Source organism: Euleptes europaea, chromosome 2 (assembly GCF_029931775.1).
Source record: "Euleptes europaea isolate rEulEur1 chromosome 2, rEulEur1.hap1, whole genome shotgun sequence".
Lineage (NCBI taxonomy): Eukaryota > Metazoa > Chordata > Lepidosauria > Squamata > Sphaerodactylidae > Euleptes > Euleptes europaea.
Genome location: NC_079313.1, coordinates 14,825,394 through 14,896,222, shown reverse-complemented (window position 1 = coordinate 14,896,222; position 70,829 = coordinate 14,825,394). Strand labels below are relative to the sequence as shown.

Here is a 70,829-nt window from a genome sequence, read left to right as displayed (position 1 = left end):
TGGCTACAGACACTACTGGTCCATCCCAACTACCTCCTGAGTACCAGGACTTTGCAGATGTCTTTAATGTACAGGAGTGTGATGTGTTACCCCCCCCCCCACCGCAGAACAGACTGTGCTATTGAGGTGGTGGGGGATGGAAAACTGCCAAAAAGGAAGATTTATCCCATGAGCGCTTCTGAAAGGACTTAAGCATGCCCTCACGGTGTGGAGACAGTTTTTAGAAGGTTCTAAAGTCCCTTTTGAGGTTTGGAGCAATCATAAGAACTTGGAGACATTAACGGGGGCTCGCAAACTGTCTGCGAAACAGGTACGATGGGCGGACTTCTTTGCTCAATTCCGCTTCGTACTAAAACATGTGCCAGGGAAGCAGAACTTGCTGGCCGATGCTTTGTCTAGACTACCCCAATACTCTACCAAGATCGAGCGCCCCACAGAGTCTCTATTCACTCCTGCTCAGAGAGGTTCACTGCCCACCCTGGCAGTCCAAACCCGGTCGCAGACCCGGCTTTCAACACCGCCGCCTTCGGAAGGGGGGGAGGGAAGCCCAAAGCCCGACCACATCAGTCGGCCCGTCCACACCGCTCCCCTCACCTCCCTCGCCAGCACCGACCCCTCCACCCATGCAGTCTACCAGTGCAAGTCCCGAGGGGCAGGGACCCATCCACCAGGTCGAACCGGTCACCCTGCCCCCCTCAACTGCGTTGGCTCCTTCTCCTTCTGAGATGCCTGCCAGCACAGTTCCCAAAATGCCAGATGTGGAGGGGCTTACTGATTCCTTCAAGGAAACTCTCCGTCGCAGTTGCCAAGCAGAACTCTCCGCCCAAACCCTCCCGGCTTCTCTGAGTAAACGCAGAGGTTATTGGTACAAAGATTCGAAGTTATATGTTCCTAAAGTGCTGCGGGGGGAGGTTTTGGGTTTAGTTCATGGAGCTAAGACCGCAGGACACTTTGGGTTTCTCAAAACATTACACTTGCTGAGGAGACAGTTTTGGTGGGCGGGCATGCGATCAGACGTAGATTCGTTCGTCCGCAGTTGCCCAGTGTGCACTACTGCCAAGAGACCCCAAGGCAAGCCGCCTGGACTATTGCAACCTTTGGAAACCCTCACTAGACCCTGGGAGGTAACAGGTGCATCTTGTACCTTGCGCAGGTATCCCTTCCGCCCCAAAGTTGGCCCGCCTCTTTGTGTCACATGTCTTCCGATTACACAGTTTTCCGTGCAAGTTGGTCAGCGACCGCGGGAGCACGTATGTGGCTAAATTCTGGAAAACTTTCTTGAAGTTAGTTGGGGTGGAACAAGGACTGTCAAGCGCTTCCCCAAACAGACGATCAAACGGAACGAGTAAATGCTGTGCTAGAGTGCTACTTACGCTGTTATGTTAATTACCATCAAGATGATTGGGTAGGACTGTTGCCCTTTGCTGAATATGCTTACAATAATGCTGTGCACCAGTCCACTGGGTTTAGCCCTTTTCGAGCTGTATATGGACAAGACTTTGGCCCCATCGGCCATGTTGGTATTTCAGGAGAGGAGGGAGGTGGCGATGAGGCTGACTGGGTGCACGGCGCTCGCAGGAGCGGCCGAGTCCATGACAACGGAGCGCGCAGCGACCATCCCGTAGCGTTTGGGGCGGGCGCGCGGCCAGCACAGAAGTCGAGTGTCAGCATAGCGGGTTGCCAGCTCCAGTCCGGGAGGTTTGGGCAGGTCCGTTGGCTATCACAGGCTCCACCCCCAAAACCTCCCGCCGTTTACGAAGAGGGACCTGGCAACCCTACTTCTAGCTGAAGAGAACCCTTACACAGTCCGAGCTGATCCTAGCTGAGAAGCTCGTAGAGTTTGCAGAACTGAATTTGACGAAGACCTCCCACCAAGGACCTTCCCAACCTACTCACCAGTCAATTTGGCTGTCTAGGAAATACCCACAGTAGGGCTTGTATGGCCCTCCCATTTCCTTTGTCTTTAGGATAGTCAGCCTGCCTCTGAACATTGCAGTTTCCGTTCAGCCATCCTTAGTTAAGAGCATCTAATGACCTCTCCTCGTCCGGCTCCAGAGCCGTCCCCACTGTTGTGGTAGGTGTCAGCATCCTATCCACCCATTTAAAAAACAAAACAAAAAAAACCCGGATTTAAAGATGTGGATTACAAAAATGCATGAATATGCAATGATGTCAAAACTCTCCACCATGCTACATTATGAGATGATCGAAGAGCACAAGCAGAAATGGCAACCTTTTAATGATAAATATAGTAGTTCATAAACATATATTTTCGTTAGTTTTTATGAAATCTGTTTCTTTAATAGATTAAAGGGTAACATTAAAAATATTAATAATGATATTAGAGAACTGATGTAAGAATGGCACAATAGTAACAATAGCAGAAAAAAGTAATATTAAGATAGAGATGACAATGAAGAAAGCCCGTACGCCGGTGAAACGGAAATGAAAATGAATGTAGTCCGACTACCTCTTCCCCTTTCCCCATTTTCCTGTACCTTGTAATAAAAACTTAAAAAAAAACAATTAAAAAAAAAACATGAGTTGGAAGCCATACTAGAGCGGTGGACTCTAATCTGAAGAACCAGATTTGATTCTCCACTCCTCCACATGAGCGATGGACTCTAATCTGGTGAACTGGGTTGGTTTCCCCCCTCCTTCACATGAAGCCTGCTGGGTGACCTTGGGCTAGTTCCAGTTCTCTATGCACTCTCTCAGCCTCACTTACCTCACAAGGTATCTGTTGGGGGGAGAGGAAGGGAAGGTGATTGTAAACCGCTTTGAGACTCCTTAAAAGGTAGAGAAAATCGGCATATGAAACCCAACTCTTCTTCTTTGCAATGATTCCAACCGAAGTTGGCAGTTGTATGTCCCACTTGGAAGGACACAGCCCTGGCATCTTGGGATTGTCGGATGGTGGAATTCCCCTGGGACATTTCAAGTTGCTCAGCCCACTAATTTTCCTTCCTGCTTGGGCCCAGAAATAGTTTTTTCCCTGGAAATCTTCCTCTTGGCCTGGCAGCAGGTGAAGCTGATGTAGCATCCTCTGCGGGATTGTAAACTGATTGTGCCCTCCAGGCAATACTAAGCAAAAAACTAGGTCACAATAGGGGGTTATAATAACAGTTGCGGCTCCGGAACAACTCTCTCTGCTCTGCTGCCACTCCCTCAGACATGCTTCAGGGAACAGGACAACGTTGTGTTTTGATCAATTTCACGCAAAACATCTCTTGCAGTTAGGCTGGACCACAAGTCCTATCTTGGTGAGTTTCCCAGGAGACAAAAGCCATTATTTGGACCAAGTAATTGCACAATGTGTTGTGCAAACCCAAAAAGAACAAAAATAAAGGTTAAGCAGCAGCAGATGTCAAAATTTGAAATGGGCCGTTAGGACAGGGGCTAGGGTTGCCAACCTCCAGGTGGAGGCTGGAGATCTCCCAGAATTACTGCATAAATCACAGATTTGTTTCAAACATTTATTCCACTTGTCTTGGAGAAAATGATTGATTTGGAAGGTGGACTGAATAGCACTATACCCTACCAATAGGGTCGCCAGGTCCCCCCTGACCACCGGTGAGAGATGGTGGGGTAGGGTTGCCAGATCCAGGTTAGGAAACTTCTGGAGATTTGGGGATGGAGCCTAGGGAAGACAGGGACCTCAGTGGGGTACAATGCCATAGAGTCTTCCCGCCAAAGCATCCATTTTCTCCGGGGGAACTGATCTCTGTAGTCAGGAGATGAGCTGTAATTCTGGGGGATCACCAAGTCCCACCTGGAGGCTGGCATCCCTACCTAGCAAGGTTCCCCTCAAAAAAAAAATTCCCCTCTCCCACGCTCCACCCTCACAAGGATTGCTGGAACCGGCAATCGCCCGCCAGTCTGACAGGCTGCTCGGAGTGACGACAACCCTCGCATTTCCAGCTATTTCCAGACCCAGAGTTGGCAACCTCAGAGTTGGAATCCACCTTCTGGGTGGCTTGAGCCAGTCACTCACAGCCTGTCAACCCTGTAGCTCAGCTGTGGAGGATATAGGGTTGCCAAACTCCAGTTGGTGGATGGAGATCTCCTGCTAATACAACTGATTTCCAGGTGACAGAGATCAGTTTCCCTGGAGGACTCTACGGCATTGAGGTCCGTCCCTTCTCCAAACCCTGCCCTCCTCAGGCTCCACCCCCAAAAACTCCAGGTATTTCCCAACCTGGAACTGGCAACTAGGTTTTTGGGGCGGAGCCTGAGGAGGTCAGGGTTTGGGGCGGGGAGGGACTTAAATGTCATAGAGTCCAATTCAATGCCGCTTTGGCAATTGAACTCTATGGCATTGAAGCCCCTCCCCTCTCCAAGCCCCGCCCTCCTCAGGCTCCACCCCAAAAACCTCCCGCCGGTGGCGAAGAGGGACCTGGCAACCCTACTTCAATGCCATAGAGTCCAATTGCTAAAGCGGCCATTTTCTCGAGGTGAACTGATTTATATTGGCTGGAGATCAATTGTAATAGCGGGAGATCTCCAGCTAGTACCTGGAGGTTGGCAACCCTACTAGTATAGGAGGAGATTTATGAAGCGCCAGCTTCTACTTTCATCAGCCCTCTTTGCGGATATGACGGTAAACAGAAACAACAGTATCTATTAGCTTTAATTTCCCATCAGAACTGCACAGATAACGCTTTACGGTAATATCCCTTTGAAGCCAGCTCCGCCATCTTTGTAAGGGTTGCTACATTTACGAGGCCCTCTGCAGCCTGAGAAGCACCGCCTTTCTAAGGAGACCAGTCGGCCATCTTTATAATGGGCACTGTGAGACAGCGTGTAGCCATATTAACTCTGGGCAGCGAAGCCCCTCCCTCCCCGGGAAACTTCCTTACGTCCGAAAGAACGTGAAGGGGAGTCTCCTACACGCGCAGGCGCAAAAGAAAGAATATACAACCGCCATCTTTGTGCAGGGCATCAAGCAAACGAAACTGGCAGACATCACCGTAGCGGGCTGACTTTGCCCAACCTCGGTTTGTCCAATCGCAGCGCCGCCATCTTTGTGTGGGGCAGCTTTCCCCGCATCTGTGAACGATCATAGGAGGAGACAGAGAGCTTTCTTTGTCCCCAGACATTTATCAATTCTTTGGAGCAATACGGACGCAGGAGAAAAACAGCAGGGAAATGAGGGGGGGGGAGTGTGAGGAGAAGGGGGCGGGGCCTGCCACAAACAAAGATGGCGGCGCGCCCTCGACAGAAATGGCGCGGGAGGCGTCACCACGGCGAGGCCGCCTGGAAGAAATGGAGGCCCTCCCTTTCCCCCCCCTCTCTCCTCCCTCAGAAAGGAGGTGGGCGTGTGACGGACAAAGGCTGCGACGCCCGGAGGTGGAAGCGGCTGGTAAGGAGGGGGGCTGGATGGCTCTGGTTTCCACCCCTGGACGGGGGGGGGGGAGGAGATGCTCGGGGGGGGGGGCGCAGCAGAGAGAGTGCAAAACGGGGGGTTCTCCGGGCGGGGGGAGGGAGCTGATTTTTGCCTCTGGTTGATGTTGTTTGGGAGCCCTCCATCTCCACCCCTTCCTTGCAGTTTCTGTGGGGCCGTGCAGCGAAGAGGAGAGATGGATACGGGGAGGTGGGGGGGGGAGGGCAGTGGATGGATATGGCGCACAAACACACTCCCCTCCCCCCTCTCCTGTTACGAATTAGGGTTGCCATCCTCCAGGCGGGATCTCGAGTTCTCGTCTGGAGCTCAGTTGTAATTCCAGGAGAGATCACTTTGCCTGGAGAAATTGGCTGCTTTGGAGGATGGACTGGACACATGAAGCTGCCTTATACTGAGTCAGACCCTTGGTCCATCAAAGTCAGTAGCGGCTGTTCAGGGTCTCAGGCAGAGGTCTTTCATATCACCTAGTCCCTTTAACTGGAGATGCTGGGGATTGAACCTGGGACCTTCTGCATGCCAAGCAGAGGCTCTAACACTGAGCCACGGCCCCTCCCCATAAATGTACAAACATATGAACCAGGTTGGTCTCCCTACTCCTCCACGTGAAGCCTGCTGGGTGACCTTGGGGCAGTCACAGTTCTCTCAGAACTATCTCAGCCTACACAGAGGCAGGCAGTGGCAAACCACTTCCAAGCATCTCTTGCTTTGAAAAACCGGGTTGTCATAAGTCAGCTGTGACTTGATGGCACTTTCTGATGGGTTTGTGCCTTGGTGCCAGCATGATGTATTGGTTTGGAGCGGTGGATTCTCATCTGGTGAATCGGGTTTGATTCACATGAGGCTGCCTTATACTGAATCCGACCATTGGTTCATCAAAGTCAGTACTGTCTACTCAGACCGGCAGCAGCTCTCCAGGGTCTCAGGTAGGGATCTTTCTTTATCATCCTACTCGCCTTGTACCTTTAAGTGGAGGTGCCGGGGATTGAACCTGGGACCTTCTGCATGCCAAGCAGAGGCTGTACAAACTGAGCCACAGCCCCTCTCCAAAGGCATTATGTCCTGTTTAGGTCCCTTACCTCCTTCTAGCCCTGCCCTTTCTAGCTTCCACTCCCCAAATCTCCCAAGAATTTCCCAGTATGAACATACATCTTGTGTGTCAGAGTGTGTGGGAGAGAAGAAGCGACATATAGTATACATTTGTGTGTGTGTAGTGGACATATGTGCCCCCCTTTATGATACTGGTGTATGCACACACCTATCTCCCATTATTAATCTTACAGTACATCCGCACCACTCCCATTATGAATATATGTTCATATACCTGTTTTGTATGTGTATGTGAAAGAGAGGGGTGTATGAATGTATAAAAATACACATGAGTATCTATCATTGTGGGCAGCCGTGTTTGTCAATAGAAGTAGAAAAGAGCAAAAGTCCAGTGGCACCTTAAAGACTAACAAAATTTCTGGTGAGGTATGAGCTTTCCTGAGCCACATCTCACTTCTTCAAATATGTATATCTATCTATGTACCTATGTATACATACCTACGTATCTGTGACATCCATGCACAGATTTCCCTTCTTTTTCTGCCGCACTATTAAATGTATATATATGAGAGAGCAGTGTGACTAATATGCAGCTATACTTTTGCCATTCCATAGCAGACCTCGTCATTTAATGATAGACCCCCGACGTATAAGCTCAAAAGGGGATCTGACACGCTACCTCTTAGCAGGTCAGGACCGTAACCTTGCGGATTTAGTAGCCTTCTTTTTCACCTCAGCCCTCTCTGAGAGAATCTCCAAAAATCACCCGGTTCTAGAGTGCATAACGATTGTATAAAACATTACTTTTTAACAGATAAATTATCACTAATAATGATTAATAGGAATGATTTTAACCCATTGTTGCCGGGGGTGCGGCATGTTTTATTATACTATGATGCCAATAAAGGTAATTGTATTGTATTGCAATTGCTATACTCTTGCACACAGGTGCAAACAAGAGCCAGCATTGTGCAGTGGTTTAAGAGAGTTGGACTAGGTTCTAGGAGACCCAGGTTCAAACCCCTGTCCTTGCAATGGAAGTTTGCTGGGTAGCCTTGGGCTAGTGGCGCGCACTCCTCAGCCTGCCCTACCTCACAGGGTTGTTGTGAGGAGTAAACAGAGCCAAGGCGAATGATGTAAGCTGGTCTGGGTCCCCTTTGGGGAGGAAGGCAGGGTAGGAACAAAGGAAAGAAAGAAATATGTAAACTTTTCTGCCTGACAGCTGTGTGTATGTATGTAGATAGAAGCAATGCTGAGATCGTGTGATCAACCTGGTGTGCGGCTGCTGTGAAAAAGGCAAATTCCATGCTGGCCATAATTAGACAAGAAATGGAGAATGAAACTGCTGATATTATACTGCCCTTGTACAAATCTATGGTGAGACCACACTTGGAATACTGTGTACAGTTCTGGTCACCACACCTAAAAAAGGATATTACAGAGCTTGAGAAGGTGCAGAAAAGAGCAAGCAAAATGATCAGGGGGCTAGAGCAACTGCCCTATGAGGAGCACTTGTGTGAGCACTTGTCCCATGACAATCCCATAAACAACATCCATAGACAAGTAGTCCAAAAGAGAGTTGATTTATTGGAAGATCCATAGGTTTACAGCAGCTAGAAGCAAGATGGCACTAATGAGAACTAAGAGCATGGTACAGGGTATATATGAAATCAAAAGCATTGGCTGCCATGAGAACCCCCCTCCCCTTGAGGCAAGATTCGTCCAGAGTCAAAGCACTAGTTGGCAGTTGCTACAGCTGACCTTGGCCAGCACCTTCAGTAAGCATAACATCCTCAGTCAGACCTTGCTTGGCATTTCCTGTACAGGCTAGGCCTGACATTAGGGCTGTTTAGCTTGGAAAGAAGGCTGTTAACGGGAGATATAGGTGTATAAAATCATGCATGGTATAGAGAGAGTGGACAGGGAAAAGCTATTCTCCCTCTCTCTTAATACTAGAATGTGGGGTCATCTGCTGAAGCTAGAGAGTGAGAGATTCAAACCAGATAAAAGGAAGTATGTCCTCACACAACACGTAGTTAAATTGTGAAACTCCCTGCTCCAGGATGTGGTGATGGCTGAAAACTTGGAAGGCTTTAAGAGGGGAGTGGACGTGTTCCTGGAGGAGCGGGCTATCCATGGCTACTAGTCAAAATGGATATTAGTCATGATGCATACCTATTCTCTCCAGTATCAGAGGAGCATGCCTATTATAGTAGGTGCTGTGGAACACAGGCAGGATGCTGCTGCTGCCGGCGTCTTGTTTGTGGGCTTCCCAGATGCCCCTAGTTGGCTACTGTGTGAACCGACTGCTGGACTTGATGGGCCTTGGTCTGATCCAGCATGGAAGTCCTAGGCTTAAAATACATGTATTTCCTCTTCACCCTGTTTACAGTGGTGAATGTAACCTGTAGGCAGTCACTAAGTCACCCCCTGTGTGGTGTCTTCAAGTTTGCACACCTTAGCTTCAGTATCTGGAGCAACTGCTCTGGTTAATTTGTGGTTTTGAAAAAAACCCAGGTGAGTAACCCGCCTGGGATGTGGACTGAATGACTTGCAAACCAGTTTGAGGACTCCGTTCTCGGCCTTGGAGGTGTGGATTCGCTCCCCCCATCTGGTCTGTGGAACCTTTCCTTGGCAGATTGCTGAGCGGCTCTTAGCAGGGAAAAACTAACAAGCAAAAGCAGTTTCCCAAGACACTGACTTGGTGGTTTGTGTGTCACCCTCCGTGCGTTTGCTTCACAGAATTGCAGGAAGTGCCCCAAGGCACTTAACAATCCGAAATCTGCCACGATAGTGGGAAGAATCTGCTTCTGTTTGAGTTGCGAGTGTACTGAGTTTTATTTTATTTGTTTTCAGAGTTGGGGTGGGCGGGAGAGGCCTAAGGCGGGTTGTGCTGACAACAGCGCAAATTAAGCTTGCCAAAAAATGACGGGCGAATGAATAGAGGGAGAGATGGGAAGAGGTTTTATGAATGTGCAGACTTGATAGAAAGGTGGATGGAGAAAACTATTTCTCCTTCTCACATCATCTTAGGTTTTGAGGAGCCCCGTGGCGCAGAGTGGTAAGCTGCAGTACTGCAGTCAAAAGCTCTGCTCATGACCTGAGTTCGATCCCAACGGAAGTCGCTTTCAGGTAGCCGGCTCAAGGTTGACTCAGCCTTCCGTCCTTCCGAGCTCGGTAAAATGAGAACCCAGCTTGCTGGGGGTATCGGGAAGGCGACTGGGGAAGGCACTGGCAAACCACCCTGTAAACAAAGTCTGCCTTGTAAATGTCGGGATGTGATGTCACCCCATGGGTCAGGAATGACCCGGTGCTTGCACAGGGGACCTTTACCACCCTTCACCCACCCCAAACAGGCAAGAGATTCAAGAATGGCGAAGATGATGGTGGTCCCTTTGCCATGATTACTTCATGGAATTTGCTGTCCAAAGGTGTAGCAGTGAATGTGAGCTATAAATGGGGGGGGGGGTTAAGACAATTCATGGGTGGATGTATTGGCCATGAATAGAAGGAGGAGGAGGGGGAGAAGAAGAAAGAGGAGGAAGGAGGAGGAGGAAGAAGAAGAAGGAAGTAGAAGAGTTAAACTTCGGAAACTCTCGGTTCAGACGCAGTCTATCTTTGAAGGCCAGTTGCAGGCAAACCATAGCAAGGGTGGACTGTTGCCTTCTTGTCTTGGTTGTGAAAGCTAGATGGACCCCCCCCCACACACACACACCTGATTTCCAAATTTGACTGTTTCTGGACAATAACCACAATTTTTACAACGCTTTTGTAGCTGAAAGCAATTTACCTTCACCACAAAAGTCAGAATCATCCTAAAATATCACATCTGGGGGGAAAAAAGATCAACGGTGGCTAACCCTTGCGATAAAGGTTGGGCGAGAGTTACCAGCAATTAACTATCATTAGCACGTGACGTTTATATGTTCGTTTTGGCCTTCTAAGTGCTTTTCCCATATGTTACAACAATTTTGCGAGGGGGCTGGTTATAATATTTATTTGTTTGATTGATTTCTACCCTGTCCTCATCCCCGGCCAAGCCGGGCTCAGGGTGGCTACCATCATTAAATCCAACCATATAATAAGAATAAAACCATAAATTACAAAACTAAACAAATATTAAAATCAGTTGAGGGGAGTGGTAAGCTGCAGCACTGCAGTCCAAGCTCTGCTCACTACCTGAGTTCGATCCCGACGGAAGTTGGTTTCAGGTAACCGTCTCGAGGTCGACTCAGCCTTCCACCGTTCCGAGGTCGGTCAAATGAGCACCCAGCTTGCTGGGGGTAAAGGGAAGATGACTGGGGAAGGCACTGGCAAACCACCCCGTAAACAAAGTCTGCCTAGTAAACGTTGGGATGTGATGTCACCCCATGGATCAGGAATGACCCGATGCTTGCACAGGGGACGTTTACCGTTTTACCTTTGGACTAGATGGCCTGTATGGCCCCTTCCCACGCTATGATTCTATGAGGCCAAATTTGATGAACCGTTGCTGCCCTTAAGTCTAGGCTTGGCGGAATATCTCAGATTTGCAGGCCCTGTGGATTTCTTTATGATCCTGAAGGGCCCTGGTCTCTCTGGAGAGGGAATTCCACCAGGCCGGGGCCAGCCCCGAAAAAGCCCTGCCCCTGGTTGAGGACATTATCCCCACGTTACGTGATGGGGGACTGAGTGAGAGACTGCTGGGTTTGCGGGAGGGCTTCCTGATTGGCACCGCCATCTCCTTAGCTGTTTTTTTCCCCCTCCTTTTCAGAGAGCACCCTGAGGGATGCCCAAGAAATTCCAGGGGGAGAACACCAAGTCGGCAGCCGCCCGGGCAAGGAAGGCTGAGGCCAAGGCAGCGGCCGATGCTAAGCGGCAGAAGGAGCTGGAGGATGCCCTCTGGAAGGATGAAGACAAGCACGTGATGAGGAAAGAGCAGCGGAAAGTAAGCAGAGGGTGGTGGGACGGGGAAGAAGAAGAAGAGTTGGTTTTTATATGCCGATTTTCTCTACTTTTTTAAGGAGGATCAAACCAGCTTACAATCTCCTTCCTCTCCCCACCCCTGCTGGGTGACCTTGGGCTAGACACATTTCTCTCAGAACTCTCTCAGCCCCACCTACCTCAAAAGGTTTCTGTTGTGGGGAGAGGAAGGGAAGGAGATTATAGGCCGGTTTGATTCTTCCTGAAGTGGTAGAGAAAGTTGGCATATAAAAACCAACTCTTCTTCTCTGCTGCATTCTTAAAAGGGCCTTGAGAGGAGAGCTCCCCTGTTCAGTCTCCCACAGAGTTTCTGGGGTGATTTAAAAGGCTTGGCTCTCCCCATAACGTCTGCCTTCCCCTCTGTGCCATACTGCAAATTGTGACGATAACACCCGTCCCAAAGGATCTTTTTCCTGGGTTGTTCTGGCACCAGAAGAGTTCCCCCTTTTGGCCAGACGATGGCAGCAGCAGATCAGTTGGCCAAGTTGCAAGCCTTGCCTAAGTCCTGGATGAAAGGCCAGGCCAGAGGTCCCCAATGTGGTGCCCGTGGGCGCAGCGGTGCCTGCCGAAGGCTTTCCCGGAGCCCACTAACTGTTTTTAGGAAGTGGGCGGGGCCAGGTAAGGCTTTTGCCCAGCAAGGCTTCTGATTGACTGCTGGAGATTTGATCGGCTTCGTGCTTTGGCAGCAGCTGCCCCCGCCCCAGCACAAGGATCTGCACCGTGTTACTCAAGTTAAGCTGTGGCAATCATTTTGTGGATGGCTCCACCTCCTGCGGCAGCCATTTTGTGGCAGTTATTTTGTTGCTGCCCCCTTCCCGTGCCATCTCAGAATATCAGATACCAAAGGGAGAGCCAGTGTGGTGTAGTGATTAAGAGCGGTGGTTTGGAGCAGTTGACTCTAATCTGGGGTTTGATTCTCCACTCCTCCACATGAGCTGCAGAGGCTAATCTGGTGAACTGGGTTGGTTTTCCCACTCCTCCACATGCAGGGTAACCTTGGGCCAGTCACAGCTCTCTTAGAGCTCTCTCAGCCCCACCTACCTCACAGGGTGTCTGTTGTGGGGAGGGGAAGGAAAGGCAATTGTAGGCCAGTTTGAGTCTCCTTAAAGATAGAGAAAAGTGGGGTATAAAAACCATCTCTGCTTCATCTTCACAGCTGGCCAGAGCAATAAAAAAGAACAGCACAACCAAAAAAATACACATACGCTGGCGCTGCCACCACACAAGCAAGATGCTTGTCATCGCTGCCTAGCAGAACACACACAAAACACAGGGTGTCTGTTGTGGGGAGGGGAAGGAAAGGCAATTCTAGGCCAGTTTGAGTTTCCTTAAGTGGTAGACAAAGTCAGCATATAAAAACCCACTCCTCTCCTCCTCCTCCTTCTCCTCCTCCTTCTTCCCCTCCCCCTCCCCCCTGCAGGCTCAAAAAGGTTGGGGATCCCTGAACAAGGCTATCCCTCTTCTTTTTTTGTGGTTCAAGTCACAGCCAACGTATGGCAACCCCGGAGGGGTTTCAACACAGGAGACGTTCCGAGGTGGTTTGCCATTGCCTGCCTCTGCTTAGCCACCCTGGGGTTTCTTGGTGGTTTCCCACCCAAATAGTAACCAGGGCCAACCCTCTGCATCTCTGAATAAACCTGGCAGGGGACACGGTGGGGGCTGTGGCTCCTTGGCGGAGCATCTGAGTTGCATGTGGAAGGTTCCAGGCTCAATCCAAAGAATCTGCAGGTTTTTTGTGGTTGTTTTTAAAGTTATTTAGTAGGTAAAGTGAAAGAGCTCGACCAAGACCCTGGAGAACCACTGTCAGTTAGAGTGGACCATCTGGACCTTGATAGATAGAGTATGATGGTATAAGAAGAAGAGTTGTTTTTTTTATGCAGCTCTCGACTCCTTTTTATCCTGCCCTCCCTCACAAGGGTCATGGCGTGCATTGAGGGTTTCCCCATTTTATCCTCTCGACAAAACACTTAGGGCTGTTTAGCCTGGAAAGAAGGCGGTTAAGGGGAGACATGATAGAGGTCTATAAAATTATGCACGGTTTGGACTGAGTGGACAGGGAGAAGCTTTTCTCCTCTCATAATACTAGGACATGGGGGCCAGCTGCTGAAGCTGGAGGATGAGAAATTCAAAACAGATGAAAAAAAGTATTTCTTCACTCAATGCATAGTTGAATTGTGGAACTCCCTGCCCCAAAATGTGGTTATGGCTGCCAGCTTGGAAGGCTTTAAGAGGGGAATGGACATGTTCATGGAAGAGAGGGGTATTCATGGCTACTAGTCAAAATGGATACTAGTCATGATGCGTAGCTATTCTCTCCAGGATCAGAGGAGCATGCCGAATATATTATGCCCAAGGTCACCCAGCTGGCTTCGTGCGTAGGAGTGGGGAAACAAACCCAGTCCACCATATTAGCCTCCACCGCTCATGTGGAGGAGTGGGGAATCAAACCCAGTTCTCCAGATCAGAGTCCACCGCTCCAAACCACCGCTCTTAACCACTACACCACACTGGCTTCATGAACACATGAAGCTGCCTTCTACTGAATCAGACCCTTGGTCCATCAAAGTCAGTATTGTCTACTCAGACTGGCAGCAGCTCTCCAGGGTCTCAGACAGAGGTCTTTCACATTACCTACTCGCCTAGTCCCTTTAACTGGAGACGCCGGGGATTGAACCTGGAACCTTCTGCATGCCAAGCAGATGCTCTACCACTGAGCCACAGACCCCTCCCAAGGCAAAGCTGGATTCGGGTTGCGCTCCCCCTCACCCGCCCGCCTTCGGAGCGGGGAAACTCTTTGTGCTGAGCCTCAAACCCTCTCTGCATCAGAGGGCAGCCCTTAACCAGAGCCGCCCGGGTGGCACTCTCCACGCTTGGGGACATCGGCTGAAAGTCGACCCTCCCAAATCGGCCGGCCTCTTCTCTGGGAGGCTCGGGTTTCAGACACCCTCCCCGTGACATTGAAGGGTCTCCGTGGCCAGACGCCTCCCTCCCTGGCGGCTCTCCCTCCCTAAAAGCACAAGCGTTAATTGGCTAATGCTCCTGGCTTTCATTGCTATGGGAGCCATTTCTGGCTGGGGACTGAGAAAGTGGTTTGCCTTCCCCCCCCCTCCCCCTGTCCCCCTTGTTCTTTTCCTCCTTGCTTCCTTCTCCCCAACCTGTGTCCCCCTCCCGTTAATTCTCCCTCTCTCTATCCCCCCAGGCCTTTCCTCGACTCTTCTTCCTTGTTTTTCTCTTTCTCGGAGGTCATGTTTTGCTACCGTCTTGACGCCTGGCCCCCTTCTAATGCATCCCATTTAAAATTAACATTGGAAAATGTGCTCTGATTTTTTTTCCGCCCGTGCTTCCAGACAGATGATGCCTGCCCCTCCCCACTGGTGGCAGGTTTCGTTTTACTCGGCAGCCCTGGCTGCCCTGCTGTTCCCCACCCCGCTTCAGCTCTAGCGGAGAATTGCCATGGCTGGCAAGGTTGTGCTAGGGGTGGGGTTACCTCCTGGGTCCCCTGCTTGGATGGGTCATCGTTTCTGCATCCCCGCATCGATTGAGAGGGGCCGTGGCTCGGGTAGAGCATCTGCTTGGCATGCAGAACGTCCCAGGTTCAATCCCCGGCCTCTCCATTTAAAGGGACCAGGCAAGTAGATGATGCAAAAGACCTCTGCCTGAGACCCTGCAGAGCTGCTGCTGGCCTGAGTAGACAATACTGACTTTGATGGACCAAGGGTCTGATTCATTATAAGGCAGCTTCATGCTTTAAGGAGGGGCCATGGCTCAGTGCTAGAGCATCTTCTTGGCATGTAGAAGGTCCCAGGTTCAATCCCCGGCCTCTCCAGTTGAAGGGACTAGGCAAGTAGGTGATGTAAAAGACCTGTCTGAGACCCTGGAGAGCTGCTGCCAGTCTGAGTAGACAATACTGACTTTGATCACCAAGGGTCTGATTCAGTATAAGGCAGCTTCATGTGTTCATGTGTTAAAGAAGAGAACTGTGACTAGCCGAAGGTCACCCAGCAGGCTTCATGTGGAAGAGTGGGGAAACGTGCCCCGTTCACCAGATTAGAGTCCACCACTCCTAACCACTATACCATGCTGGCTGTCAACTGAATGCCCTACGACGCTATGTAAAGTTTGACAGTATGACTGGAAAGACCTCTACCTGAGACCCTGGAGAGCTGCTGCCAATCTGAGTAGATAATGCTGACTGTGATGGACTAAGGTATGCTGACTCATGGACTTGGTATAACCTGTAAGCAGTTGTGTTCACTAAAGTCCAACAGCCACATCAAGAGACAAAAGTCCAAAAGAGTTGGTTTATTGGTAACAGTTATGCAGAGCTTAGTGACCAAAAGGCAGGAACGAGGGGGGATGGGGGTACACTTGGTTATATGGTGAATTACAGACACAGAACTACAGTCACATCATGATTACAGAGGCAGTCTGGAAATACCAAGCTCCCACGGACCTCAGACCCTGGGAAACTAAGCAAAGCAATTGGCAGCTGCGCCAGAAATCAGCCTTGAAGTCAAGGCGAAGCGAGGTGTTTACAGACAGCCTGACATTCTGCTCCCCTCAAGGCCCCCTCCCACGTCGATGGGCTGGTTTGTCGGGGTAGGCATGATGGAATGCGCGCACCAAAGGGGGGGCGGACACATAGCAGGAGCGTACCCACTTGTCATAGGCAGGAGGGAAGTGCTTCCAGCGAACAAGGTATTGAAGAGAACCGTGATGTAAGCGGGAATCCAGGATCTTGGCAACTTCAAAATGCTCCTCCCCCCACCATCACCAGCTGCTCAGGCGGCGGTTTGGGATGCCAGTTCGGGGCGGCGATATGAGGTTTCAGGAGGCTTACATGGAATATAGGGTGTACGCGCCTCAAAGTCTTAGGGAGGGTCAGTTCCACGGTTACTGGGTTGATTATTCGAGCAATAGGATACGGACCCACATACTTGGCACTGAGTTTGCCACACGGGCGGTAGACCGTAGATTCTTGGTGGAGAGATAAACCAAGTCTCCTACGTTAAAGTCTGGGTTGGGGGAGCGATGCTTATCTGCTTGAGTTTTGTATTTCCGTTTGGCTCTTTCCAAGTTCTTGACCAGCCAGAGCCAAGTGGTGTGGACAGCTTGGACCCAAGACTCCACATCCGCACCCCCCTCCTCCCCAGAAACATCAACCCGGCCAACGGGACTGAAATCCTGACCATACGCAGCATAAAAAGGACTGAAACCAGTAGATTGATGTACAGCATTGTTATAAGCGTATTCAGCAAAAGGTAAAAATTCAACCCAATCATCCTGATGGTAGTTAACATAACAACGCAGATACCATTCTAAAACAGCATTTACTCGTTCCGTTTGTCCATCCGTCTGGGGGTGAAAGGCACTTGACAACCCCTGCTCCACCCCCACCAACTTGAGAAAAGATTTCCAAAACTTGGCGATATAGCTCCCCCCGCGGTCGCTGATTATCTTACGCGGAAAGGAATGTAAACGAAAGACATGTGACACAAAGAGGCGGGCCAACTTTGGGGCGGAGGGTATACCAGTGCAGGGAACGAGATGTACCTGCTTGGAAAATAAGTCAGTAATCACCCAAAGAACCGTTTTACCCTCGCTGAGAGGGAGATCTGTCATAAAGTCCATAGCAATTACTTCCCAGGGACTGGAGGGGACCTCCAGTGGGTGCAAAAGTCCGGAGGGCTTTCCCTGGGATCGTTTGACAGTGGCGCATATGGGGCAACTGCGAATGAAAAAGTCCACATCGGCACGCATGCCCGCCCACCAGAATTGCCTGCGCAATAAGTAGAGAGTTTTCAAAAAGCCAAAGTGCCCCGCAGTTTTGGCTCCATAGGCTAATTGCAGGACTTCCTTCCGAAGCACTTTGGGCACATATATCTTAGGGTCTTTGTACCAACAACCACCCCGTTCCAGCAGGGACGGGGGAAGTGCCTGAGCAGTGTGTTCAGCCAGGCATTGGGCACGAAGGGAGTCCAGGAAGGAGTCGGGCAGGGTCACCCCCACCGCGGAGGGGGGTGAAGCAGGGCACATGCTTGAGCACAAAACGGAATTGAGCAAAGAAGTCAGCCCAACGCTGCTGTTTCGCGGACAGTTTGTGGGCCCCCGTAAGGGCTTCCAGATTTTTGTGATCTGTCCAGACCTCAAAGGGGACCCTGGAACCCTCCAGAAATTGCCTCCACGTAGTGAGGGCATGGTGGACGGCTGCAGCTTCCTTCTCCCAAATTGGCCAGTTCAGTTGGGAGTGTGCAAATTTCCTTGAAAAATAAGCACAGGGGTGAAGAAGACCGTCTGGTCCTCTTTGCAAAAGAGCCCCCCCCCCATAGCCACATCAGACGCATCCACTTGCACTATAAACATATGGTCAGGATCAGGATGCTTTAGCACAGGTTCTGAAGTGAATAGCTGCTTGAGATTTGTAAAGGCAGTCTGACACTGATTTGTCCAATGAATCTTAGCAGTGGGCAACGTGGCAGAGACCTCCTTACCCTTGGTTTTCAGGAGGTCGGTGAGTGGCAGTGCCACTTGAGCAAAGTTGGGAATGAAACCACGATAAAAATTGGCAAAGCCGAGAAACTGTTGCACTTGCTTGCGGGTGGAGGGAGGAGCCCAATCGAGCACAGATTGTATCTTAGCAGGGTCCATGGTGAGGCCCTGGTGTGAAACGATGTAACCCATGTGTCAGGCCTGTAGCTCAGTTACTTTGTATCTCAGTTACTTTGTTTTGCTTTCGTTTCTATCGCTGACTGCGCTCAAGGACATTCCTACATACCAAAGCCCGTTTGAAGCTCTGGGAGCAGTCCTGGGAACAGCAACTATGTTTGTGTTCTGTAATCACTTGCAAATATCCTTGCCTTTATACTGCTGAGTGTTAGGCAGCGAGCTCATTGCTGTCATTTCTCCCTTCATGCTCTGTAATACCTATTTGACCAGTAAAGCCATCTTCTTTGGATCTGACTGTCTCTGCTGTGGTTTCTGGTTCAATGGACCAAGAGCTGACATTATGACAGCAATCCCCATCACCCTTTCATCAGTCAGGCTGGAGCCCCGTGTGGTTCGCCTGCCACTCGGATGGGGGCTAAGACAGAGCTCTCCGAGTGAGTTTACCATGGCTGGAGCCCCGTGTGGTTCGCCTGCCACTTGGATGGGAGCTAAGACAGAGCTCTCCGAGTGAGCCCCGTGTGGTTCACCCCGGTCCCGGTGGATCTGTTCCCCGGAGCCGGAGCCCTGGAAGGGTCTCATCCTTGACACCTTCCTTTGAGGACGCCCTAGACAACGTTCATCGGGCAAAAGTGGAACGTAGCCGCCTGACTGGACTTGTATGGGCGCAGCGTGGAAGCCAGTGCCCGCCACGACCTCCTAGTGTCAGATTGTCTAGTGGAGGATGCTCGACTGGCCCGGGTGTGTGGAGCCGGCCCGAAAGCACTGGCAAAACAGGTGGTTGCGCTCTTCCACGGAATGACCTCGACCACCGCTTCAATGGCCGGGATTGCTCAGCTGTCAACCCCCGTCTTTGGTGTCAGTGCAGTGACCTTAGCGGTTCAGGTCCAGCCGCGACTGGATCTTCCGGATCAAGCCAGACCTATTTTGGCATGGGAGCAGGAAGCTCTGCCACTAGTTACCACGGCCCTGACCACCAAACTCGAAGCGGATCAAGTTTTGGCGGATCGTAAGGGGACCAAAGAGGACTTGCACTATGAGGAAACTCTCTGGACTGCAAACCTCCGAATCAGCCAACCCCCTCGCTTAGATGATGCGGGCAAGGATATGTTTTTGCTCCAACAGCACAATCGGGAACAAATAGACTTTACCATAGCCCCCATCCGATTCGAAGTCGTCCTAGGGATTAATTGGCTTAAGGGTCATAGCCCTTATATAGACTGGGAAACGGACACTATTTCCTTTGCCAATCCCAAGTGCGAACAACACTGGCAGGGAGTCGCGGTGACGCCTCCACCCGCTCCGGCTTTAATCTCCGATGCCGCATCGCCACCGCCTTTGCCCGACGCATACAGAGACTTTACAGATGTTTTTGATGTTAAAGAATGTGATGCCTTGCCCCCCCACCGTACCACTGACTGTGCAATTGAGGTGGTGAAAGATTGCAAACTGACTAAAAGCAAAATTTACCCCATGAGCGTTTCCGAACGCGCTGTATTACGTGACTTTTTGGATAAAAACCTCGCTCGAGGGTTCATTCGGCCATCGAACGCTCCCAACTCAGCCCCAGCGTTCTTTGTCCGGAAAAAGGAAGGCGACCTGCGTTTATGTATTGACTTCCAAAAGCTTAATGCAGTTACTCAAGCCAACGCCTACCCCATACCGTTGATCTCAGATATTATGGGGCAATTACAGGAGGGTCGCATTTTCTCCAAATTGGACTTAGTGGAAGCTTATTATCGCGTCCATATCTGCGAGGGAGACGAACCCCTCACCGCCTTCTCTAGCTGTTTTGGAATGTATGAATTTCTTGTGATGCCTTTCGGATTGAAAGGGGCCCCGGGGGTCTTCATGCAACTCATTAACGAAATCCTCCATGATTTGCTGTACCGCGGCGTGGTAGTTTATTTGGATGATATTCTTATTTATTCGAAAACCATGGAGGAACATGTTGTTCTGGTCAGAGAGGCTTTGCAACGACTGCGTAACCACCAGCTCTATGTGAAACTGTCTAAATGCGAATTTCACCAAAAGCAGATAACATTTTTGGGGTACATAATATCTCATCGTGGCCTTAGCATGGACCCCGCTAAAGTCCAATCGGTACTTGACTGGACTCCGCCCTCTACCCGCAAACAAGTACAGCAATTTCTGGGCTTTGCTAACTTCTACCGCGGTTTCATTCCCAGTTTTGCTCAAGTGGCGCTGCCAATGAAAACGAAGGGTAAAGGGGTTTCTGCAACGTTGCCCTCGGCCAAAATACTGTGGACTGATCAATGCCAATCTGCCTTTGTAGCCCTCAAACGGCTTTTCACTTCTGAACCAGTCCTGCAGCACCCAGATCCGAACCAAATGTTTATTGTGCAGGTCGATGCATCCGACGTAGCCATGTGGGGGGCCCTACTCCAGAGAGGACCAGACGGTCTCCTGCACCCCTGTGCCTACTTCTCCAAGAAGTTTGCACATTCCCAACTAAACTGGCCCATTTGGGAAAAGGAAGCATCAGCCGTCCACCATGCCCTTATGCTGTGGAGGCAATTTCTTGAGGGGTCCGGAATCCCCCTTGAAGTTTGGACCGATCACAAAAATCTAGCTGCCCTCACGGGGACCCATAAATTGTCCGCAAAACAACAGCGTTGGGCGGACTTCTTTGCTCAATTCCGTTTTGTTCTCAAACATGTGCCCGGGAAACAGAACGTGCTTGCAGATGCCCTATCCCGGTTGCCTCAATACCCAATAAAACGTGATCGACCGACAGACTCGTTGTTTACCCCGGCGCAAAGGGAAGCCCTACCCCTACTGGTTGTGCAAACCCGGGCCCAAACCCGGCTCCAGCAGGGAAACCATACCGTAGCTGACAAGGTATCCAGCCCCAACCAGCAGGCTCCCTCGCCTGTCCCCCTTGCGCCACCTGTATCTAGCGCTCCACAGCAGCCAGCCTCTCCACCAGCTCCTGCTTCACCCTCTCCCACGAACGGAGAGGGGGTGATCATCTCCAATACCTTCCTGGACTCCCTTCGGGCTCAGTGCCTAGCCGAACGCACTGCCCAAACCTTGCCCCAAGGTGTACTCGAACAAGGTGGTTGTTGGTACAAAGACTCAAAACTATACGTGCCTAAAATACTTCGAAGAGAAGTTCTACAGTTAGCTCATGGAGCTAAAACAGCGGGACACTTTGGATTCCTGAAAACTCTTCATCTGTTGCGCAGACAGTTTTGGTGGGGGGGAATGCGTTCTGATGTGGACTCCTTCGTTCGCAGCTGCCCTATCTGTGCCACAGTCAAACGTTCTCAAGGCAAGCCCCCAGGACTACTGCAGCCGCTGGAAATCCCCAGTAAACCCTGGGAAGTGATTGCCATGGATTTCATGACGGATCTCCCCCTTAGCGGGGGCAAAACTGTACTATGGGTTGTTACTGACTTATTTTCCAAACAGGTACATTTGGTTCCCTTAGTGGGTATTCCCTCCGCCCCCAAGTTGGCCCGCCTCTTCCTGTCACATGTCTTCCGGCTACATTCGTTTCTGCGCAAGATAATCTGCGACCGCGGAAGTAGTTTTGTTGCCAAATTTTGGAAAGCCTTTCTCAAGTTAGTGGGGGTGGAGCAAGGGTTGTCTAGTGCTTACCATCCTCAAACAGATGGGCAAGCTGAACGTGTCAATGCTGTACTGGAATCCTATTTGCGTTGTTATGTTAATTATCACCAGGATGACTGGGTAGAACTGTTGCCTTTTGCAGAATATGCTTACGATAATGCTGTGCATCAATCTACTGGCTTCAGCCCTTTCTATGCTGTGTATGGCCAAGACTTCGGTCCTATTGCCCCTGTGGAAGGGTCTGAGGGGGAGGGGGATCCTGATGTGGCCTCATGGGCGCATGCCTTCCGTACTACTTGGCCCTGGCTGATTAGCAACCTGGACCGAGCCAAACGCAAGTATAAAGCGCAGGCTGATAAGCATCGCTCCCCCAGTAAGGACTTTCAAGTTGGAGACTTAGTATATCTTTCCACCAGAAATCTGCGCTCCACTCGTCCTTGTCACAAACTCAGTGCCAAGTACATTGGCCCATTTCCTATTGCCCGGATCATTAACCCTGTCGCTGTGGAATTGACTCTCCCCAAAACCTTGAGGCGTATCCACCCCGTCTTCCATGTCAGTCTCCTGAAACCCCATGTCGCCTCCTCGGACTGGCATCCGGATCCACCTCCCGAACAACCAGTGATGGTGGGAGGGGAGGAACATTTCGAGGTATCCAAAATCCTGGATTCACGTATACACCATGGATCTCTGCAATGCCTAATTCGCTGGAAACACTTCCCCCCTGCTTATGACGAATGGGTGCGTGCGCAAGATGTCTCCGCCCCCCGCTTGGTAAACGCCTTTCACACCACCTACCCGGACAAGCCATCCCCCTTGCACGGAGGGAGGGGGCCTTAAGGGAGGCAGAATGTCAGGCCTGTAGCTCAGTTACTTTGTATCTCAGTTACTTTGTTTTGCTTTCGTTTCTATCGCTGACTGCGCTCAAGGACATTCCTACATACCAAAGCCCGTTTGAAGCTCTGGGAGCAGTCCTGGGAACAGCAACTATGTTTGTGTTCTGTAATCACTTGCAAATATCCTTGCCTTTATACTGCTGAGTGTTAGGCAGCGAACTCATTGCTGTCGTTTCTCCCTTCATGCTCTGTAATACCTATTTGACCAGTAAAGCCATCTTCTTTGGATCTGACTGTCTCTGCTGTGGTTTCTGGTTTAATGGACCAAGAGCTGACACCATGAAAGTTAATTGTTTCTGGTGGAATTCACACTTAGACACCTTAGCATAGAGTTGATTGTCTCTGAGACGCTGTAACACTTCCCTGACCAGAGCAACATGCTCATCCATGGAATTAGAGTAAATAAGGATATCATTGAGATAAACCACCACGCCCCGATATAACAAATCATGGAGGACCTCGTTAATGAGCTGCATGAAGACCCCCAGGGCCCCTTTTAATCCAAAAGGCATCACCAGAAATCCATACATTCCGAAGCAGCTAGAGAAGGCTGTGAGGGGTTCGTCTCCGTCACGAATCCGGACTCGGTAATAAACTTTGACCAAGTCCAGTTTGGTGAAAATGCGCCCCTCCTTAAGTTGTCCCAAGATATCCGAGATTAGCGAAATGGGGTAGGCGCTAGTTTGGGGTGACTGCGTTGAGTTTTCGGAAGTCAATGCACAAGCGCAAGTCACCCGTCTTCTTACGGACAAAGAAAGTGGGGGCTTAGTTGGGAGCTGTTGATGGCCGAATGAACCCTCGAGCAAGATTTTTATCCAGAAAATCTTGCAGTACGGCGCGCTCGGAAACGCTCATAGGGTAAATTTTACTTTTAGACAGTTTGCAGTCTCCCACCATTTCAATCGCACAGTCCGTTCTGCGGTGGGGGGGGGGCAATGCATCGCATTCTTTTACATCAAAAACATCCTCAAAGTCTCGGTATTCATCGGGTAATTGGGTTGACGGCAGGGCATCGGAGGCTAAGGCCGAGGCGGGTGGAAGGACTACCGCGACCTTGCGTCGATGCTGGTCACAAACAGGGTCGGTAAACGTAATAGTATCAGCCTTCCAGTCTATGGAGGGATTGTGCCCTTTGAGCCAGTTGATTCCCAGAATGACCTCGTATCGGATAGGAGCTATGGTAAAGTCTATCTGCTCCCAATGAGAACCAGTGCCCGTCGCTACTCCCCGTGTGCGACGGTAGACCGGACCCCCTTTAAAGTGGCTGCCGTCCATTTGGGCGAATTGGATGGGAACCGGTAGATTCTCTGACTTGACTTGAAGAGCTGCGAAAGTAGCCTCATTGATTAAAGAGCGCCCGCAGCTGGAATCTATGAGTGCTTTGACACGTAACTGGGGGCCCTTTTTATAATGTTGTAACAATACGTCCACATACACAGTATTTTCAACTTCACTCACAATGACAGGAGCCTTGGGTTTTGCAGAAGGATCTGCAGAGTCTGCGAGGATGCTCCACTCACCACAGACCGTGTCCGTTTTTTGACAGGTCAAGAGGAGATTCCAGGTTAAGAGCTGGGGAATCCCAGTGACGGTCCTCGTCTGAAGAAGGAGAGCTGTCCCCCAATGGGGCACTTATAATCCGGGACCCTATGGGGTCGATAGGTGCAGGGAGACTGGACGGTTCCCCGACATGAAGTGCAGAGGGTGTGGGTCGTCCTGGCGCTGCGGGTGGCCACGGTGCCTCTGCATTGAGGTCGTCCCCGAGCTCGGGGCGGTGTGTCCGGTCGAGCGAGTTCTGGACGTTGAGGACAAGCCGCTGCAAAGTGGCCCATTGTGAGATAACAGCCTGACATCCTGCTCCCCTTAAGGCCCCCTCCCATTCTGCAAGGGGGCTGGTCTGTCTGGGTAGGCAATGTGAAAGGCGTTGACGAGTTTGGGGGCGGAGACATCCCGTGCACGAACCCATTCGTCATAGGCAGGGGGGAAGTGTTTCCAGCGGACCAAGTATTGCAAGACTCCATGGTGTATGCGGGAATCCAGGATTTTAGAGACTTCGAAATGTTCTTCCCCCCCCCACCATTATGGGCTGTTTAGGAGGCGGCTCCGGGTGCCATTGCGGGGAAGCAACATGGGGCTTTAGAAGGCTGATATGGAAAACGGGGTGCACACGCCTCAGGGTTTTGGGGAGAGACAGTTCCACCGTGACAGGATTTATGATGCGAATGATGGGAAATGGGCCAATGTACTTAGCATTGAGCTTATGGCACGGACGGGTGGAACGCAGGTTCTTGGTGGAAAGGTATACCAGGTTACCCACTTGCGGGTCCCCCCCGGGGGAACGATGCTTGTCGGCCTGCGCCTTGTATTTGCGCTTGGCTCGGTCAAGGTTGCTAACCAGCCAGGGCCATGTGGTACGGAGGGTGTGTGCCCAAGAGGCAATGTCGGCATCCCCCTCCCCTTCCAAACCTTCTATCGGGGTGATAGGACCGAAGTCCTGTCCATACACCACATAAAACGGGCTGAAGCCTGTGGACTGATGTACAGCATTATTGTAAGCATATTCGGCAAAAGGCAACAGTTCTACCCAGTCATCTTGGTGGTAGTTGACATAACAGCGCAAATAACATTCAAGTACAGCATTGACACGTTCGGTTTGACCATCCGTTTGGGGATGGTATGCACTAGACAACCCCTGTTCCACCCCCACCAATTTGAGAAAAGCTTTCCAAAACTTAGCAACGAAACTACTTCCGCGGTCGCAGATTATTTTGCGCGGAAACGAATGTAGTCTAAAGACATGTGACACGAAGAGGCGGGCCAATTTCTGAGCGGAGGGGATCCCCGCACATGGAACCAAATGTATTTGCTTAGAAAATAAGTCAGTGATAACCCATAATACAGTTTTTCCCCCGCTGAGAGGGAGATCCGTCATAAAATCCATAGCAATCACTTCCCAGGGTCTGTTGGGTATTTCAAGTGGTTGCAGTAGACCTGGGGGCTTGCCTTGAGAACGTTTCACTGTGGCGCAAATAGGACAGCTGCGAATAAAAGAGTCAATGTCAGAACGCATTCCCCCCCACCAAAATTGTCTGCGCAACAGGTAAAGGGTTTTCAGGAACCCAAAGTGTCCAGCTGTCTTTACTCCATGAGCCAAGTGTAAAACGTCTTTTCGGAGCGCTTTGGGCACATACAATTTTGAGTCTTTGTACCAAGAGCCTCCTTGTTCGATTACACCAGGAGGCAGGGTTTGATCTGAGCGTTCCATAAGGCATTGTTCCTGAAGGGACTTTAAGAAGGATTCGGAGATGGGGACCCCCCCCCTTGGTCATAGTGGCATCAGGAGCAGTCATGGGGGTTGACGAGGGGGAAGCGCTTACTTGCGGTGGTGTGCAGACTGCAGGTGGCAGGGCGGCCGGTGGAGCTGGAGGAGCTGGAGCGCCGGCCATCATGAGTTTCGGTTGCGGAGGCGGCTGGGCAGCCGGTAGGGCTGGAGGAGCTTGCGCTCCGGTTATTGCGTGCTTCCGTTGCGGCAGCGTCTGGGATCGAGTTTGTACAGCGGGTGTAAATAAAGAGTTTGTTGGCCGATCGAGTTTCGCCGGGTATTGAGGTAACCGGGAGAGAGCATCTGCGAGAACGTTTTGTTTCCCAGGGACATGCTTCAGGACGAAACGAAACTGAGCAAAGAATTCTGCCCAACGCTGCTGTTTTGCGGACAATTTATGGGACCCCGTGAGGGCAGCTAGATTTTTGTGATCGGTCCAAACTTCAAAGGGGACTATAGACCCCTCCAGGAATTGTCGCCATAGAGTAAGTGCATGGTGAACGGCCGATGCCTCTTTCTCCCAAATGGGCCAGTTCAATTGGGAGTGCGCAAACTTCTTCGAGAAGTAAGCGCAAGGGTAAAGGAGACCATCCGGTCCTTTTTGAAGAAGAGCCCCTCCCATAGCCACGTCGGAGGCATCGACTTGCACAATGAACATTCGATTCGGGTCTGGGTGCCGTAGCACGGGTTCTGAAGTGAAGAGGCGTTTGAGGGCTACAAAAGCGGTTTGGCATTGATCAGTCCACAGTATTTTAGCGGAGGGTAAAGTAGCCGAGTTTTCTTTACCCTTGGTTTTCAGCAGGTCGGTAATGGGTAGCGCCACTTGGGCGAAGTTAGGGATGAACCCGCGATAGAAATTAGCAAAACCTAGAAACTGTTGCACTTGTTTGCGGTTGGTAGGAGGGGTCCAATCGAGAACGGATTGGACCTTGGTAGGGTCCATGCTAAGGCCATGGTGGGAGATTATGTATCCTAAGAACGTTATTTTGCTTTGATGAAATTCGCATTTAGCCAACTTTGCAAAGAGTTGGTGATTGCGCAGGCACTGCAGAACTTCTCGGACCAAAACTACATGCTCATCCATGGTTTTTGAATAAATAAGAATGTCATCCAAATAAACCACCACCCCGCGATACAGCAAATCGTGGAGGATTTCTTTGATGAGTTGCATGAAGACCCCTGGGGCCCCTTTCAACCCGAAAGGCATCACGAGGAATTCAAACATTCCAAAACAGCTAGAGAAGGCAGTGAGGGGCTCGTCTCCTTCGCGGATGCGGACCCGGTAGTAGGCTTCTACTAAGTCCAACTTGGAGAATATACGACCCTCCTGCAACTGCCCCAAAATATCTGATATTAGTGGTATAGGATAGGCGTTGGCTTGAGTAACTGCATTGAGTTTTCTGAAGTCAATGCATAGGCGAAGGTCGCCCTCCTTTTTTCGGACGAAAAATGCAGGGGCTGAGTTTGGGGCATTCGATGGGCGAATGAACCCTCTGGCAAGGTTTTTGTCCAAAAAGTCTCGTAGTACAGTGCGCTCGGAAGCGCTCATAGGGTAAATTTTACTCTTGGTTAGTGTGCAGTCCTTTACCACTTCAATTGCACAGTCAGTGGCCCGGTGGGGGGGTAAGGCATCACATTCTTTAATGTTGAAGACATCAGCAAAGTCCTGGTATACATCAGGGAGGGATGGCGGTGATGGGACTTCGGAGATTAATGCCGAAGCGGGTGGAGACAGCACCGCAACTTGCTGTCGGTGCTGGTCGCATTTGGGGCTGGCAAAGGAGATCGTGTTCGTGTCCCAGTCTATACTGGGACTATGACCTTTAATCCAGTTAATTCCCAGGACCACTTCAAATCGGATAGGGGCTATGGTAAAGTCTATTTGCTCCCAGTGGGAGCCAATTCCCATCGCCACCCCTATAGTGCGATGATCAACTGGGCCCCCTTTGAAATGGCTCCCATCCATTTGGGCAAAATGGACGGGGGCTGGTAAAGCCTCGGACTTGACTTTGAGTGCTGCAAATGTGGCTTCATTGATGAGAGTGCGAGCGCAACCGGAGTCAATAAGTGCCTTGACAGGCAGTTGGGGGCCCCCTTTATAGTGTTGTAACACTGCGTCCACATACACCGTACTTTCTACTTCTTTCACCTTCGTCGGTTTCGTAGGTTTTACAGGAGAAACTGCGGGGGTCTGCGGGGACGTTCCATTCACCGCAGACTGTGACCGGTTATTAGACAGGTCAAGAGGCGAGTCCAGGTTTAGCACTGGGGTATCCTGGAGATGATCCCTGTGCGAAGATGGAGAATGGTCCCCCACTGGGGCACTTATAATCCGAGACCCGGAGGGGTCTGTAGAAACAGGAAGATCGGGAGAGTCTCTGAACAGAAGTGCATAGGGTGTGAACCGACTTGGCGTTGTACTGCGGGCGGTCGCAGCGCCTCCGCGTTGAGACCTTCCCCGGTTTTGTGAGAGGTCAGGAAGCGAGTCCAGGGTTAACGCTGGGGTATCCCAGGAAAGATCCCTGTCCGAAGACGAAGAATTGTCCCCCACTGGGGCACTTGTAATCCAGGACCCGGAGGGGTCTGCGGAAGTAGAGGGTGTGGGCCAACCCGGTGCTGTACTGCGGGTGGCCGCGGTGCCTCTGCGTTGAGGTCGTCCCCGACCTGGCGTTATACTGCGGACGGCCGCGGCGCCTCCGCGTTGAGATCTTCCCCGGTTTTGCGAGAGGTCAGGAAGCGAGTCCCCCAATGGGGCACTTGTAATCCAGGACCCGGAGGGGTCTGCAGAATTAGGAAGTGCAGAGGGTGTGGGCCGTCCCGGTGCTGTACTGCGGGTGGCCGCGGTGCCTCTGCGTTGAGGTCATCCCCGACCTGGCGTTATACTGCGGACGGCCGCGGCGCCTCCGCGTTGAGATCTTCCCCGGTTTTGCGAGAGGTCAGGAAGCGAGTCCCCCAATGGGGCACTTGTAATCCAGGACCCGGAGGGGTCTGCAGAATTAGGAAGTGCAGAGGGTGTGGGCCGTCCCGGTGCTGTACTGCGGGTGGCCGCGGTGCCTCTGCGTTGAGGTCGTCCCCGAGCTCGTGGCAATGCATTCGGTCGAGGGAGTTCCAGGCGTTGAGGACATGCTGAAACAAAGTGGTTCATCGCGCCGCAAACGAGGCAAGCTCCCCTTTGGAATCGGGATTCGCGATCTCGAGGGGGCCGTGCTGATCTCTGCGGGCAGGGAACGGAGACTTCGGGGGGAGGCTTTTGGTCTCCCCTCACCTTGGGTCGCTGACAAGGTAGTATCTCTGCCGAGCCGGCAAAAGAGATCTTCAGTTTGGGTAGTCTCCATGGAACTGGAGGTAGTACGGGTGCTGGTGTAGATCCAAGCAACGGGACCCCTGGACTTCTTGGGGGTGGCAGGACGGGAGCTCTGGGGTCCCCTGGCGCCACAGGCACTGCTAGAGTTACTGGCAACATGGGCGTTCCGCCCAGAGGTGCCGCAGGTTGCTGCGGTTGAGCCTGATCCAGAGACTCTGGTTGTGGAGCTGGGGCCGAGCCATCCGGGTCGGCTTGTATCTGCTGCAAGCAGTCGTTGTCGTGAAGCAAAACGTGCATTTGACCCTGCAAGTGGGCCACCCGGTCTATGTGTTCCCGATTGTGCTGTCGGAGCAAAAACATATCCTTGCCCGCATCACCTAAGCGACGGGGCTGGCTGATTCGGAAGTTTGCAGTCCAGAGAGTTTCCTCATAGTGCAAGTCCTCTTTGGTTCCCTTACGATCCGCTAAAACTTGATCCGTTTCAAGTTTGGTGGTCAGGGTCGTGGTCACTAGTGGCAGAGCTTCCTGCTCCCATGCCGACATAGAGCCGGCTTGATCCGGAAGATCCAGTTGCGGCAGGACCTGAACCGCTAAGGTCGCTGCGTTGACGCCAAAGACGGGGGTTGACAGCTGAGCAATCCCGGCCATTGAAGCGGTGGTCGAGGTCATTCCGTGGAGGAGCGCAACCATCCGTTTTGCCAGTACTTTTAACCCGGCTCCGCACAACCGGGCCAGTTGAGCATCCTCCATTAGACAATCTGACACTAGGAGGTCGTGGCGGGCGCTGGCCTCCACGCTACGCCCTTACAAGTCCAGTCAGGCGGCTACGTTCCACTTCTGCCCGATGAACGTAGTCTAGGGCGTCCCCAAAGGAAGGTATCAAGGAGGAGACCCTTCCAGAGCTCCTGCTCCGGGGAACAGATCCACCGGGACCGGGCTCACTCGGAGAGCTCTGTCGTAGCTCCCATCCGAGCGGCAGGCGAGCCACACGGGGCTCCAGGCACGGTAAACTCACTCGGAGAGCTTTGTCTTAGCTCCCATCCGAGTGGCAGGCGAACCCTCCTGGGCTCCAGCCTGACTGATGAAAAGGGTGATGAAGGAATGAGCTGTCATAATGTGAGCTCTTGACCCAAAGAACCAGAAATCACCACAGAGACATTTAGAATCCAAGCCGATGGCTTTTACTGGTCAAATAGGCAATACAGTGCACAGAAGATAAAATGACAGCTATGAGTGTCTTGCTAGCTAGTTGGCAATATAAGGCTTGAAAACGGCGGGGGATTACAAAGCATCACCAAAGCCTAAACAGAGCACACTTTCCCAGGCTTTGGTATGTGGAGCTGTCCTTGAGGTCTGGACGGTTCAGCAAAGGAACAGAGGCAACATAGAAACTGAGATAACAGCCTGACACCCATAATACCGCAAATGAGACAGGCTCCCCTCTGGAATCGGGACTGGAATTCATCCGCGAATTCCCAAACCGGAGAGGAGCCTTGCCTGAGTTGCAAAAGTTCCGCTTTGGCTCTGTCTCCCATGAAGGGATCCTCAAAGCGCCTCCTCAAGGCAAACATAAAATTGTTGAGGGAGCAAATGGAGCAGGACCGCATATCGAACTGGAGAATCATCCAGTCGGCCGCTTTCTCCGTTAGCAGGGAGGCAACGAAACGGACGCAGCTATCCTCGGTAGGGAAGAATTGTCTTTGCTCCCTCATGTAACTATCCACATGATGCAAGAATCGGGGCAGAGTTTCAACCGAGCCGTCATAAGAAATCTTCAACTTGGGTTGCCTCCATGGCATTGGGGGTGCAGGTGGGTGTCCAGGAATTGGTGCCCCTGGTACTCCCGGTGCACCCGGTAGCAACGGTAGGGCAGGGACTCCTGGCACAACGGGACCTCCGCCGGGCGCCACCAGCACCGAAGTCAGGGGTCAAATGCTTTGTGATTTCAGCCACAGAAATCGTGGCCGAGGTCTTGCCCTGGAAGAGCGAAGCCACCCGTGTTGCCAGCGCTTTTGCCTCCACTTGGCACAGCTGGGGATCCGGCGCGGCTGGGGTCGCCATGTCTGGCAATGCAGGAGGACGGGTTGGGACCCCTGCGTGATCCAACTGCGTGTCACTGGAGGTTAGTCCCGCCAACAAGCTAGTTAACAACTGTAAATCCTCCGCCGCCAATCAAGCGTCCTCCACCAACCAGTCCAAGGTGTGGAGGTCTTGGCGGGCACTGGTATCCGCGACTTCAGACGTCCAGGGAACTGTCGCGGCTAGAGAACGCCACTGAGCCCGAACAAGTCCAGTCAGGCGATTGACTTCCGCGTCAGTACGATGTATCTCGGCTAAAACGTCCCGTGCTAGGTCAGGGTCGTCGTCCACCGTCCCCAACCGAAGGAACCAAGGATGGGAGCCTTCCAGGGCTCCGGGCAGGAACCCACCACCCGGGGAGCGATCCTGCTCCCACCCGGGTCCCGGGCGAACCGCACGGGGCTCCAGCCACGGGTAGGTAACTCGGAGAGCACCGTCCCAGCTCCTATCCGAGAGCCAGGCGAACCCTCTGGGGTTCTAGCCTGGCAGGTGAAAAGAGAGAAGGGTTCCTGCCTTAATGTAAGCACTTGTGTTCACTGAAGTCCAACAGCCACATCAAGAGACAAAAGTCCAAAAGAGTTGGTTTATTGGTAACAGTTATGCAGAGCTTAGTGACCAAAAAGCAGGAACGAGGGGGGATGGGGGTACACTTGGTTATATGGTGAATTACAGACACAGAACTACAGTCACATCATTATTACAGAGGCAGTCTGGAAATACCAAGCTCCCACGGACCTCAGACCCTGGGAAGCTAAGCTAAGCAAAGCTGCGCCAGAAAACAGCCTTGAAGTCAAGGCGAAGCGAGGTGTTTACAGACAGCCTGACATAACCCCCCCCCCAACAGAACGCTGCGTCCTACTAATACCAACCTGCTGGTGGTCCCCGGCCCTAGGAGAGTCCGCCTGTCCATCTTGGTGGAATTCCCTCCCTAATGACATCAGGGTCCTGAGGGACCTTAAAGGGTTATATTAGGTGCTGTGGAAGCCAGGCAGGATAATGCTGCTGCAGTTGTCTTGTTTATGGGCTTCGTAGAGGCCCCTGGTTGGCCACTGTGTGAACAGACTTCTGGACTTGCTGGGCCTTGGTCTGATCCAGCATGGCCTTTCTTATGTTCTTATAAGGCAGTAGGTGGTGGGAAAGACCTAAACTTGGGAGAATCGGAGAGACTGGAGTGCTGCGGCCAGTCCGAGAACGCAACATTGACCTCGATGGACCAATGCTCTGATTCATTACCGGGCAGCTTCACGTGTGACCATGTGTGTGACTAGCTGCAGTGGACATGTTCATGGAGGAGAAGGCTATCCATGGCTACTAGTCAAAATGGGTACTAGTCATGATGCACACCTGTTCTCTCCAGGATCAGAGGAGCAAGCCTATTATATTAGGTGCTGTGGAACACAGGCAGGATGGTGCTGCTGCAGTCGTCTTGTTTGGGGGCTTCCCAGAGGCACCTAGTTGTGTGAACAGACTGCTGGACTTGATGGACTTTGGTCTGATCCAGCGTGGCTTTTCTTATGTTCTTACTCTGCCCACCAGGTTCCCTGGTTATGCGGGGCTCGGAGCAGGGGGGAAGCTTTCATACCTTCCAAGGACCAGAGGAAAATCAACTCAGGGTTACTCTTCAAGGCCCTCTCGAGGGAGCCCTGCAGCTCCTACGGTGCCCTCCTGTCTCTGAAGCGTAGTTCTTCAGAGGAAGGGGAAGTCTCGGCCACACTGTCCAGAGGGAGCTCCGCTTTGTCTGAGGAGACAGGAGGGGCAGGCCGGGGAGAACGAGGCGTCTGGGAGCAGCCACAGCTCTTTGAACACAAGGCCGGATCAGATCTCGAGGATCGGCCTTGATGTCGGGCCTTCCCGGCAGGAACGAAAAAAGGAAAGATAACGAGGAGCTGACATCTCTGCGTTTCTGGGCACCGCCAGCCAGCGGAGGCTGTTTGTCTTCCTCGTTCCGGGCGAGGAGTATAAAAGAGCTGGGCGGGTTCTTTTTTTAAAAACTAGCAAGGCTTTGCCAGCCGGGGTTCTCCAGCAGATTTGGCGCTGCGGGTTCGGAACGTTAATTGGGATCGAGGGTGACGTTCTCGCGACGGGCGAGAATCATTCCCCCTTTGGGCTGTTCAACCGTACCTAACTAGAGCGGTTCCTCAGTGGAACAGGCTTCCTTGGGAGGTGGTGAGCGCTCCTTCCCTGGAGGTTTTTAAGCAGAGACTAGATGGCCATCTGTCAGCAATGCTGATTCTATGACCTTAGGAAGATGATGAGAGGGAGGGCATCTTGGCCATCTTCTGGGCATGGAGTAGGGGGTCACTGTGTGTGTGTGTGGGGGGGGGAAGTAGTTGCGAATTTCCTGCATGTGCAGGGGTTGGACTAGATGACCCTGGTGACCCTTCCGACTCTATGATTCTATGACTCTTCTTGCCGGACTAACTTCCCACCGGTGAGTGCTGGTCACGAGGGGAGCCCGGCAGGATCAGGCTGATATTCCGTCCTGTCCACCCTCCCGTTTCCAGCAGTGACCCAGCCAGATGCCTTTGGGAAGCTGATAGGTGCGGGGCACGAAGGCAACTTCCTTCTGCTGTGCCCTGGCCCTAACCCCTGCTAGTTGGAGGTGGACTGCTTCTGAATTTGGTGTTTCCATTTACTTATCCAGGGTGATAGTCTTTATCACCACGAGCAGTCTCTCTGTAATTTAACCTGTGTATATTTTGGACTTTGAGTCAAAGAATCTCGCACTGCTGTGGGTTGGATTTGGTTCACCCATTTACTTAATGGGGGTGCATTTCTCTGGTGCAAAGCTCTGATGTGTGTTGTAGGGAGGAGAAGGGAAGGTGATTGTAAGCTGGTTTGATTCTTTCTTAAGTGGTAGAGAAAGTTGGCATATAAAAACCAACTCTTCTGCAAAGAGTAGGGTTGCCAACCTCCAGGTAGTAGCTGGAGATCTCTCACTATTACAACAAATCTCCAGCTGATAGAGCTCAGTTTCCCTAGAGAAAATGCCCCTTTTGGCAATTGGACTCTATGGCATTGAAGTCCCTCCCCACTCTGCCCTCCTCAGGCTCTGCCCCAAAACCTCCCACAGGTGGTGAAGAGGGGCCTGGCAACCATAGCAAAGAGCCTGCCGCCACCGCAAGAGATGGAGGTAGGGTTGCCAGGTCCCTCTTCCCCTCCGGCAGGAGGTTTTAGGGGCGTAGCCTGAAGAGGGCCGGGTTTATGGAGGGGAGGGACTTCACTGCCATAGAGTCCAATTGCCAAAGTGGCCATTTTCTCCACAGGAACTGATCTCTATCGGCTGGAGATCACTAGTAGTAGAAGGAGATCTCCTACCAGCACCTTGAGGTTGGCAACCTTAGATGGAGGCCCATTGGGCAGTGGGGAGGTAGATCAGTTCTGCGGGACTCACCCTAATGACCTTCCCTGGTGTTCTGCGGTCTCTTGGCCCCGTCCTGGCCCTGTGAATTTAGGCTGCTGCTTTAGGAAACGGGCCAAGCAAACCAAAGCTCAGGCCCACAGTGTGTGTGGTCAGAGCGCTGGCATTTCCTGGGCCGTGCATGTGTGTTTGGCTTTCTTGTTGGTGCCAGATTGTGTTTTGTGTGTGTTCTGCTAGGCAGCAACGACAACAGAGTTGTGCATTTTACTTGTGTGGTGGCATCGCCTGTGTGTGTTTGGTTGTGCTGTTCTTTTTATTGCTCTGGCCGGCTGTGAAGATGAAGCAGAGATTTTTATACCCCACTTTTCTCTACCTTTAAGGAGACTCAAACGGGCTTACAATCGCCTTTCCTTCCCCCCTCCGCAAAAGACACCCTGTGAAGTAGGTGGGGTTGAGAGAGTTCAGGGGGACCTGTGAATGGCCCAAGGTCACCCAGCTGGCTTCATGTGGAGGAGTGGGGAAACCAACCCAGTTCACCAGGTTAGAGTCCGCCGCTCATGTGGAGGAGTGGGGAATCAAACCCGGTTCTCTAGATTAGAATCCACCACTCTTAACCACTGCACCATGCTGACTCTCCTGGGCCCTGAGTAGAAGCCTTTCACATCATCTGCTAAATGATCCTTGCAAGGGGAGATGCCAGCCATTAAACCTAGGAACTTGTGTATACACAGCAGATGCTCTACCACCTAGCCAAGCCCCCGCCCTCATTTTTAAACTGTGACTAACATACTTATATCCCACCTTTCCCTTTTGTAAGGAGATTAAGGTGAGCTGTATCAAACCAAGAGGTTCGAGCAGCAAATCAAAGAAACAGGACCTTTTAAAACTGGTGTACAGAGCCGGCATGGTGTAGTGGTTGACAGCGGCAGGACTCTAATCTGGTGAACCAGGTTGGTCTCCCTACTCCTCCACGTGAAGCCTGCTGGGTGACCTTGGGGCAGTCACAGTTCTCTCAGAACTATCTCAGCCTACACAGAGGCAGGCAGTGGCAAACCATTTCCAAGCATCTCTTGCTTTGAAAAACTTACCGGGTTGTCATAAGTCAGCTGTGACTTGATGGCACTTTCTGATGGGTTTGTGCCTTGGTGCCAGCATGATGTAGTGGTTTGGAGCGGTGGATTCTCATCTGGTGAATCGGGTTTGATTCACATGAGGCTGCCTTATACTGAATCAGATCCTTGGTTCATCAAAGTCAGTATTGTCTACTCAGACCAGCAGTGGCTCTCCAGGGTCTCAGGCAGGGGTCTCTCACATCACCTCCTTGCCTAGTCCCTTTAACTGGAGATGCCGGGGATTGAACCTGGGACCTTCTGCATGCCAAGCAGATGCTCTGCCATGGAGCCACAGCCCCCTTCCCCATTCTTCCTCATGCGCGGCGGACTCTAATCTAGTGAAACGGGGTTGGTTTCCCCACTCCTCCACATGCAGCCTGCTGGGTGGCCTTGGACTAGTCACAGTTCTCTCAGATCTCTCTCAGCCGCACCTACCTCACAAGGTACCTGTTGTGGGCAGGGGAAGGGAAGGAGAGTGTAAGCCTCTTTGAGACTCCTTATGGTTGAGAAAAAACAGGGTATAAAAACTCAACCATGACAATGCCAGCAAAAAACGAAGCCTGGTCAGAGCTCAGTGCCCCCCCCCCCCCCGCCTTCCCGACAAAACCCCTGCCACTGTTAAATGCCTTCGAAAGCCCTTCTAAATCCCACCACCGTACAATGCTACCCCTGGCCTGGTAGAGAAGCCGATCTCCTCTGGGATGTCCTTTCAGAGCGGAGAGAGGGGGGCTTTTCTGGTAAAGACCTCCAGGTGGGGCCGAGGCAGACCTTAAAGGTGGAATGGCCAGCAATGGGTGTGGGGAAGAAGGCAGCTGCTGCGAGGGATGGTAAAGGGAGAGGTGGTCCTTTCGCTTAACCCACTGTCACGCACACGTTATGTATTTTAAATGAATCATAAGAAGAAGAGTTTGTTTTTATATGCCGACTTTCTCTACCGCTTAAGGAAGAATTAAACTGGCTTACAATCGCCTTCCCCTCTCCTCCCCACAACAGACACCCTGTGAGGTAGGTGGGGCTAAGAGAGTGTGACTAGCCCAAGGTCACTCAGCTGGCCTCGTGTGTAGGAGTGGGGAAACAAATCCAGTTCACCAGATTAGCGTCCGCCGCTCATATGGAGGAGTGGGGGAATCGAACCCGGTTCTCCAGATCAGAGTCCACCGCCCCAAACCACCACTCTTAACCATTACACCACGCTGGCTCTCTCAAGTGCCCCCATGGTGGCAGCAGGTTGGTAGATACCTTTAAATGCCCAGTCCCTGAACTTGGAAGTAGGAGGGGGTGCCAGGGCACAGTGGACCCACGATGCCCGGTGGGTGAGCAGCCATCCCCTGTCCCCTGGCCCTCTAGCCTGGCACGCTACTTTATGGCAAGTGCCCACAGACCCCACCTGTGTTCCCCATTGTGATAAACTTGGGTCCGACATGGCAGAGCGATGGAGCTCTTGCACGCTGCAGAAGCGTCAGAAGCGCGCCTTAAAAACGGAGTGTGGAAAATGCGACTCCACTACATTCCGCATCACGATGTTATTATAGTGGGCGCAAAACGGTTTGGAGTTCCTTTCGCACCTGCCCAGGAGGCTGATTCCCTCTCTTCCTCCTCCCCCTTCTAGGAGGAGCGCGAGAAGCGCCGCCTGGAGCAGCTCGAGCGGAAGAAAGAGCTCCAGCGCCTGCTAGAAGAGGAGGACGCCATGATGAAGGGGAAGCAGCCCAAGCAGCTAGTCCCCAGCAAGGTCACCCGAGCCCAGATCGACGAGTCGCTCCGGAAAGACCAAAAGGAGAACGGGGATGCCGGTGAGCTGTCTGTGTCCCTATAAAATCATGCATGGTATGGAGAGAGTGGACAGGGAGAAGCGTTTCTTCCTCTCTCATCATACCAGAATGCAGGGTTATCTGCTGAAGCTGGAGGGTTAGAGATTCAAAACAGATAAAAGGAAGTATTTCTTCACACAACACATAGTTACATTGTGGAACTCCCTGCCCCAGGATGTGGTGATGGCTGCCAAATTGGAAGGCTTTAAAAGGGGAGTGGACATGTTCATGGAGGAGAGGGGTGTTCATGGCTACTAGTCAAAATGAATGCTAGTCATGATGCATACCCATTCTCTCCAGGATCAGAGGAGCGTGCCTATTATATTAGGTGTTGTGGAACAGAGGCAGGATAAATGCTGCTGCAGTCGTCTTGTTTGTTGGCTTTCCAGAGGCACCTGGTTGGCCACTGTGTGAACGGACTGCTGGACTTGATGGGCCTTGGACTGATCCAGCATGGCCTTTCTTATGTTCTTATGGAGAGCAACAAAATGGAAGAGGGGGGGAAAACGCAACCAAATATGTAGGGAGAGCTTCAAAGGCTGAGCTACAAAAACTATACACTGTAACAAAATAATTACATTTATTGCAAGGCGCAGTCTACAAAATTGTTAAAAACATAGGGCCTGGGATACAGGCTCCACATAAAAATATCAACTTATAAAATTCGCATACACCGTTGATATACAATCAGTGTAAATGCTTGGAGAGCAGCCTGAACAGCCCAGCTTAGCCTGAGCCAGTCAGAGCTTGGACGCTGAGCAGGGTTGGCCACGGTCAGTACTTGGATGGGAGACCGCCGAAGAAGACCGGGGTTGCTCTACGGAGGTAAGCAATGGCAAGCCGTCTCTGCTTGTCCCTTGCCTTGAAAGCCCTATGGGGTCCCCATAATTCGTCTGCGACTTGACAGCAAAAAAAGAAATTGCTTGGAGAACATGTGACTCAGAACCCTTTCTAGAGTTCTGTGGTTTGCCAGTGCCTGAATAGAAGAACTCCTGGGGAATCTCCCACAGATAGCATCTCGAGTTCCCAAAAAGTTAGGTAGAAATATTTAATTAAAAAAAAATTCATAGCCACAAATGCAGTGGCAGCCATTGGCTTAGGTACCTTCAGAAGGGGTTTAGAAGAAGTAGAAGAAAAGTTGGTTTTTATACCCTGCTTTTCTCTACTGCTAAGGAGTATCAAACCGGCTTACAATCACCTTCCCTTCAACTCCCCACAACAGACACCTTGTGAGGTAGGTGGGGCTGAGAGAGCTCGGAGAGAACTGTGTGTAGCCCAAGGTCACCCAGGGGGCTTCATGTGGAGGAGTGGGGAATCGAACCCGGTTCTCCAGATTAGAGTTCACCGCTCTTAACCACTACACCACGCTGGCACCAAGGCACATACCCACCAGAAAGTGCCGTCAGGTCACAGCTGACTTGCAGGGGGTTGGACTAGATGACCCTGGTGGTCCCTTCCAACTCTATGGTTCTATGACTTACGGCGACCCCTGCAGGTTTTTCAAAGCAAGAGACGTTCGAAGCATAACGCTAGGAACCTCCTACTTCAGCGGAAGGCTGTCTTTTGTGCTCATTGTTGGGGTGTAAAAAGCAAGGGTCTTCATGTTGGGGCATCTGGCTGACCCCTGTGAGGTGCCAAGATAGATGGAGCCATCTTAGTCTGATCCTAGTGTGGCTCTTCTTATGTGAACAGGCAGCCTGCAGCGTGAATTAATGCTGTAATGCTTCTCCTCCCCTCACCCCCCAGTGGATAAACAGAAGAGCCACCTCGAGGTGCCCTTGGAGGAGAACATCAACAGGAGGGAGCTGGAGGAAGGAGCTGTGGAGGCCCGGACCATTGAAGATGCGATCGCCGTGCTCAGGTACTCCGGCCAAGGCCGGATGCTGCTTCGCCAAGGGAAATTTGGGAGGGGGGAACTCCCTGCCCCAGGAGGTGGTGATGGCTGCCAAGGATGTGGTGATGGCTGCCAACTTGGACAGCTTTAAGGGGGGAGAGCTAGCGTGGTGTAGTGGTTAAGAGCGGTGGTTTGGAGCACTGGTGGACTCTGATCTGGAGAACCAGGTTTGTTTCCCCACTCCTCCACATGAAGACAGCTGGGTGACCTTGGGCTAGTCACAGCTCTATTAGAGCTCTCTCAGCCCACCTACCTCTCAGGGTGTCTGTTGTGGGGATGGGAAGAGAAGGTGATTGTAAGTGGTAGAGAAAGTTGGCATATAAAAACCAACTCTTCTTCTTCATGGAGGATAGGGCTAGCTATGGCTACTAGTCAAAATGGATACTAGTCATGATGAATACCCATTCTCTCCCGGATCAGAGAAGCATGCCTATCATATTAGGTGCTGTGGAACACAGGCAGGATTATGCTGCTGCAGTTGTCTTGTTTGTGGGGTTCCCGGAGGCACCTGGTTGTGTGAACAGACTGCTGGACTTGATGGACCTTGGTCTGATCCGACAGGGCTTTTCTTATGTTTCTATGAAAGTATATCCTTTCTTGGTATCCATTCTCCATTTTATACCAAGGAAAGAAAAGCCAGATGCTGCTTTGCCAAGGGAAATTGGGGAGGGGGGAACTCCCTGCCCCAGGATGTGGTGATGGCTGCCAACTTGGACTGCTTTAAGAGGGGAGAGGACATGTTCATGGAGGGGAGGGCTATCCATGGCTACTAGTCAAAATGGATACCAGTCATGATGCATCCCTAATCTTTCCAGGATCAGAGGAGCATGCCTATTATATTAGGTGCTGTGGAAGCCAGGCAGGATAATGCTGCTGCAGTTGTCTTGTTTGTGGGCTTCCCGGAGGCACCTGGTTGGCCACTGTGTGAACAGGCTGCCGGACTTGATGGGCCTTAGTCTGATCCAGCATGGCTTTTTTAAGGTTCTTAATGGCCAGAATCTTGTTAACAGGGATTTTCTCCTCCTCTCCTCTCCCCGTTCTCTCTCTCTCTCTTTTATTAAATTCCTCCCCCGAGCAGTGTTGCCGACGACCTGGACCGCCACCCGGAGCGCCGGATGAAAGCCGCCTTCGCCTCTTTCGAGGAGGTGAACCTTCCCCGCCTGAAGCAGGAGAACCCCAACATGCGCCTCTCCCAGCTCAAGCAGCTGCTCAAGAAGGAGTGGATGAAGTCTCCCGAAAACCCCATGAACCAGAGGCACACCGCCTACAACAGCCAGAAATGAGACTCGGAAGGGAGGGGTGGCTGGGCAGGCGTGTGCAGGAGAGAACCTCCCTGCACTCCCTTTCTCACACTCCCCCCTAGGATATCTCCAAGGACCGCTGTCGCCATCATGCCAGCTTTCTTCCTCACTCGACTTTTGAAGATTTAAAAGGTGCAACTATTCCCCCCCCCTTTCTCTCCCTCTCCCAGAGCCCTTTGCTTGGTTGATCTTCTTCTCTCCACCCCCCTTAAGTTCCCCATTTAATCAAGGGGTTTTTCCAGCTTCCCGAGGCTTCTTTGAGCGCAGGGTCCGGCTGACCCACAATAGCCGCTGAGCCAAGCATGCCCCCCTTCTGCCGACTGCCAGGGGGCAGATTGTAAGAAAAGGAGCAACCTGGATGGACACCCCTGCCTACCCAGTACGTCTTTGTATCCAAGAAGGTAACTTTTCTGAGCTCAGCCCAATCTGTTAAAACCTGCCGGTGAAAACCCGGCACGATAACTCCGCCATCTGCCTTGCTGTGAATATTGGCAGCCCTTCCCTTTTGAAGTGGGGTGGGAGCACCTCTACAAAAAACCCCAAAGCAAGTAACGTTTGCGATGGTTGCTGTTTCTCACGGAGGTGGTCAACTTGCATCGGGGCCGTGCCTCCGCAGAATGCACAAACAAAACCATACCCTGCGGTTTAGAAATCCAGCATTTCAGGGGACAATAGTAGGCTTGGAGCCCTTTCCCCTGACCTCCTGGGTTTTGCCGAGGAGGAGTATCGACTGCTCCTCAGTACAAGAACATCCCTTGCACATAGAAAGCCAGGACCCTTTCCCCCTGATCAGCTACTTTCCATTGTCCAAGGTTTTTTTTTAATGGAGCTTCCAGTCCCAAGAGCCTGCCTGTAGTCTGAAGTGGTACAACGGATCAAGGGGCGTGAGGATCTGCCTCTTGTACTCTCTTGTTAGCAGGAATCATCATGTCCTTTCAGCAGACTCAGTTCTGATGAAGCTCTTCCAAGACATCACATTTAGGGGCACTTCCCACCGTTCTGTTGCACCAGCGGGGGGGGGGCACTTTCGTCTGGTGCGAGGAACTTATCTTGCCCTCTTGGTTCGGGGAAAGGCACCTCATGCCAGGCTTAAAGGCTAGCAGAACTGATCCGTGGGATGAAACCTTTACGAACCACCTTCTCCTCCCAACAAGACCCTCCACGCAGCCCTGCTGAAGGAAGAAAAGCCTGCACTCCGACACTAAAAGGTCCTGCACCCTCTTTGTGTTCGGGGTTGGTCCGAGGGACTCGATTCCGGTGTTGCTAACAGGGCAGTGTTCTCAGGGTGGGACCAAAGCCCGTAGCTCCCTGGATCAGAGATCAGGCCTCGTTCTTCAGGCCCCAATGCCATGGTCCCCCTTCTGAACTGGTGTTCCCACGGTGCTTCTCCCCACTTTCAACATTGTTGTGGCCCTAGTCCCTGTCGGGGACACTCCCCGTACATTTTATGGCAACTTCCCCTTTGTGTCTTAACACCCGCGGCCCTCCTCAAAGGCACGTGAGTGTGTGCCGCCTGGGTTCTCCCTCTGTCTGTCACACTCCCCCTCACCCTGGCGGTTTCCAGCGAGACGTACGTTGGGCCAGGGATGTCGGCAAAGGCCGAGCACGGCCCCCCTCCCCACCCTGCTTCCCAGAATCCATCCTATTGATCTTCTCTTCTTGCAAATCAGCACGCTCTCCCTCTCCTTGCTGCAGCAATGACGCAGCTGACTGGGGTCGCCTCCCCTGTCGCCTTAGGGGACGGACAGTGGCGGATTTCCGTAGCAGAGCTGCAAGCCTATCGGCAGGGGAACTCCCAGCCTCACATAACTCTCTAAAATCACTTCTCTTTCCTTTGGCCCACTTGAGTTCTGGGTGCTGCTCCTGCCTGCGTTATTTCCCCTTCTGGGCCCCCCACCCACTGCAAAAATCGATGTCTGGGGGGGCGCGTAAGACCCCCTCTGGCACATGGTCAAGGAGGGTGCTTCTCTTCCTTCCCCGCCTCCCTTCTGTCCAGCTCATCTTTTCATGGCCGCCCGCATGGAAGCTCCTTTCCCCCGGAGCTCTGTACAGCCCTTGCAAGAGTCATTCGTCCTTTGGTGTCTGGCGGCATCTCGGCCCCCTTGGCTACAGGAGGGGAAGGCGTTGGGTGCCAAAAGACAGGCAGCGAGCCTGGGACTCCCTTCTGCACAAACTGCTTTTGATTTCCTCCAGCGGTCACAAAATAGGGGCCATCTTGCTCCCTTTGGCTGCTCTCCCCATTTCACCCTGCCAAATCCTCATCGCCGGCCCTGCCCGCAGCCTCCCTTAGCCCCATGTCAAGTCTCCGACCCCTTTCCTTCCATGGTTCCCTTCTGCGGCACTGGGCCTGTGTTTAGCAAATGGCAAAATTCTGCAACCCCTGCTAGACATTTTGCTTCAGCACTGATCAGTGTGCTATTGGGGGGGGGGGGGTTTACAGGCTATTAATGCTTCAGAAGACTTTTTCTCCCGCCTTGCAATCACCCCCCTTCCAAAGGAATCTTAGAAGGGGATCGGATTATGGAGCAATGGAACAGACGCAGCCAATCCTTTTAGCTGCGAGGGCTGTAGGGATTAGAATGTCTTCTTTTTTTTCTTAATGGAAGGCTCCTTCTGTTTCCCCGACTCTTCAGCACACGCACACCCCGTATCTCTGCCCATTTTCTCGTTGCTGGAGTGGAATCAGGTTGCCTGCAGCGCGAGGCGGAAGCCGTAATTAGGCCTTTCCAGTCGGCGTGACTTTTCCGCTGCGCTCGTAGAAAAGCACACACATACAGAGACCCCCCTCGTTGTGCTTCAAGCAAGTCAGCGCTGATGGCTGGCATCGCCAGGAGCGGGCGCGAGCTGACACGATGCAAGTGCGCGTGCGCACACACAAATCCCGACTTCGGGACTATTCTTCAAAAGTCCTTTGTTTCGGAAGGAGGGGCTTCGGGACGTTTGGAAGGTTTATCCAGCGGGAAAGCGAGACTGCTGCCAAGAGCGAATGCCAGCCGAACGCCCACTTTGGCGGTGTCTCTTTTGAAGAAGATCAGTCTTTCTACAGCGGCCCTGCCCCTGCCTCGGCTGTTAAAGGTGCTCCCATCCGGCCCAAAGCATCTCTTCTCCCCCCACCCACCCCCGAACGAGGCTGGATTCTCTCCCATCCTGCAGGGGGAGGATGTGTCTACCTTTAAACAAATTTGACCCGTCTTGTAAACTCTCTTTAAGGAATAAAGTATTTGAACTGTGCCACTTCCCTGTCTTTCTCTGTGACTTTTTTTTTTTTTTTTTTTTTTTTTTTTGCAGAAAGGGATGCCTGTTTGGCCAAGCTTTGGACCAAACGGCACAGTGAAAATCTGCCTCTGCACCCCTCCTGCGAAAAGGAAGGTGCAGTTTTGCTGATTGAAATGCAGGAAACAGTTGGCAGGTAGCCAGAAGACGTGGGAGCCCTCTGACAATTTTTCTCCGATGCTTTCTTGACCCATGTCCTCCTGGGAAATCAAGGCCAAGTCTGACTCAGGGAAGAGAGCATGTGGGCCGCCTGGTGTCAGTGGCTTTCAGAGGAGGTACTCTGTTGAGCTATTCTGTACCTAGAACCTCCAACTGTCGAGGTAGTCTCTCTCTGAATAAGGAGCCCTGGAACTGGAGAACCTTCCTCATGCCCTCTCCAGTGTCTATTACTCGATTCCCAGGGCCAAGTTTCTTGCGGCCGTTTTAGCTAGGCTGGTCCCTGGCATACAGTGGCAGACAAAACCATTTATCTTTGATGAGGATCGTGTTGTCACCTATATGATGTCACTGTATGCATCGGCAGCCAAGAAGATTCATGCCAAACTCTCGTCCTGATGTTTAACGTGCTGCGATCTTTTATGTCATGCCCTGGTCCTCACAATTTTAGTACTGTTTTTAACCTTGCTGTGTTTTCTTGTATTGTTATATTTATTATGGCTTGGGCACTTACTTTTGTTATATTGTTATGGCCTTTGCCCTCACACAATAAATTTTAATTACCTGTCTCTGAGAACAGGGAGGGATGGACTATCCTTCCTCGCAAGGGCCTGGCTCTTTCACTTGTTTGAAAGCTTTTGGCTTCCAGGGACAATAGTAGAGCCTCCGTGTTCAGGATCAGTATACCATATATACTCGGGTATAAGCCGAGGTGCCTAATTTCACCCCAAAAATGAGGAAAAATTAGACACCCAAGTATAAGCCAAGGGGGAAATGCACACCCACCCCGCAGGCTTACCTGACCGGGCTCTAGGCGCGCAGGCAGGGGGTGGCGGCGGCCCCCTCCCTGCGCGCAGGAGGCCCCGCAGGGTCAGCTGGCAAGCGGGAGGACTGGCCCTGGGGGGGGGAAGAAACCGCCGCCACTGCACAGAAGGCGCGGGTGGGGTGGGAAGAAGCTGCCACCACCACTGCGCAGAAGGCGCGATCGGGTGGGGGGGGGAGAGGGGGAGAAGCCTCCGCCACGCAGAAGGCGCGATTGGGTGGGGTGGGGAGGAGAAGGCGGGACAGCCCGCCCATCAGCTGGCCGGCGGGAGCGCACTGGGAGAGGGCCCGGCAGGTGAATTACCGTATTGACCCGAGTATAAGCCGAGGTGAGTTTTTTAAGCCAAAAATCATGGCTAAAAAACTCGGCTTATACTCGAGTATATACGGTACCTCTAGATGTAATGGTTGACTTGCTATATTCATGCCCTGTTTGCTGGCTTCTCAGGAGCAACTGGCCGGCTCCTGTTAGTCTAGCGTCCTGTTTCCATATTTTTTTAATGAAACCTCTCCACGCCCCAAGAGCTCAAGGTTGCAAATGTGGTTCTTTCTTTCTCTCAAACCTCACAACAACCCTGTGAGGTAGCTGATACAAAGAGAGGGATAAAAGATAAATGATTTTGGCTGCCACTGAATGCAGGGACTAGCCTAGCTAAAACGGCTGCAAGAAACATGGCCCTGGGAATCGAGTAATAGACACTGGAGGGCATAATGAGGAAGGTTCTCCAATTCCAGGGCTTCTTATTCAGAGATATACTACCTCAACAGTTGGATGTTCTAGGTATAGGCCAGCGTGGTGTAGTGGTTAAGAGTGGTGGTTTAGAGCTGTGGACTCTGATTTGGAGAACCGGGTTTGATTCCCCACTCCTCCACAAGAGTGGTGGAGGCTAATCTGGTGAACTGGATTTGTTTCCCCACTCCTACAGATGAAGCCAGCTAAGTTCCCTTGGACTTAGTCACAGATCTCTTAGAGTTCTCTCAGCCCCACCTACCTCACAGGGTGGCTGTTGTGGGGAGGGGAAGAGAAAGTGATTTTAAGCCAGTTTGATTCTTCCTTAAGTGGTAGAGAAAGTTGGCATATAAAAATCAACTCTTCTCCTCCTCCTCCTCACAGGGAGCTTCATGGCCAAAGAGGGATTTGAACCCAGGTCTCCTAGCTCCCTGTCCAAGCACAAGTCCATGTGACGCGCATTGGAGGAGATGAACCCTTCTTGGTCTGACCCAGCGTGGTTCCCTTTGTACCATTCTATTTGGTACAGTATCCTCCAGCCTCCTGTCTGCGGCTCTGTCTTTTTTTCCTAAACGGGACTGTGAAAATCTTTCTTCCCCGTGTGGCTCTTCCATCTTCCGCTGCAGCTGATGATTAAGAGCATCTGGCCCTTTAGAAATTGGTTCTGCTGAGGACCATCATACCTGAGAAGCTCAACCTTCGGTCTGCCACATAGATCCTGAGGCAGGTTCTGTGTGAGGCTGGCCTGGCTTCAGAAGAGCCAAGTAGTAAAAGAAGAGTTGGTTTTTATATGCCGACTTTATCTATCTTGTAAGGAGAATCAAACCGGCTTGCATTCTCCTTCCCTTCCTCTCCCTGCAACAGACACCTTGTAAGGTAGGTGAGGCTGAGAGAGTTCAGAGAGAACTGCGACTAGCCCAAGGTCACCCAGCAGGCTTCATATGCAGGAGTGGGGAAACCGGCCCAGTTCACCAGATTAGAGTCCGCCGCTCATGTGGAGGAGTGGGGAAACTGACCCAGTTCACCAGATTAGAGTCCGCCGCTCACGTGGAGGAGAGGGGAATCAAACCTGGTTCTCCAGATTAGAGCTCCCTTAACCACTACACCATGAACAGCTCCTGCCAAGCCAATCTGGCAAACCCTGAGCTCACAACATGGTTGGAAAACAGGTTGGGCAGGGAGCCTAGTCCTCATTGATACCTCGTCGGATATTCCAGTTGACTTGATTCAGGTCCTAGCATACTGGCTAAGAGAATGAGCTGTGATCAGGTAGGTCTAGGGTTCAAATCTCATCCTTCTGGAGAGAAGTTTGCTGACTTGTGCTCTCTTGGTCCTTCAAGCTATCCTTGATTTGCTGGGTTAAATGAATGACTTCTAAGCCAAGGATCCTCTGGCTCAGCTATAGTCTCTCTAGGCGCCGTTAGCCACAGGAAGAGCCCTGCTGGATCACACTTTGCTAGGTTCATCTACACCAGGCCCACAAGCTTACAGCCTTTTCCATCTGGAGATAGACTGCCTCTGATTCTGGAGGTTCTATTTGTTTCTTATGGCTAACAGCTTTCGAGGACACTTCACCTCCTTTGTGAATGTGATGTAATTCCCATTTAATGCTGGCTGGATCAAACTTTCTGGCCCAGCATCCTGTTTCCAATAGAGTCCAGCCATATATTTCCTGGAAGCCCTGATTTTGAAAGCACCAGTCCTGTTTACTCTCCCAGCTGCTATTCTGAGGTAGGCTGCACCTGAACATGGAGGTTCCATTTAGTTATCAAAGGTTAAGAGACTTCACTGAATTTGTCTAATACCTTTCTAATAAGAACCTAGCCAGGGTCAGACTACAGAGTTTCTCTCCTGCCCAGCATACTGTTTCCACAGTGGGCAGTTGAATGCTTCCAAGAAGTCCCAAACGAGGGCCTTCAATCTATCCTCAGTAGAAAGTGACAGTCGAAGACTGTGTAATAAATTAGGCTACTGTGGGGAACTTGAACTCATGAAGCTGCCTTATACGGCATCAGATCATTGGTCCATCATAATATTGTCTGCTCAGTCTAGCAGTGGCTCTCCAGGGTCTCAACAAGAGGTCTTTCACACCACCTATTGCCAGATTGGAGAGTCCCGTGGCACTGAGTGTTAAGCTGCAGTACTGCAGTCAAAAGCTCTGCTCACGACCTGAGTTCGTTCTTGAAGGAAGTCGGTTTCAGGTAGCCGGCTCGGGGTTGACTCAGCCTTCCATCCTTTCGAGGTCGCTAAGATGAGTACCCAGCTTGCTGCTGGAGGTAAAGGGAAGATGACTGGGGAAGGCAATGGCAAACCACCCCATAAATATTGTCTGCCTAGTAAACATTGGGATGTGACGTCACCCCATGGTCAGGGGACTACCTGTACCTATTGCCAGATCCCTCAGCTGGAGGCACTGGGGATAGAAGAAGTTGGTTTTTATATGCCAACTTTCTCTACCAATTAAGGAAGAATCAAACCAGCTTACAATCACCTTCCCTTCCCCTCCCCACAACAGACACCCTGCTGAGAGAGTGTGACTAGCCCAGGGTCACCCAGCTGGCTTCTTGTTGAGGAGTGGGGAATCAAACCCGGTTCTCCAGATCAGAGTCCACCGCTCATAACCACCACTCTTCACCACTACACCGCTCTGGCTCTCATAGATAGAACCTGGGACCTTCTGCCAGCCAAGCAGATGCTCTACCACTGAGCCATGGCCCTTCCCCCGATCCCTCTTCTTGAGTATCTTAACAAAGGACACTCGGGATGGATCTGTAGTAAACTAAATGGCCGACCTTTTCGGTTTGGCTCTGCCCCTGTACTTTTCCTGTACTACAGGAACTGGACTGAGGGATAGAGATGCTGTATTTCCAAGCCCCTTTCTGTGTCTCTTTGTGTGTCTAGAGCTGTTGCACATGAGCAGGGTCCAACAGTAAAGCCTGCAACCACACATGAACACAGGAGGCTGCCTTCTACTGATTCAGGCCCTTGGTCCATCAAGGTCAGTCTTGTCTACTCAGACCGGCAGCTGCTCTCCAGGGTCTCAGGCAAGGGTGTAAGAGTCCCAATCCCCTGTGCTACTTCGCCAAATCACTTGCTCAGACTTGGTGCAGAAACAAAGGATTTATTGAAGGCTTCAGAAGATATGAGCAGACACGGATTCAAAGTTACAAGTGAACTAGCTTATCGGGGTTACAGTATATATCTACTACAGGGCAAGAGGTTCACACTCCTATTGTGAGAAACAGTAAGATAGATTGGTGCAATACAAAACATCAAACAGTTCCAAGGAGACAGTGAGGGCTATCAGCACTTCAAGGCCGGACTCGGCCTGAGGGAGTGTAGGCAGGAAGCACAGCAGGGGAGGGAGAGCTGACACCTGGGCCAGATAGATGGGACGTGAGACCCAGGAAGGCACGGGGAGGTGTGAACTGCTTTTTACGAGTTCAAAGGGGTTGGGATGAGAAGTCAGAACACATAGCCCTCACATTCTGCCCCCCTTAAGGCCCCCCTCTCGCGAGGTCGGGAGGCCGCGGCTTATCAGGATAAGCGCAATGAAACTCTTGTACGAGGCGAGGGGCCGCCATGTGGGGGGCTGCAACCCATTCATCGTGCGCCGGACCCAGATGTTTCCATCGGACAAAGTAGAACAGTTTTCCCTTTTTCCATTTGCTGTCCAAGACCTTGGACACGTCTAAGTGTGTATTCCCTCCCACAACCGTTGGCAGTTCGGGTTTGGGTGGGGGATGGAATTGAGGAGCAGCTACGTAGGGTTTGAGTAAACTAATATGGAAGACGGGGTGAACGCCCCGTAAGGTTTTAGGAAGGTCCAATTCCACTGTGACCTCATTGATTACTCGGGATATGGGGAAGGGACCCACGTAACGATCATTGAGTTTTTTGCAGGGTCGGAGGGAGCGCAGGTTTTTGGTGGATAGATAAACCTGTTCTCCCACCTTGAGCTCCCACCCCGGGGAGCAATGTTTGTCGGCTTGCTCCTTGTATTTACGCTTGGCCCGTTCAAGGTTCTTTTGTAACCAGGGCCAAGAGGACCGGACCACTTGCACCCACTCCTGAACTTCGGGTACCGCCTCGAGTTCAGGGGTGACGGGAGTGGAGCCGAAGGGGCCAAAGTCTGTTCCGTATACCACCTGGAAAGGGCTGAACCCCGTTGAGGAATGGGGAGCATTGTTGTACGCATACTCGGCAAAAGGCAGCAGGTCAACCCAATTGTCTTGGTGGTAATTGACATAACACCGGAGGTAACATTCAACCACTGCATTCACTCGTTCGGTCTGCCCATCGGTCTGAGGGTGGTAGGCAGAGGAGAGCCCTTGTTCCTCCACCCCCATCAATTTTAAAAAGGTCCGCCAAAATTTGGCAACAAATTGAACCCCCCTGTTGGAGAGAACCTTCCTGGGGATCGAGTGAAGCCTGAGGACATGGGTGATAAACAACCTAGCCAGACCCTGGGCCGAGGGGAGCCCGGCACAGGGCACAAAATGGACCTGTTTGGAGAACAGGTCCGTAATTACCCAGAGTACAGTTTTGCCCCGGCTGGGGGGCAGATCGGTGATGAAGTCCATGGCTATTACCTCCCAGGGTCGGGAGGGGACTTCCAAGGGTTTCAATAGTCCGGGAGGCTTTCCCATTCTTTTCTTGGCTGTGGCGCAGGTGGGGCAGCTGCGCACGTATAATTCCACGTCGGCTCTCATGCTAGGCCACCAAAATTGCCGTCTGACCAAGTGTAGTGTTTTTACGAAGCAAAGTGACCCGCAAGTTTGGCGCCGTGGACTAGCTCCAACACCTCCTTGCGGAGAGGCGCTGGAACATAAAGTTTTCCTCCTAGTGTCCACCAGGATCCCCGTTGCTCCATGCCGGAAGGAAGAGCCTGCTGCTCCGCTTCCCGAAGGGAGGCGTCCCGGAGGCGTTGCTGAAACGCTTCCGGGATTCCCTTGAGCAAGGGATCACCGGGGGAGCGAGCTTGTGATCTGGTGGTGACGGCCAGTCCCTGGACCTCCCCCCGTTGTTCGGGGGTAAACAGGGAGTCCACGGGACGGTCAAAATCATTGCGGTACTGGGGTAGTCGAGACAGAGCATCAGCCAGGGCATTCTCCTTTCCGGGAACATGTTTGAGGGTGAACCGGAATTTGGCAAAAAACTGAGCCCAACGAATTTGTTTGGAGTTGAGCTTTCGGGCACCTTTGAGCACCTCCAAATTCTTGTGATCGGTCCACACCTCAAACGGACTCTCTGCCCCTTCCAGAAAGTGCCTCCAAACGGTGAGGGCATGTTTGACCGCTGCTGCCTCTTTCTCCCAAATGGCCCAGTTAATCTCGGACTGGGAAAACTTCTTAGAGAAGTAGGCGCACGGTCGTAAGGTGCCTTCGTCGTCCCGCTGCAGTAGTGCCCCTCCCATGGCCACATCCGAGGCATCCACCTGGACTACAAACGGTTTATTGCAGTCCGGGTGGGCCAGGACCGGTTCGGATGAAAAGAGCAGCTTTAAATTATCGAAGGCCTGCTGACAAGGAGGAGACCACTGCAAACGGGCGGAAGGCAGAGTGGCGTTTGCCCCTTTTCCCTTAGTGCGCAAGAGGGAAGTGAGGGGAAGGGCCACCTGGGCGAAGTTGGGGATAAAATTGCGGTAGAAATTGGCAAACCCCAGAAATTGTTGTAACTGTCGGCGTGTGGAGGGGGGTTCCCAATCCTTAACCGCCCGGACCTTGTCGGGGTTGTCAGCCCTTGGCCCACAGAACCAGAAATCACCACAAAGTCGTATAGAGTCCAAACAGATGGTTTTTACTGATCAAATAGGCATACAGTGCAAACGAATAAAATGACAGCTATGAAAGGCTCACTAGCTGGGAGATATTATAAGGCAGTAAAGGCGGGAGATTACACGCAGGAATACAGTTTCCCAGGAGCTGAGTTCCCAGGCTTAGGCATGCGACCTTGGGGGGCAGACAATACAGCACAGAGACAGAGGCAATAACGAAACCGAGATAGCAGCCTGACATTCTGCTCCCCTCAAGGCCCCCTCCCAGTTCGCAAGGGGGCTGGTCTGGTCGGGTAAGCAATGTGAAAGGCGTCGACGAGGTCGGGGGCGGAGACATCCCGTGCGCGCACCCATTCGTCATAGGCAGGGGGGAAATGTTTCCAACGAACTAGATATTGGAGAGTGCCATGGTGAATACGGGAGTCAAGGATCTTGGAGACTTCGAAGTGTTCTTCCCCCCCCACCATGATGGGTTGCGCAGGCGGTGGGTCCGGATGCCACCGTGGAGAAGCAACATGGGGTTTGAGGAGGCTTATGTGGAAAACAGGATGCACACGCCTCAAGGATTTGGGGAGAGCCAGTTCCACTGTGACAGGGTTTATGACCCGAGTAATGGGGAAAGGGCCAATGAATTTGGCGCTGAGTTTATGGCACGGTTGGGTGGAACGGAGGTTTTTGGTGGAAAGGTAAACCAAAGCACCCACTTGCAGATCACCCCCGGGGGAGCGATGTTTATCAGCTTGCGCTTTGTATTTACGTTTGGCCCGGTCGAGGTTGCTAACGAGCCAGGGCCAAGTGGTACGGAGGGCGTGTGCCCAGGAGGCAATGTCGGGGTTCCCCTCCCCCTCTACATCATCTGTAGGAACGATGGGACTGAAATCTTGTCCATACACAGCAAAAAACGGGCTAAAACCTGTGGATTGATGCATGGCATTATTGTAGGCATATTCTGCTAAAGGTAACAGTTCCACCCAGTTATCCTGGTGGTAGTTAACATAACAACGCAAATAACATTCGAGTACAGCATTGACACGTTCAGTTTGACCATCAGTTTGAGGATGGTATGCACTAGACAATCCCTGTTCCACCCCCACCAACTTGAGGAAAGCTTTCCAAAACTTAGAAACGAAACCACTTCCGCGGTCACAAATTATTTTACGCGGAAACGAATGTAAACGAAATATATGCGTCACGAAGAGGCGGGCCAGTTTCTGAGCAGAGGGGATCCCTGCACATGGAATCAAATGTATTTGCTTAGAAAACAAATCAGTAACAACCCACAACACAGTTTTACCCCCACTGAGAGGGAGATCAGTCATGAAGTCCATAGCAATCACTTCCCAAGGTCTGCTGGGCGTTTCAAGAGGTTGTAGCAGTCCCGGGGGTTTGCCCTGCGAACGTTTCGCAGCGGCACAAACGGGACAACTGCGGATGAAGGAGTCAATGTCGGAACGCATTCCCCCCCACCAGAACTGTCTGCGCAATAAGTGAAGGGTCTTCAGAAACCCAAAGTGCCCAGCTGTTTTGGCTCCATGAGCTAAATGTAAAACGTCCTTCCGGAGAGCTTTGGGTACATACAATTTTGAGTCTTTGTACCAGGACCCCCCTTGTTCCAAAACACCAGGAGGTAGGGTATGAGCGGAACGTTCTAAAAGGCACTGGTCCCGAAGGACAGTTAAAAAGGATTCGGAGATGGGGAGTTTGGAGGGAGCCCCCCCGTCGGTCCTGGAGATCTGAGAAATAGTTATAGGGTTAGTGCTTACGTGTGGCGGCGCGCAGACTGCAGGCGGCTGAGCGGTCGGAGGGGTAGGAGGGGCGGGAACTCCGGTCTGTTGCGGTGGCGGCTGGGCAGCCGGTTGGGCTGGCGGAGCTTGCAAGTTAGGGAAGGTGTGTTGATGCTGGGATCGGGTTTGCACAGCCAGCATAGGTAGGGCCCCACGTTGCATAGGGGTGAACAGAGAGTTGGTGGGTCTTTCGAGTTTTACCGGATATTGTGGTAAACGGGAGAGAGCATCCGCGAGAACGTTCTGCTTCCCAGGGACGTGCTTCAGGGTGAAACGGAACTGAGCAAAGAACTCCGCCCACCGTTGTTGTTTCGCCGATAGCTTATGGGACCCCGTGAGGGCAGCTAGATTTTTGTGATCGGTCCAAACTTCAAAGGGTACTTTAGACCCTTCTAAGAATTGCCGCCATAAAGTCAGTGCATGATGAACTGCAGAGGCCTCTTTCTCCCAGATGGGCCAGTTCAATTGAGCGTGCGCAAATTTTTTTGAAAAGTAAGCGCAAGGGTGAAGAAGACCGTCCGGTCCTTGCTGGAGGAGAGACCCTCCCATGGCTACATCGGAAGCATCGACTTGCACAATGAACATTTGATTTGGGTCTGGGTGCCGTAGCACCGGCTCCGAAGTGAAGAGGCGTTTGAGGGCCAGAAAGGCGGCTTGGCATTGCTCAGTCCATAGGATTTTTGCGGAGGGCAAGGCAGCCGAGCTTACTTTTCCTTTCGTTTTCAGCAGGTCCGTAATGGGTAGAGCCACTTGGGCGAAGTTAGGGATGAATCCCCGATAGAAGTTTGCAAACCCCAGAAATTGCTGTACTTGCTTACGGTTGGTGGGGGGAGTCCAATCGAGGACGGCTTGGACTTTGGCGGGGTCCATGCGAAGACCTTGGTGGGAGATGATGTATCCCAAAAACGTGAGTTTGCTTTGGTGAAATTCACACTTAGCTAGTTTAGCGAACAGTTGATGGTTACGCAGGCGTTGTAGAACTTCTCTGACCAGAGTCACATGCTCGTCCATAGTTTTCGAATAAATGAGAATGTCATCTAAGTAGACCACCACCCCACGATATAGAAGGTCATGTAGGATTTCATTGATGAGTTGCATGAAGACCCCCGGGGCCCCTTTTAATCCGAACGGCATTACAAGGAATTCATACATTCCGAAACAGCTAGAGAAGGCAGTGAGGTGTTCATCTCCTTCGCGGATACGGACTCGGTAGTAGGCTTCTACCAAGTCTAATTTAGAGAACACACGGCCTTCCTGTAATTGTCCCAAAATATCCGATATTAATGGGATAGGATAGGCGTTGGTCTGGGTAACCGCATTGAGCTTTCTGAAGTCAATGCACAGGCGAAGGTCGCCCTCTTTTTTCCGGACGAAAAACGCGGGGGCCGAGTTTGGGGCATTCGAAGGGCGAATGAACCCTCTGGCGAGGTTTTTGTCCAAAAAGTCCCGGAGGACAGTGCGCTCGGAAGCGCTCATAGGGTAAATCTTACTTTTGGTTAATGTGCAGTCCTTCACTACTTCAATCGCACAGTCTGAGGCCCGGTGGGGGGGTAAGGCATCACATTCCTTAAGGTCGAAGACATCTTCAAAGTCCCGGTATACAGCGGGTAGTGCCGGCGGTACTGGGGCAGTAGAGGTTAATGCTGGAACGGGCGGAAATGGCAGAGCAAAGTTTTGCCGATGCTGGTCGCAGGTGGGACTAGCGAAAGAAATAGTGTTTGTTTCCCAATCAATACTGGGACTATGTCCTTTAATCCAGTTAATTCCCAAGACCACTTCAAATCGGATAGGGGCTATAGTGAAGTCTATTTGTTCCCAGTGGGAACCAATTCCCATTGCCACCCCTATGGTGCGATGATCAACTGGACCCCCCTGGAATTGGCTCCCGTCCATTTGAGCAAATTGGACGGGGGTGGGTAAAGCCTCTGAGTCGGCTCTGAGGGCAGCAAACGTGGCTTCGCTTATGAGAGTGCGACAGCAACCGGAGTCAATTAGTGCTTTGACGGGGATTTGTGGACCTCCGTTAAGTTGTTGTAAAACTGCATCTACGTAGACGGTGGAGTCCACTTCTTTGATTTTGGTAGGAGCATTCGGTTTGATAGGGAGATCCTGAGAGGTCTGTGGAGATGCTCCATTCACCACAGACCGGAGCCGTTTTTTGACAAGTCGAGGGGAGATTCCAGGTTTAAGGCTGGAGAAACCCAAGGGTTTTCCTCATCCGAAGAGGGAAAGCTGTCCCCCAATGGGGCACTTGTAATCCGAGACCCGGCGGGGTCGTTGGAAGCAGGCAGGGAGGCTGGGTCCCCGGCATGGAGTGCAGAGGGTGTGGGCCTTCCCGGAGCTGCGCTGCGGGTGGCCGCGGTGCCTCTGCGTGGTGGACGACCTCGGGCGCGGGTTGTCGTGCTGGGACGAAATAATTCCTGGCGGCGTGGGCAAACGGCTGCAAAGTGGCCCATTTCTCCGCATGTAAGACAGGCACCCCTCTGAAATCGGGCTTCACGTTCCTGGAGCGGACGTGGGGGATTTCGTGGGACGAGCAGTGGTGCCTTGGGTTGAGGCTTTTGGGTGCCCTTCTCCTTGTGCTTTTGACGGACGAGAGAAATAAAGCGGCGGCGGCTTTCCACTTCCTCGGCTAATAGGATCCAGCCTTCGAGGGTATCGGGATCGCCCCGCATGTAAGACCAGTTCAGAATGTCAGGATGCAAGGCTTCCCTGAAATGATGGATTAGGGTGGTCTCGGGCCAACCTACAATTTTACTTGCCAGTCGCTGAAATTCATCGGCAAATTCCCGAACTGTAGCAGAGCCTTGTTTTAATTGTAAGAGTTCCGTTTTGGCTCTTTCTCCCAGGAAGGGGTCCTCAAACCTCCTTCTCAGGGCAGTCATGAAGTTGTTGAGGGAACGAATCGCACGAGAGCGGGTGTCAAACTGGAGGACCATCCAGTCAGCCGCTTTGCCTGTCAGGAGGGAAGCTACGTACCGCACCCGGCTATCTTCCGTGGGGAAAAGTTGACCTTGTTCTCGCATATAACTGTCCACTTGATGCAAGAAACAAGGCAAAGTCTCAAGAGATCCGTCATACGTAGTCCTCAATTTGAGTTGCTTCCAAGGGCCGGGCGCGGGCTGACCCGGTTGCACGGGTGGTCCGGGCGGAGGAGCAACAGGAGCTCTAGGAGGCAAGGGTGGAGCAGGCACATTAGCAGGTGGTTGCACGGGTGGTCCGGGCGGAGGAGCAACAGGAGCTCCAGGAGGTAAGGGTGGAGCAGGCACATTAGCGGGTGGTTGTACGGGTACCCCCTGACCCGGTATCGGAACGGGCTGTCTCTGAGCTATCAGGGTTTGTTGTAATTGCCTGTTCTCGTGAAGCATAAGTTCCATTACTTCTTGGAGTTGATCAACACGGTCGGAGAGCTCCCGATTCTGGGCTCGTAAAAGATGAACCTCCTCACTTGGGCCCCCAGTAAGATGAGGCTTACTGGTTCGGAAGCTCGTGGCCCATTGAGAGCTATCCCCATATAAATCCTCGTCTTCAGACTCATCTGAGTCTCGACGTCGGTCAGCCAAACGGCGTGCGCGTTGGGTCGCACGCGACGGGACAAACGCCGGGGAAAAAGTTAGACCTGATAGTCCCAGTACATAGTCCTTGGGGCGCGTGTCCACGTTCGCCTGATTCCTTGCTGCAGCCGCCCTGGCTGCTTCCGCCGCCTCTCTCTCTCTTGCGACCCTAGCCGCTTCGGCGGCTTGCTGATCCGCAAGAACTTTGGCGTTCTCAAGTCTTAGGGCAGCCTCTGCCGTAATGCGCGGCAAAAGTTCTGTCTCGAGGAGCAAGAGTATGGGGTCAGGTTCCCCGCCCAGCAGAGGTTGTACACGAACCGCCAGTGCGGATGCCTCGGCTCCAAACGTCGGGGTCAAAACTTGAGCCAAGGTGGCTACCGGGGTGTCCTTTGTACATTCCACAAGGAGAAGAGCGGTGCTAATCGCGACTCGCTTGGCCTCAGCCTGGCAGCTGGCCGCATCCGGGATCAGGGAAAAACCCTCCGGCGGGGCTCCCGCCATGGTAGAAAGAGTTTGTCGAGAAATAAGATTATCCAAAAGTCCAGTTAATATTTGTAAATCCTCAGTCGCCAATCGGGCATCGTCCAGTAATTGATCCAAGTCCTGAAGATCTAAACGAGCATCAGTATCCTCCGATGTTAACATCCAGAGACGTCCTGTAAGAGATTGCCACTGCGCGTGTACCAGTCCCCTCAAGCGGCAAACCTCTCGGTTCGTCCGGAAAAGTTCAGCGATTAAGTCCTGTAACAGAGTAGGATCCTCTGAGAAGGGCTCCAGGGTAGTAGATCACCTGGAGAGCGGCACAGCTCCCATCCAAGTGGCAGGCGAACCCCCCTGGGCTCCAGCCTGGCTAGGAGAACGGTGAAGATGTGAGATAGCTGTCATAATGTCAGCCCTTGGCCCACAGAACCAGAAATCACCACAAAGTCGTATAGAGTCCAAACAGATGGTTTTTACTGATCAAATAGGCATACAGTGCAAACGAATAAAATGACAGCTATGAAAGGCTCACTAGCTGGGAGATATTATAAGGCAGTAAAGGCGGGAGATTACACGCAGGAATACAGTTTCCCAGGAGCTGAGTTCCCAGGCTTAGGCATGCGACCTTGGGGGGCAGACAATACAGCACAGAGACAGAGGCAATAACGAAACCGAGATAGCAGCCTGACAGGGGTCCATCTCTAAACCGTGGTGAGAGATCACATAGCCCAAAAAGGTTATGGATGGTTGGTGAAATTCACACTTGGACACCTTAGCATACAACTTGTGGTCCCTAAGCCGCTGGAGGACCTCGCGCACCAGACGGACATGTTCATCCATGGTTTCCGAATAAATGAGAATGTCATCTAAAAACACTACCACCCCACGAAATAACAAATCATGTAATACATCATTAATCAATTGCATGAATACACTGGGAGCCCCAGAAAGTCCGAATGGCATGACTAAGTATTCAAACATGCCAAAACAACTCGAGAAGGCTGTCTTGGGTTCATCCCCCTCCTTGATACGGATGCGGTGGTAGGCTTCCACCAAATCCAATTTGGTGAAAATTCGGCCCTCCTTCAATTGTGCTAGCAGGTCTGGAATGAGAGGGAGGGGGTAAGCATTAGACTGGGTGACAGCGTTCAGCCTGCGAAAGTCAATGCACAGTCTCAAATCCCCTGTCTTCTTTTTGACGAAGAAAGCAGGGGCAGAATACGGGGCTTTTGACGGACGGATAAAACCCCGGGCTAAGTTAGTGTCCAGGTAGTCCCGTAAGACCGCTTTCTCATTAGGGCTCATGGGATAAACCTTTCCCTTGGACAGTTTGCCTTCCCCCACAATCTCAATGGCGCAGTCGGTTTCTCGGTGTGGGGGCAGTTCATCACATTCCCTCACATCGAATACATCCGCGAACTGTGCATACTCGGAGGGTAGCAGGGGTGGAGCGGTAACAGACGCCGGGGAGCCCACCAACGCGGCGGCTGGGGTGCAGAATACTTGGTCTTTGTCATGTAGAAGGCAGGGGTCCTCGGGGAACGTAAGCGTCCGTTTAACCCAGTCTATGGAGGGATTATGTCCCCGCAACCAATTCATCCCTAACACCACGGGGGCTACAATGGGGGCGATGGTAACATAAAGTCTTTCCCAATGTTCCCCAACGGCCATGACCACTGCCGTGGTGCGGTGAGTAACCGGCCCTTTTTTAAAGTCGCTACCGTCCATTTGTGAAAAACGGAGGGGGGCCGCGAGCCGTTTGCGCCTGACATGTAATTTCTTGGCCACTTCCTCACTCATTAAGGTCCGGGCGCACCCGGAATCAACCAAGGCGGGAAACTCTAATCTCGGGCCCCCTTTGGCTAGGGAAAGGTGGACCCTGATATACACATTTTCCTCTTGGGCGCTTACCATTGGGGGAGCTCCTTGCACAACAATCGGAACGGTCTGCTGAGGAGCCCCTCTTACAGCAGACCGACGGCGTTTTTTGCCGGTATCTCCCACTCTTCCTCCTCGCTGGACGAAGGAGATGGGGTAATTGTATTCCGGGACTCGGCGGAGTCAAAGGTGGCATTTGTAATCCGGGATCCCGATGGACCGGAGGAAGTGGAAGCTTCTTCTTGGGTGCGCGCGTGCAGCGCAGAGGGCGCGCTCCGGCGCCCAGGAGCACTACTCCGGCGTCGAGGTTGGCCCTCCGCCGGGGTTTTCTCCGGTTCGGTCAGACGGGGCGGAGGAGGACGCCCGGTACGGGACGGGCATTGTGAGGCGAAGTGACCCTTGCCTCCGCATACCAAGCACACTCCAGCTTCGAAGCGCTTGCGGCGTTCAGCGGCCGAGGGACCGCTGCCGCCCGGTGTTCGGGGATCTCTGGGCCCGCCTGGTTTGTCCCCTCGCCGCTGAAGGTCGCGACCGGTACGCTGCTTGGACAGATTCAGAAGTTGCTTTCGGTTTTCGATGTCTGCCGCATGGCGTACCCAACCCTCGACATCAGGGGGATTACCCTGCATGAAAGCCCAGTGTTGCAGGTCCGGATTCAGTCCCTCCCTGAAGCACTGTACCCGGGTGGCTTCGCTCCAATCCAAAATTCTACTCGATAGGGACTGGAATTCGCTTGCATACTGCGCCACCGACTTAGTCCCTTGGCGCAGTTGCATCAAGTTGGCCTTAGCCCGCTCCCCCAGGTTCGGGTCCTCGAACCGGTTCCGGAGAGCAACCATAAACTCATCTAGACTCCTTAGTACAGGGGAGCGGAGTTCGTACTGCAACACCATCCAGGCTGCCGCCTCGCCTTGCAAGAGGGAGGCCACATACTGGACCTGGGACTCTTCGGAGGGGAAGGTCCGGCCCTGCTCGCGCATAAAAATATCCACTTGGACCAAAAAGAAAGTCAACTGGTCCCCCGACCCATCGTACGTGATCTTAAGGTCACGGCGGGTCGGGGCGCTGGGAGGAACGGGAGGGATTACCGGTGCCTCGTCTGGGGGGTTGCCGGGAGGTGGCTGTACCTTCAGTGCGTCCAGGGCGGCTGCCATCTGGGCCATCACAGCCTGCATGGTATCCATGCGTCCCAGCATGGTCTGGCGCTCCTCTTGCCATTGCCTCCGTTCCTCGTCCATCAGGACCTCCCTTCGTGCGAGGTCCTCTTCGAGTCCCGTGCCGGATAAAGCCAAGCGGCGATGTTTCGCCTCGGTCCGTGAGAGCGACCAGTCCTTGGGGGAATCCAACCAGGAGTTGAAGGGGTTCTTGGGTTTCGTGCCCAAGCCCGGTCCCGGGGGTGGGGCCACGGGTACCTTCCGTTTGGCCCCTTCATCCTTGGGGTCCGGTAGCTCCGGTGCGTCGGGTTTGTCCGGCGAACCCGGGGGGGTAGCGGGATCCTCCTCGCCTGGCATGGCTGTCCCGTCCGGTACAGATGCAGAGCGAAAAGGCAGAGACTTGTAACTTAATGTAAGAGTCCCAATCCCCTGTGCTACTTCGCCAAATCACTTGCTCAGACTTGGTGCAGAAACAAAGGATTTATTGAAGGCTTCAGAAGATATGAGCAGACACGGATTCAAAGTTACAAGTGAACTAGCTTATCGGGGTTACAGTATATATCTACTACAGGGCAAGAGGTTCACACTCCTATTGTGAGAAACAGTAAGATAGATTGGTGCAATACAAAACATCAAACAGTTCCAAGGAGACAGTGAGGGCTATCAGCACTTCAAGGCCGGACTCGGCCTGAGGGAGTGTAGGCAGGAAGCACAGCAGGGGAGGGAGAGCTGACACCTGGGCCAGATAGATGGGACGTGAGACCCAGGAAGGCACGGGGAGGTGTGAACTGCTTTTTACGAGTTCAAAGGGGTTGGGATGAGAAGTCAGAACACATAGCCCTCACAAAGGGCCTTTCACATCACCTACTTGCCTGGTCCTTTTAACTAGAGATGCCGGGGATTGAACCTGGGACCTTCTGCGTGCCAAGCAGATGCTCTACCACTGAGCCACGGGCCCCTCCTGAGCTCTTGCATGGCTCCTTCCTTACGTGGGCCAGCCTCTCTCCACCCACCAGCCAAAGGTGCCCAGGAGAAATGACTTGCAGAGAGGGGGTTACAGATGACAGCCCCCACTTCCCTGACAGATGGAAATAGGGACCCATTAGCAAGATGCCAAGGATCACTTCTTGAGAGTGCCCCCGCATTAGACACTAGGCATGCTCTTCTCAGCCACTTTGCATTTTAAATTTTGTGTGTGTGTGTGTGTCAAGTGCCATCAAGTCGTGTCCGACTCGTGGCAACCCTATGAATCAATGTCCTCCAAAGTGTCCTATCCTTAGCAGCCTTGCTCAGATCTTGCAAACTGAGGGCCGTAGCTTCCTTTATTGAGTCAATCCATCTCTTGTTAGGCCTTCCTCTTTTCCTGCTGCCTTCCACTTTTCCTAGCATGATTGTCTTTTCCAGTGACTGTTGTCTTCTCATAATGTGACCAAAGTACGACAGCCTCAGTTTAGTCATTTTACCTTCAGGCTTGATTTGATCTAGATTTTTTTTGGGGGGGGGGCAGTCCAGGGTATCTGTAACACTCTCCTCCAACACCACATTTCAAAAGAATCTACTTTCTTCCTATCAGCTTTCTTCAATGTCCAGCTTTCACACCCATACATAGTAATAGGGAATACGATGGCATGAATTAACTTAATCTTGGTGGCCAGTGACACATCCTTAACACTGAAGAATCTTTTTTAGCTCCTTCATGGCTGCCCTTCCTAGTCTCAATCTCCTTCTGATTTCTCGGCCACAGTCTCCCTTTTGGTTGATGATGGAGCCAAAGAATAGAAAGTCTTGAACAATTTCAGTGTCCTCATTGTCAACCTTAAAGCTGACTACTTCTCTTGTAGTCATTACTTTTGTCTTCTTGATGTTCAGCCGTAGTCCTGCTTTGGCACTTTCGCCTTTAACTTTCAGCAGTAGTTGTTGCAAGCCTTTCTGCCAGTAATGTAGTATCATCGGCATATCTCAAATTGCTCATGTTCTCCCCCCACCAATTTTCACTCCACCTTCATCTAAATCTAAATCTAATCCAGCTTTCCTAATGATATGTTCTGCATACAGATTGAAGAGACAGGGAGATAAAATACATCCTTGTCTAACACCTTTGCTGATTGGAAACCATTATGTATCTTCATATTCCATTACAAGCAGTGGTGCTCAAATTCTTACTGGTTGAGCTTACTCTTGGTTACTTACAACATTTTAATGGCACCTTTCCTTCCAAGGGGCTGTGGCTCAGTGGTAGAGCATCTGCTTGGCATGAGGAAGGCCCCAAGTTCAATCCCCGGCATTTCCAGTTCAAGAGACTAGGCAAGTAGGTGATGTGAAAGACCCCTGCCTGAGACCCTGGAGAGCCGCTTCCAGTCAGAGTAGACAGTACTGACTTTGATGGACCAAGGGTTTGATTCAGTAGAAGGCAGCTTCATATGTTCATATGTTAACCAGATTTTTAAAATCACGCACAGAAAACTGTTAAGGATGACAATTGGGGGGGGGGGAACGTATACACCGAAAGGAGGGTCAGGGACTGAATGCCAAACTTCCACCAGCTGGCAGAAGACTGTGATGGAGGGGGACAGACAAATCACACTGGGGAGGGAGTTCCATGATTTTGATGCCCTGACCGGGAAGGTCCATTCTCAGGTTGCCACCTGCCTCGCCTTGACTGTGGGGGCCCCCAAAGCAAGGCCCCCAAATATGACAGTAGTGGTTGGGTAGGTTTGCATGGGAGTGAGCAGTCCTTAAGGCACGCTGGCCTCAAGCCATATAAGAAGAAGAAGAGTTGGTCTTTATACCCCGGTTTTCTCTACCTTTAAGGAGTCTCGGAGTGGCTTACAATCTCCTTCCCTTCCCCTCCCCACAACAGACACCTTGTGAGGTAGGTGGGGCTGAGAGAGTTCGGAGAGAACTGTGACTAGCCCAAGGTCACCCAGCAGGCTTCACGTGGAGGAGTGGGGAATCGAACCTGGTTCTCCAGATTAGAGTCCGGCGCTCTTAACCATGACACCCTGCTGGCTCTCAAGGTCAATACCAACATGTTGACTTAAGCCCAGAAGCAAATTGGGGATCTGTGTAGTTAGAACAAGACTAGAGTGATCTGGTCCCTAGGTATTATGTCCCATTAAAAAATGACAATACCGCTTTGAGTCCAAGTGAGAAAGGCAGATTATAAAGGATGTGTGAGGGTCTCTGTCTTTGTGTCTCTGCTTTCCTTCACCTTCGGTGTTATCAGTGAACTCGTAAAAGCAGTTCACACCTTCTGGTCTCAGGCGCCAGGCCTGATGGCCCATGTATCCTCCCCCCCGCTGTTCTTCCTGCCAGTACTCCCTCAGGCCGGTGCGGCCTTGGAAGTGTGATAGCCGCACCAGACTTCCTGGGATCCGTCTGATGTTTTGTATTATGCCAAGCTTGTAACTTCCCATAACAATAAGTGTGAACCCCAGTGCCCCAGTGCCCTGGAGTCAATATATTCTGTAAACCCGTATAGCCCCTCACTTGCAACTTTCTACCTGTGCCTGTCTCATCTCCTGAAGGCTTCAATAAATCTATTGTTTCTGTATCAACGTCTGAGCAACTGATTTGGAGAAGCAAACTCAGAGAGGGGGATCTCTCACATTAAGTTGCAAGTCCCTTGCCTCTCGGACTGCAGCTGTACCGCTTTGGACAGAATGTCAGCCGACGAGGACACCACCCCTAACCCCGATACCCCCAAGGAACCGGACGAGCCGGAGAAGCCGGACCCGAAGGAGGAGGGAGCCAAGCCAAAGAAACCGAAGGGTCGCGCCCCCGACCAAGATCGGGACGAACGTCCCCGGGGGCTTACTTATTGGCTGGACTCTCCCAAGGGCTGGTCGCTCTCGCGGACTGCGGCGAAGGATCGCCGGTTGGCCTTCCCCAGCACGGGACTCGAAGGGGACCCGGCCCGCAAAGAGGCCCTCATGGAGGAAGAACGAAAGCAGTGGCAGGAAGACCGCCGGGCTATGCAGGAGCAGATGGAGATCATGCAACGCGTAATGGGTGAGATGGCCACGACCCTAGATGCGCTGAAATTGCAACCTCCAGCCGGTGCTCCCCCAGACGGGGCGCCGGTAGTTCCGCCCGCAACCCCTGCCCCCCCGGCCCGTCGGGACCTGAAAGTCACGTATGACGGGTCGGGAGACCAGTTGACCTTTTTTATGGTCCAAGTAGACATTTTTATGCGGGAACAAGGCCGAACCTTCGTTTCTGAGGAGTCCCGGGTGCAGTACGTGGCTTCCTTACTGCAAGGGGAGGCGGCTGCCTGGATGGTGTTGCAGTATGAACTCCGCTCGCCGGTGCTGCGAACCCTGGACGAGTTCATGGTAGCACTCCGAAACCGTTTTGAGGACCCGACTCTGGGTGAGCGGGCTAAAGCCTCCCTGATGCAACTGCGCCAAGGGACTAAGTCGGTGGCGCAGTATGCAAGTGAGTTCCAGTCACTGGCTAGCCGAATTCTGGACTGGAGTGAAGCTACCTTGGTACAATGTTTCAGGGAGGGTCTCAACCCAGACCTCCAACATTGGGCCTTCATGCAAGGGAACCCCCCGGATGTGGAAGGTTGGGTTCGCCATGCTGCTGACATCGAGAATCGCAAACAACTCCTGAACTTGTCCAAGCAACGGCTTGGGCGAGACCCCAGGCCCCGAGGTGACCGTGGCCGGGAACTCCGGCAAGGGGGTGGCGGGGGTCTCTCGGCCGCGGAACGCCGCAAGCGGTTCGAGGCCGGCGTCTGCCTGATCTGCGGGGGAAAGGGTCACTTTGCATCGCAATGCCCCTCTCGCTCAGGCCGTCCGACCCCCCCCCGCCAAACCCAGGCCGAGCCGACGAAACCGGCCGCCGACAGCCAGCCTCGCCGCAGAAGTGGACCACTGAGCCGGCGCTCCGGCGCACCCTCCGCTCTCCACGCGCGCCCCCAGGATGGGGCATCCGACTCTACGGTCCCATCGGGGTCCCGGATTACAAATACCGTCTTTGATTCGGACGGCTCCCCGGAAGCCACCACCCCGTCCCCCTCTTCCAGCGAGGAGGAAGAGTGGGAACAGCCGGCAAAAAACGCCGTCGGTCTGCTGTAGAGGGGGCTCCGCAGCAGACCGTCCCTATCGTTGTGCAAGGAGCTCCACCGATGGTAAGCGCCCAAGAGGACAATGTATTTGTGCGTGTTCATCTGTCCCTACCCAAAGGGGGTCCCCCGTTAGAGGTCCCCGCGTTGGTCGACTCGGGGTGTGCCCGCACCATGATAAATGAGGAAACTGCCAAGAAGTTGGGTGTCCGGCGCAAGCGGCTTCCGGGACCCCTCCGTTTTTCCCAAATGGACGGGAGTGACTTTAAACGGGGCCCTGTGACCCACAGAACTGCAGCCGTGATTATGTCCGTGGGGGAACATTGGGAACGGTTGTATTTCACCATCGCCCCTATTGTAACCCCTGTGGTGTTAGGGATGAACTGGTTAAGGGGACACAATCCCTCCATTGATTGGGTTAAACGGGTGCTTTCCTTCCCCGAAAACCCCTGTGGGTTGCATGACAAGGAACGGGTACTCAGAACTCCAGCCGCCGCACTGGTAGGGTCCCCCGCCCCAGTCTCTCCTCAATTACCCTCTGAGTACTCGCAGTTTACTGATGTTTTCGATGTTAGAGAGTGCGACGAACTGCCTCCCCACAGAGAAACGGACTGTGCCATCGAGATTGTAGGGGAAGGCAAACTGTCTAAGGGAAAGGTTTACCCCATGAGCCCTAGTGAAAAGACTGTATTGCGAGACTATCTGGATGTCAATCTGGCGAGGGGTTTCATACGCCCCTCCAAGGCTCCTTATTCAGCCCCAGCTTTCTTTGTAAAGAAAAAGACGGGAGATTTAAGACTGTGTATTGACTTTCGCAGACTGAACGCAGTCACCCAGTCTAATGCTTACCCCCTCCCTCTTATTCCTGACCTTCTAGCACAATTAAAGGAGGGCCGAATCTTCACCAAACTGGACTTGGTAGAAGCCTACCACCGCATTCGCATCAAAGAAGGAGACGAACCCAAAACGGCCTTTTCCAGTTGTTTTGGGATGTTTGAGTACCTGGTCATGCCGTTCGGACTTTCGGGGGCTCCGAGTGTCTTTATGCAATTAATTAATGAAGTTTTGCATGATTTACTGTTTCGGGGGGTGGTGGTATTTCTCGATGACATTCTTATTTACTCTGAGACCATGGAAGAACATGTGCGCCTAGTGCGAGAAGTGCTCCAGCGGCTGCGGGAGCACAAACTGTATGCTAAGGTGTCCAAGTGTGAATTCCACCAACCTTCTATTACATTTCTGGGGTATGTGATTTCCCACCAAGGGTTGGAAATGGACCCCGCCAAGGTCCAGGCGGTGCGGGACTGGGAAACCCCCACTACCCGCCGCCAACTTCAACAGTTTTTGGGGTTTGCCAACTTTTACCGGAATTTCATTCCCAACTTTGCCCAAGTTGCGCTCCCCCTCACTGCCCATGGCTACATCCGAGGCATCCACCTGCACCACGAAGGGCTTGGTGCAATCCGGGTGAGCCAAAACGGGTTCGGGGCCCTATTGCAGAGGGATGAGGGGGGACGGTTGAGGCCATGCGCCTACTTCTCCAAGAAGTTTTCCCAGTCCGAAATCAACTGGGCCATTTGGGAGAAGGAGGCAGCAGCGGTCAAACATGCCCTTACCATATGGAGACACTTCTTGGAGGGGGCCGAGCTGCCGTTCGAAGTGTGCACAGATCACAAGAATCTTGAGGCTCTCAAGGGAGCTAGAAAACTCAATGCCAAACAAATTCGGTGGGCCCAATTTTTTGCAAAATTCCGGTTCACCCTCAAACATGTCCCTGGCAAAGAAAATGCCCTAGCTGATGCTTTGTCACGACTTCCCCAGTATCGCAACGATTTCGATCGCCCCGTCGACTCCCTGTTCACTCCCGAACAGCGAGGGGAAGTCCCTGGCTTGGCCGTCACCACCCGATCCCAAGCCCGCCAACCGGAGACCCCCCCTACGCTCAAAGGTATCCCGGAAGCATTCCAACAGCGACTCCGGGACGCCTCCTTACAGGAGGAGGAGCACCATCTCCTCCCCGCTGGCTTGGAACGAACCAACACTTGGTGGGTGCAAGGGGGGAAACTATATGTCCCATCTTCCCTTCGCAAAGAAGTATTGGGACTTGTACATGGGGCCAGGCTAGCGGGTCATTTTGGTTTCATAAAAACGCTTCACCTGGTTCGAAGGCAATTCTGGTGGCCCGGTATGAGATCTGATGTAGAGTTGTATGTGCGCAGCTGCCCCACCTGCGCCACAGCCAAGAAACGGATGGGAAAACCCCCGGGGCTTCTCAAACCGCTTGAGAACCCCTCCCGTCCCTGGGAAGTCATCGCCATGGATTTTATCACCGACCTACCTCCAAGTCGGGGGAAAACGGTTCTCTGGGTTATCACAGACCTCTTTTCCAAACAGGTTCATTTCGTTCCATGTGCAGGTCTTCCTTCAGCCCAGGGCTTAGCTAAACTGTTCATCACGCACGTCCTCAGGCTACACTCGATCCCGAGGAAGGTCCTCTCCGACCGGGGGGTCCAGTTTGTTGCCAAATTCTGGCGGGCTTTCCTAAAGTTAATGGGAGTGGAGGAACAGGGCCTTTCTTCCGCCTATCACCCCCAAACGGATGGTCAAACGGAACGAGTAAATGCGGTAGTAGAATGTTATTTGCGTTGCTATGTAAATTTCCACCAGGACGACTGGGTCGACCTGCTGCCATTTGCCGAATATGCGTACAACAATGCGCCTCATTCCTCTACCGGCTTTAGTCCCTTCCAAGTTATATACGGGACGGATTTTGGCCCTTTCGGTTCTGCCCCCGTCTCGCCAGAGCTCCAGTCTACCCCTGATCTTCAGGAGTGGATTCAGGTGGTTAAATCCACCTGGCCATGGTTGCTCAAAAATCTGGAAAGGGCAAAAAGCAAGTACAAGGAACAAGCAGACAAACACCGGTCTCCGGGGTGGGAACTCAAGGTGGGGGAGCAAGTCTATCTGTCCACCAAAAACCTCCGCTCTCTTCGCCCCTGCAAAAAACTGAGCGACCGTTATGTAGGACCTTTCCCCATTACCAGAGTAATCAACGAGGTTACCGTGGAACTGAGTCTCCCTAAGACTCTCAAGGGAGTTCATCCAGTCTTCCATATAAGCCTCCTCAAACCTTATGTAGCAGCTCCCCAGTTCCACCCCCCTCCCGCTCATGAGATTCCTACCGTAGTAGGAGGGGATACCCATTTGGAAATATCCAAGGTTTTAGATTCCAAATGGAAGAAAGGGAAACTGTTTTACTTTGTTCGCTGGAAAAACCTTGGCTCCGCTCATGACGAATGGGTGGCCGCACCCCACATGGCAGCTCCTCGCTTGGTCCGAGAATTCCACCTCGCTTATCCCGATAAGCCTCGTCCTCTCGGAGGGGGGCCTTAAGGGGGGCAGAATGTGAGGGTCTCTGTCTTTGTGTCTCTGCTTTCCTTCACCTTCGGTGTTATCAGTGAACTCGTAAAAGCAGTTCACACCTTCTGGTCTCAGGCGCCAGGCCTGATGGCCCATGTATCCTCCCCCCCGCTGTTCTTCCTGCCAGTACTCCCTCAGGCCGGTGCGGCCTTGGAAGTGTGATAGCCGCACCAGACTTCCTGGGATCCGTCTGATGTTTTGTATTATGCCAAGCTTGTAACTTCCCATAACAATAAGTGTGAACCCCAGTGCCCCAGTGCCCTGGAGTCAATATATTCTGTAAACCCGTATAGCCCCTCACTTGCAACTTTCTACCTGTGCCTGTCTCATCTCCTGAAGGCTTCAATAAATCTATTGTTTCTGTATCAACGTCTGAGCAACTGATTTGGAGAAGCAAACTCAGAGAGGGGGATCTCTCACAGGATGTTAATAATAAATAATAATTTTACCCCCTCTCTCCATTCATTGTAAAATGATTCTTTGCCTGCCCTGTCCTTGTCAAAAACCAATGTGTGGGTTCTTCTCCCTGCATCCTTGAGCAGTTGACCTTGGGGGATGGGATACTATCCTATCCCTTCCCTCTTTTTACCCCCTCCCCCAGTATTGTCCCTGGCATTGATCCCCCTGCCTGGCAGGCATCCGAGCCCAGCTTTTCCACCTTATCTCTGTCTCTCTGTAGCAATGCCAGCTCTTGCTCTTGGTAGATAGGATGCCTTCCAGCGTCTTCCTCTGCGGGGGCCGAGATAACAGCTGAGAAGTCCGATGGGCGCCCGATAGAGGTTTGCCGCAGGAGCACTGCGCCAATGTCGCATGAAGGACAAAAAGTTCTTTTAATCTGCCGGTAATTGAGATGGATTTAAAGCCGGAGCTATGTTGAAACCCTCTTTTTTGGAAAGAAAAAAATCCCATGGAAAATTCCACACCGTGCTGCTTTAAAGTCACGAGGAGTCTGGTGACGCTTTAAAACCTTGCACATTTGTGGCAACAAAAAAGAAAAAAAATTGCGGGCTAGAAGCGGATTACGCCAGGAAACGTTACGCCAGGAAACGTAATGACTTTGCAGCCTATCAAGACTTATTGACAGGAAACGGCAACATAAAAATGGTACAGGAACTTCAGAATGAAAACATAAACATCTCGTGGTTCGTGTATCATCAAGTAATGCCCTCCCTCAGAAAGGACTGTTACCGAGATAATAATGTGAGAAAGCTAACGGAGTTTGAGCACATAATAACAAAATCGTCAGATCAGCTGTTATCTAAAATCTGTCCACTTCTGCTAACATATGAGACACAATCGGAACAAGTGGAAGTTTGCATGGTCAAATGGATGCAAACTTTTGGTGAAACGATCTCAATGGAAACCTGGGAACAACTGTGGACTAAGGGAACTAAGTTTTCTGCATCGCAAACAATAAGAGAAAATTGGTATAAAATGTTCTACAGATGGTACCTTTCTCCAGAGGATTTTTTTTTTTTACACAGGAATAAAAGGCTTCGGGTTGGATCCCATCAATCCATATATATAATTAAAATCCAATAAATAAATACATAAAACCAACAGATCTGGGACAGATCTGTGAGATCCAGCCCCTTTGTAAACACTGCTTGAGGCAGCAGGGAGAAGAACCCAAAAGGCCAGGTTGTGGAAGACTTCTAGCTTGTTAATAAACACACACAAAAAAGACATGGGAAGAAACCCAACCTTAAAAAACCGAAAACTGGGTACCCAAGGTTGGGTGGAGAAGGTAATATGATATAATATAAAATATTTTTTATTTTAAGGCGGTTATATCAGGGTTAAAAACATTAAAAATGATAAAACAGTGGCCCAATGGCAACTCATAAGGTTGACAAACTTAAACCACACACCATACACGTTTCAGCCTACAGGCCTTCATCTGTGGTCAAATAAAAACACATGTAATGCACACACAAGTAATATACAAATGAATCACCATATATAGATGGATAACTTTATACAA

At 52.0% G+C, this 70,829-nt stretch overlaps 1 protein-coding gene across 1 annotated transcript; it reads left to right on the top strand.

The window, feature by feature from the left end:
- The first annotated feature begins 11,205 nt into the window (after positions 1-11,205).
- CCDC124 (coiled-coil domain containing 124) lies at positions 11,206-40,744 on the top strand. Its single transcript, XM_056845106.1, has 4 exons — positions 11,206-11,378; positions 37,354-37,534; positions 39,299-39,413; positions 40,525-40,744. Exons 1-4 carry the CDS (start codon positions 11,220-11,222, stop codon positions 40,727-40,729), a joined length of 660 nt encoding a protein of 219 aa, XP_056701084.1. The 5' UTR covers positions 11,206-11,219; the 3' UTR covers positions 40,730-40,744.
- The last annotated feature ends 30,085 nt before the right edge of the window (positions 40,745-70,829 follow it).

Coding starts and splice junctions, on each gene's coding strand:
- CCDC124 (XM_056845106.1), top strand. CDS start 11,220: ATGCCCAAGAAATTCCAGGGGGAGAACACCAAGTCGGCAGCCGCCCGG. Junction 11,379..37,353: donor TGAGGAAAGAGCAGCGGAAA/GTAAGCAGAGGG, acceptor TCCCCCTTCTAG/GAGGAGCGCGAGAAGCGCCG. Junction 37,535..39,298: donor AAAGGAGAACGGGGATGCCG/GTGAGCTGTCTG, acceptor CTCACCCCCCAG/TGGATAAACAGAAGAGCCAC.